The 72,089-nt window shown below is 38.1% G+C and overlaps 3 protein-coding genes and 1 non-coding gene across 6 annotated transcripts; 1 reads left to right on the top strand and 3 right to left on the bottom strand.

Moving 5' to 3' along the window:
* Window positions 1-10,647: 10,647 nt before the first annotated feature.
* TRNAE-UUC lies at window positions 10,648-10,720 on the bottom strand. The gene has a single exon. It is a non-coding gene; the product is annotated as a tRNA-Glu (tRNA).
* A 10,727-nt stretch (window positions 10,721-21,447) lies between these two features.
* Window positions 21,448-22,495, bottom strand: LOC122445143 (biliverdin reductase A). Its single transcript, XM_043474113.1, has one exon. It carries the CDS (start codon window positions 22,438-22,440, stop codon window positions 21,550-21,552), a length of 891 nt encoding a protein of 296 aa, XP_043330048.1. The 5' UTR covers window positions 22,441-22,495; the 3' UTR covers window positions 21,448-21,549.
* Window positions 22,496-45,650: 23,155 nt separating this feature from the next.
* Window positions 45,651-46,132, top strand: LOC122444832 (40S ribosomal protein S24-like). Its single transcript, XM_043473492.1, has one exon. It carries the CDS (start codon window positions 45,652-45,654, stop codon window positions 46,045-46,047), a length of 396 nt encoding a protein of 131 aa, XP_043329427.1. The 5' UTR covers window position 45,651; the 3' UTR covers window positions 46,048-46,132.
* A 4,134-nt stretch (window positions 46,133-50,266) lies between these two features.
* Window positions 50,267-70,220, bottom strand: TRA2B (transformer 2 beta homolog). 3 transcript variants are annotated; one of them, XM_043473488.1, is made up of 9 exons: window positions 69,926-70,220; window positions 58,701-58,834; window positions 57,483-57,645; window positions 56,274-56,462; window positions 54,109-54,224; window positions 53,723-53,806; window positions 52,476-52,535; window positions 51,702-51,775; window positions 50,267-51,269 (listed from the first exon to the last, which is right to left on the bottom strand). In XM_043473488.1, exons 1-9 carry the CDS (start codon window positions 69,959-69,961, stop codon window positions 51,259-51,261), a joined length of 867 nt encoding a protein of 288 aa, XP_043329423.1. In that variant the 5' UTR covers window positions 69,962-70,220; the 3' UTR covers window positions 50,267-51,258. The 3 variants fall into 3 exon arrangements, with proteins under 3 accessions (XP_043329423.1, XP_043329424.1, XP_043329426.1); XM_043473489.1 differs by lacking the exon at window positions 69,926-70,220 and adding an exon at window positions 63,646-63,822; XM_043473491.1 differs by lacking the exon at window positions 58,701-58,834 and having other exon boundaries at window positions 69,926-70,128.
* Between the last annotated feature and the right edge of the window lie 1,869 nt (window positions 70,221-72,089).

Raw genomic sequence — 72,089 nt, 5'->3', positions numbered from 1 at the left:
TTTTTTTCTCCTTCCCCTGTAAGTTAGTAATTGGATGTAGAGCCCTGATCACGTTCAAGTTAAATTTTTTCGACACGACAACTTCATGGGTGGTATTGTGATCTTCCGTGAGGAAGCATAAAATGTCTGGGTGCCTCCATTGTTGATGCTAGCAGCATGTGGGATTTTAGTTCCCCAGACATGGATTGAACTGGTGTCCCCTGCATTGGAAGGCAGATTCTTAACCGCTGCACCACCAGGCAAGTCCTCCATTAATTCATTAGGACTTCCAATTGGTGATATTCAAACTCTAGCATGCCTTTTTCATTCATTAGCTGGACATTTTCTGTATTATTTGGCTACCCAATGGTTATAGTTCATAAAGAAAAAACAATGAAAATAAGAAGTGTTTCACTTTATTTAGCAGTTCTCAAAATAATAAAGTGTGCACTTAAATCTTCCCATGATGACTAATTAATTTTTAGTATTATCCTGAACTGGGGTTGACAAACATGCTGATGGGATGTCCAAATTACCACATCTTTGGTCAGTGGGAGGCCCCTTAAGTTGATTTCTAAGCCCTTTTGACAAGACCTTAGCTGTTTTTGATAACTATTATTTTCTATTTGGAAATAATTTTTTAAAATCACAATTTGGGTATCAGCTTGCTCATTTTCACTTCTTGGTCATTGTTTTTAGGCCTTTGAAATAGAAATAACTAGAAAATGCTCTTTTTTTTTTTTTTTGGCCACTCCCTGCAACTTGTGGGATCCTAGTTCCCCTATAGGGATTAAACCGGCATCCTCGGCAGTAAAAGTATGAAATCCCAACTATTTGACTGCTCCAGAACTCCCCAGAACATATTTTTTTTTCCTAAAATAAATTCATTGTGAGTGTTTAGTGATATTTCCAATTCAAATTCAGGATTTATACTTAACTTTGATCTTAATCTGTATTTTCTTTTTCCCATGCTAAAAATCCCAGTTCTCAGCAACACTGGGAATGATACTAGAATATCACTTAATTACTCATTTTCTTCACCCCACAATTGACATCCAAGAGTCTCAGAACGACAGTACCAACACTACTACCAGCAATATGATTGCCATAAACACTTTAAATCTCTTTAAGCAGTTCTTTTTACCCTAAGGGTATATCTCACTGGTATAAGCAATCAACTCACTGTGTTTTAAACTCAGTAGAAATAGGTCCCCTCTGTGTGTCTTCCCCACTACCTGATTTACAGTTAGGTTCATTTGTTTTGCTTTTCTTTCAATTTTTAAGAGATCGTTTTTAAATCTTAATTCTGTTTTATAATTATGTAAAATATTTACATAGTTGCTAAATCAAATCTACAAACACTACCTTCTATTCCCCTCCTCTCCACTCTATTCCTCTCTCCTTCTACAGATAACCTTTCAAAACATGTTATGGCTTATCCTTCCATATGTTAAAAACTATAAACAGTTCTTTTTCATAAGTAGTTTTCACTGTGAGATCCATTTTATTTGCTCTCTCCCTTTCTTTCTTCTTTTTTTTTTTTTTTTTGTATTCAGGAAAACCACATCCACAATCCACCATAGATTCCCTTACAAAGAATGAGGACCTAATTGGGAGAAGAATCTGGCGAAATGCTTGGGACCAGTCAGGACTTCCTGTCAGCAAGGATAGGTAGGGAGTCAGCTGTCAGCCCCTTGTGTATGGCTGGTGGCAATGGAAGTGTAGCTAGAGATATTCTTTTTGCAAATGGTCCATCTACTCCTGCCAGACAACTAACTGGAGGTTCTTCTAGATGGCTGGGTTTTGTGTTTTTTTTCCTCTGAGGATTTGGCTGTTTGTAGAAATATAAGAAGATTTCTGGAGAAATGTCAGAAATTACGTTTTTGGTTTCTTGGTGAATGGTGAGGGGGATAAGGGACACTGGGTGTAGGAACTACTTTGGTTCCTGCCTGTTTAGTGGTTCCACCTGCCACGTGGCAGTCTTGGGTGACCCCTGCAGCCTGTGTGTGTGGGTGAGGTGGGGAATGGGGTCAGCAACAGCCCACTGCCCACTGTATTTTTGCTTCTTGCTGGGAGTCGGAATGGAAAGAAACCTAACCATGTGGTCTCAATTCCTGGAGGACCTTAAGGACTGCACTATAAATAAGTCAGAAATCCTAGATTGCCTACAGGATTACTTCCTGGATTCCAGCCCTTCACCCCATGATACAAAATCACATAAACTTTCAGATGCCTACTGCTCCTCTGGGCATGTCTGCTCCTAACTGGTTCCAGTTCCTTCTCTGCCTAGCCCTTGAAGATACCACCTCCTCTCCACACTCAGAAACCAACTCCACTGACCCTAAATGGTGGCTCAAAGTATTACATGAGTTAGATCCTACATTCCTTGTGATGCAAATTCTAACACCTGGTTCCTTGTGGGGGACACAGGCTGGCAGACAGCCATGGGACCTGGTCTAATGCCTCAAGCCCTTTCTTATCACAGGAACCTGACTAGCCCTGGAAAGAGCAGTCTCACCAGAGTCAACAAGACCCTAGATGTCAAAGAGCCAGAAATACAAGAAAGAAAAAGGCATGATCAATACACCCTACAGGCCAAGTTTCAGAACTCTACCTAAGCATGCATTTGTTTACTGACATTTCATTTTCCTCTGCTGGTCTGCAGGGGAAAAACATTTTAATGATAATTAGTTTGTCTTACTATCTTCAACACTTAGCACAGTCATTCTAGTTCATTATAAACAGCCAGAACCAGGTAGCTGGGATGGACATTAACAGACAGTGACAAGAGGGAGCAATGGGGGATGCTCCATCAGGATTCTGCTTCTGTTCACTCATATGTTCGAGGCCCCTTGGGGTTCTATCTGGGGCCATCTTCCCTTCTCACTGTACACTCTTTCCTGACACAAGCATGTGTGTGACCAGAGCTCCCATTGTCATAATAAGCAGATAAATCCCTTCTCTGTATCCCCTATTCCAGGTCCATGTGATCACAGGACATATACTCCTGGATGTCTCCCTGGCATCTAAAACTCAACGTGCCCAAACTGAAATACTAATTTCTTCCCCAAACTGGCTTTTCCTCCCACATTCTATTTCAGTTTGTGTCACCATCATCCTCCCTCATGTTTTACTCAGAAACCTGGAGGACATCCTTGATTCATCTTCTCCCTCACCCGCCTTGTCCCATCAATCATTTAGCTCTATGACTTCATCTTCTAAATATCCACTGAATGGGTCTGTTTTATCAGTTCCACTGCCAATCCCCTGTGCAAACCATTATCCCCTCTTACCTGGGTTAGTTCAGTTTCAGTCGCTCAGTCATGTCCGACTCTTTGTGACCCCATGGACTATAGCACGCCAGGCTTCCCTGTCCTTCACCATCTTCCGGAGCTTGCTCAAACTCGTGTCCATTGAGTCGGTGATGTCATCCAACCGTCTCCTCCTCTGTCGTCCCCTTATCCTCCTGCTTTCAATCTTTCCCAGCATCAGGGTCTTTTTAAATGAGTCAGCTCTTCGCATCAGATAGCCAAAGTATTGGAGCTTCAGCTTCAGCATTAGTCCTTCCAATGAATATCCAGGGTTGATTTCCTTTAGGATTGACTGGTTGAATCTCCTTGCAGTCCAAGGGACTCTCAACACCACACTCTGAAGACCAGAGTCTTCTCCAACACCACAGTTCAAAAGCATCAATTCTTCGGCGCTCAGCTTTCTTTGTGGTCCAACTCTCACATCCATACATGACTACTGGAAAAACCATACCTTTGACTAGACGGACCTTTGTTGCCAAAGTAATGTCTCTGCTTTTTAATATGCTGTCTAGGTTGATCATAGCTTTTCTTCCAAGGAGCAAGTGTCTTTTAATTTCATGGCTGCAGTCACCATCTGCAGTGATTTTGGAGCCCAAGAAAATAAAGTCTGTCACTATTTCCATTGTTTCCCCATCAATTTGCCATGAAGTGGTGAGACCAGATGTCATGATGTTAGTTCTTTGAATGTTGAGTTTTAAGCCAGCTTTTTCACTCTCCTCTTTCAATTTCATCAAGAGGCTCTTTAGTTCCTCCTTACTTTCTGCCACAAGGGTGGTGTCAGCGGCATATCTGAGGTTATTGCTATTTCTCCCTACAAAAACTTGATTCCAGTTTGTGCTTCATCCAGCCTGGCATTTCACATGATGTACTCTGCATTTAAGTTAAATAAGCAAGGTGACATTACACAGCCTTGACATACTCCTTCCCCGATTTGGAACCAGTTCACTGTTCCATGTTTGGTTGTAACTTGTTTCTTGACCTGCATACAGATTTCTCAGGAGGCAGGTCAGGTGGTCTGGTATTCCCATCCCTTTCAGAATTTTCCACGGTTTGTTGTGATCCACACAGTCAAAGGCTTTAGTGTAGTCAATGAAGCAGAAGTAGATGTTTTTCTAGAATTCTCTTGCTTTTTCTATGATCCAGTGGATGTTGGCAATTTGATCTCTGGCTCCTCTGCCTTTTCTAAATCCAGCTTGAACATCTGGAAGTTCTCGATTCATTTACTGTTGAAGCCTGGCTTGGAGTATTTTGAGCATTACTTTGCTAGCATGTGAGATGAGTGTAACTGTACAGTAGTTTGAACATTTTTTGGCACTGCCTTTCTTTGGGATTGGAATGAAAACTGACCTTTTCCAGTCCTGTGGCCACTGCTGAGTTTTCCAAATTTGCTGGCATATTGAGTGCAGTGCTTTCACAGCATCATCTTTCAGGATTTGAAATAGCTCAACTGGAATTCCATCACCTCCACTAGCTTTGTTCATAGTGATGCTTCCTAAGGCCCACTTGACTTCACACACCAGGATATCTGGCTCTAGGTGAGTGATCACACCATTGTGTTTATCTGGGTCATGAAGATCTTTTTTTGTATAGTTCTTCTGTGTATTCCTGGCACCTCTTCTTAATATCTTCTGCTTCTGTTAGGTCCATACCATTTCTGTCCTTTATTGTGCCCTATTATTTGCATGAAATGTTCCCTTGATATTTCTAATTTTCTTGAAGAGATCTCTAGTCTTTCCCATTTTATTGTTTTCCTTCGTTTCTTTGCATTGAACACTGAGGAAGTCTTTCTTCTCTGTTCTTGCTATTCTTTGGAACTCTGCATTCTTTCCTTTTCTCTTTGCCTTTTGCTTCTCTTCTTTTGTCAACTATTTGTAAGACCTCCTCAACCATTTTGCCTTTTTGCAGTTCTTCTTGGGAATGGTTTCAATTACCACCTCCTGTACAATGTTATGAACCTCCCTCTGCAATTCTTCAGGCACTCACTCTATCAGATCTAATCCCTTGAATCTATTTGTCATTTCTATTGTATAATCGCAAGGGATTTAATTTAGGTCATACATGAATGGTCTAGTGGTTTTCTCTACTTTCTTCAATTTAAGTCTGAATTTTGCAATAAGGAGTTCATGATCTGAGCCACGGTCAGCTCCTTGTGCTGTTTTTGCTGACTGTATAGAGCTTCTCCATCTTTGGCTGCAAAGAATATAATCAGTTTGATTTCAATATTGACCATCTGGTGATATCCATGTTTAGAGTTGTGTTGTTGGAAGAGGGTGTTTGCTATGACCAGTGCATTCTCTTGGCAAAACTCTGGTAGACTTTGCCCTGCTTCATTTTGTACTCCAAGGCCAAACTTGCCTGTTACTCCAGGTATCTCTTGACTTCGTACTTTTGCATTTCAGTCCCCTATGATGAAAAGGACATCTTTTTTGGTGTTATTCTAGAAGGTCTTGTAAGTCTTCATAGCACCATTCAACTTCAGTTTCTTCAGCCTTACTGGTTGGGGCATAGTCTTGGATTACTGTGATATTGAATGGTTTGCCTTGGAAATGAACAGAGATCATTCTGTCGTTTTTGAGACTGCACCCAAGTACTGCATTTCAGACTCTTGTTGATTATGAGGGCTACTCCATTTCTTCTAAGGGATTGTTGTCCACAGTAGTAGATATAATGGTCATCTGAATTAAATTCGCCCATTCCAGTCCATTTTAGTTTACTGACTCCTAAATTGTCAATGTTCTCTCTTGCCATCTCCTGTTTAACCACTTTCAATTTACCTTGATTCATGGACCTAACATTCCAGGTTCCTATGCAATAATTGTTCTTTACAGCATCAGACATTTTTGATCATGGTTGAAGCAAATTGTAAATTATCCACATACACACGACATAACATTTGAGATGACTGCAAACTGAACACTGATTGGATATTTGACAGAATTAAGGAATTATTGTTTATATTCCTAGCCATTTTGCTTTTTACTTTAAAAAAACATAATATTGTTCGTAGCCTGAATGGGAGCGGGGTTTGAGGGAGAATGGATACATGTATATGTATAGCTGAGTCCCTTTCCTATTCACCTGAAACTGTCACAATATTATTAATCAACTATGTTGTTGCTGTTGCTTAGTAACTTAATTGTGTCCAACTCTTTTGTGACCTCATGGATTATAGCCCTCTAGGTTCCTTCGTATCTGGAATTTTCCGGGCTAAGATACTGGAGTAGATTACCATTTCCTTCTCCAGGGGATCTTCATCACCCAGGGATTGAACCTGTGCCTCCTGCATTGTAGGTGGATTCTTTACCACTGAGCCATGAGGGAAGCCCTAATTGACTATCAGTTCAGTTCAGTTCAGTCACTCAGTCATGTCCGACTCTTTGTGACACCAGGGACTGCAGTACGCCAGGCTTCCCTGTCCATCACCAACTCCTGGAGCTTGCTCTAACTCATGTCCATCGAGTCAGTGATGCCATCCAACCATGCCCAATACAAAATAAAAAGTTAGAAAAAAAACATAGTATAGTTTTAAAATATTTTAAAACAAATCCTCAAAGTTTAGTAATGTATACTAAATCGTTACAAATGCTTTGGATTTTCTTTAAAATAATATGTGAAAAGAGCAAGTACCTGAAAGAACAGATGATATAAGCATGGCTGTGCCTGCATGCTGCCGCTTCAGTCACGTCTGACTGTTTGTGACCCTATGGACCCTAGCCTACCAGACTCCTTTGTCCATGGGATTCTCCAGGCAAGAATACTGGAGTGGATTACATGTCCTCCTCCAGGGAATCAAACCTGCATCTCTTGCAAAAATTATTTCACTTGCACATAATCCAGGGTTCATTTTGTACTTGATAAGGACCTTTTTCTAATTAACATAAAACCATTAGCATACCTAACAAAATTAAAAATAATTCAAGGAATCAAGATATAAAAAGTACAAATCACAAAGAGTTTTTTTTATTTTCTCAACATTTAAGATTTTAAAAATTCTGCTTAACAACGATCATCACAAAAAAGGGAAAAAATAGACTGAAAAAAAGATAAACACATAATAGACAAAGATTAAAGAACCACAACAAATCAATAAGAAAAAGGGAAACAATCCAATAGGAAAATGGTCAAGGAATAACAGATAACTTACAGAGGAGGAAATTTAACGTACCATCAGACATACGAAAAAAATGTTCACCTCCCTGCTAATCAGGAACAAGCAAATTAAAACTAAATGAGATACCATTTTATATCTTTTATATAGACAAAATTCAATGTGATAAAACCATATGTTGAGAAAGATATAGACAAATAAGAATTCTCAAATACTGCTAGTGGGAGTGTAAATCAGTTGTTAAAGAGAAATTTGGATATATCTACCAAAGCTGACCAACCTCAGATATGCAGATGATACTACTTTAATGGCAGAAAGCAAAGAGAAACTAAAGAGCCTCTTGATGAAGATGAAAGAGGGGAGTGAAAAAGCTGGCTTAAAACTCAACATTCAGAAAACTAAGATCATGGCATCTGGTCCCATCAATGCATGGCAAATAGTTTGGGAAAAAGTTGAAACTTCATTTTCTTGGGCTCCAAAATCGCTGCAGGTGGTGACTGCAGCCACGAAATTAAAAGACTCTTGCTCCTTGGAAGAGAAGCTATGACAAACCTAGACAGAGTCCAGGAGTTGGTGGTGGGCAAGGAAGACTGGCATGCTGCAGTCCACGAGGTTGCAAAGAGTTGGACACAACTGAGTGACTGAACTCAACTGAACAGAGATAGCATATTAAAAAGCAGAGACATCACTGTGCCGACAAAAGTCCTTTTAGTCAAAGCTATGGTTTTTCCAGTAGTTACGTGTGGACTTGAGAGTTGGACCATAAAGAAGGCTGAGTGCTGAAGAATTGATGCTTTTTTGAACTGTGGTGCTGGAAAAGACTCTTAAAGAGTCCCTTGAACAGCAAGGGGGTCAAACCAGTCAATCCTAAAGGAAATCAAGGCTGAATATTCATTGGAAGGACTGATGCTGAAGCTGCAGCTCCAATACTTTGGCCACTTTATGCGAAGAACTGACTCACTGGAAAAGACCCTGGTGCTGGGAAAGATTGAGGGCAGAAAGAGAAGTGGGCGACAGAGGATGAGATGGTTGGGTGGCATCACCAACTCAATGGACATGAGTTTGAGCAAGCTCCAGGAGATGGTGAAGGACAGGGAGGTTTGGTGTGCTGCAGACTATAGATAGACTGCAAAGAGCCAGACATGACTTAGTGACTGAACAACAACAACCAAAGCTGAAAATTAGTACATATCCCATGGCCTAGTAATTCCCCCTCTAAGTGTATGTGTGTTTGTCTCTCAGTCATGTCCAGCTCTTTGTGACCCCCTGGACTGTAACCCGGGAGCCTCCTCTGTCCATGGGATTTGCCAGGCAAGAATACTGGAGTGGGTTGCTATTTCCTTCTCCAGGGGATTTTCCCAACCCATGGATCAAACCCTGGTCTCCCACATTGCAGGCAGATTCTTTACCATCTGAGCCACCAGGAAAATTCATAAAAACCTTGTATATTTGCATAAAGAAAGATGTATAAGAGTGGTTTTCAACACTATTTACAATAGAAAAAAAATAGGAACAACCTCAAAGTCCAAAATAGGAGGATAGATAAATAAATTGTTCTTTCTTTATATAATGACTTCCCTGGTGGCTCAGATGGTAAAGAATCCTCCAGCAATGCAGGAAACCTGGGTTCGATTCCTGGATTGGAAAGATCCTCTGGCAAAGGATTTGGCAACCGACTCCAGTATTCTTGCCTGGAGGATCCCCATGGACAGAGGAGCCTGGCAGGCTACAGTCCATGGGGTCGCAAAGAGTTGGACATGACTGAGCGACTAAACACAGCACATATAATGAAACACAAAATTGAAGTTACAATATGAATCAATTCAGAAAATATGTTGCATTAAAACACAAAATACAAGAGAAAATGTAAAGTATCATTTATATAAAGTTTGTGAAATGTATGCATTGTTTGTGAATACATATACATGTAAAATAATAGTATATAGATATGCATGGAAATGGTGAATGCCAGCTTCAGGATACCAGTTACCTCTGTAAGAAAAGAAGTGAACAAAAGGGGCTTCAAATGCATATGTCATATTTTATTTTGTTTAAAAAACTAAGATTAAAACCTAAAAATCTAAAAGATTAAGAGGTAACCAGGCACACAAATGTTTATTATAGTTTTCTGTATACTTTCTCCCTGCTTGAAATTTTGCTAAAAAGAAAAAATAATAAATTTGGGAGATGGGAAAGTGGACACAGTAAGGATCTTGGCTCTGAAGTCAAAGAGGCTAGTAGCTAGAAAAGGAAGAAGGGCCAAACTCCTAATGGAGCCACAAGTTTTGAAATGCTGGCAGGTTAAAGGCCAAGCCATGCCTTTTCATTTTTTATTATCCCCCTCCAGCTTGACAAATAATACTTGGCAAATAAGTAAGCATTCTATGACTTTTGCTGAATGGATGAATGGAGTTGACAGCCAGAACTGCTTCCAAAGTAACAGTTGGCATCAATAAGATATATAGTTGAACATTCCTTTTTAACAAGGTGGCTCAGAATTTCCTGAATAGATTACTCTGGGGACAATTGCTTCCCTCTCTAAAAAGCCATATCCTCTGACTAAATGGGGATTTCTGCCATGGTAGCTAGCACTGATTACAATTCAGCATCCTTTCTTGATTAAAACCCTAACTTAATTAGATATCTAGGTGTGGTTTTTTTTAAAAATAGTTTTATTGAAGTTTAATTTATAGCCTTAGAATTCAACTATTATAAAGGTATAATTCAATGATTTTTAATAAATTGAGTTGTACAACTATCATCATACTCCAGTTTTAGAATATTTCTATTACACCAAAAAATATCCTCATGCTAATCTACAGTTAATCTCTCCTCCCACCCCTAGCCTCAGGCTACCACTGATTTTCCATCTGTTTCTATAAATTTGCCACTTCTGTACATTTCATTTAAATGGAATCATATCATACATAGTGTTTGTATCTAGCTTAGCATACTGTTTTTGAGGTTCATCTATGTTGAAGCATGTTTTAGAATTACGTTTCTTTTTTGCCAAATATTATTTGATTGTATGGATATGTTATTTTGCTTATCTATTTATCATGTGATGAACATTTAGGTGGTTACCAGCTTTTGGCTAGTATGAAAAATGCTGCTGTGACAGTTTGCATACGTAGTTTTTTTTCTGTGAGTGTAAGTTTTCATTTCTTTTTTTTTCAAACACTGACTCTGTTTTATTTTCTTTGTTTCTTTTTTTTTTTTGGCCATGCCATGCAGCTTGTGAGATCTTAGTTCCCCAACTAGGGTTTGAACCTAGGTCAATGGCAGTGAAAGTGCCAAGTCCTAACCACTGGACCACCAGAAAGTTCCCTGTTTTCATTTCTTTTGGGTAGATTCTTAGGAGTGTAATGCCTGAATTGTACGGCAAATTTATCTTTTTAAGAAACTGTTCAACTGTTTTCCAAAGTGGCTGTTACCATTTTACATTCCTTACAGCAATGTACAAAGGTTCTAGTTTTTCCACTTCCTTACTAGCATTTGATATTCTCTGTCCTCATAATTATAACCATTCTAGTGGGTGTGAAGTAGTATCTCATTGTGGTTTTAATTTGCATTTCCCTGATGACTCATGGTGTTGAATGTATTTTCATGTGCCTATTAGCATTTTACATGCCTTTTTTTGAGATTTTTATTCAAGTCTTTTGCTCATTTTTCAAATTGAGTGTATTTTTATATTGAGATGTAAGAACTCTTTATATATTCTAGGTACAAATCATTTATCAAGTATGTGATTTGCAGATATTTTCTCCCATTCCATAGCTTGTTTTTCATTTTCTTAGTGATATTTTCAACCATCAACATAGTACGTTTTCTATTTATTTAGGTTTTCTTTTTTATTAACATTTTGTAATAATTGTTATTAATTTTTATTTTATCTCATTGTATTCAGAAAGGGCTTTCCTGGTGGCTCAGCTGGTAAAGAATCAGCCTGTAATGCAGGAGACGTGGGTTCAATCCCTGGGTTGGGAAGATCCCCTGGCAAAGGATTTGGCAACCGACTCCAGTATTCTGGCCTGGAGAATTCCATGGACTATATAGTTCAGTTCAGTTCAGTCGCTCAGTCGTGTCTGACTCTTTGTGACCCCATGGACTGCAGCACGCCAGGCCTCCCTGTCCATCACCAACTCCCAGGGTTTACTCAAACTCATGTCCATTGACTCGGTGATGCCATCCAACCACCTCATCCTCTGTCGTCCCCTTTTCTTCCCACCTTCAATCTTTCCCAGCATCAGGGTCTTTTCAAATGAGTCAGTTCTGCACATCAGGTGGCCAAAGTATTGGTGCTTCAGCTTTGGCATCAGTCCTTCCAATGAATATTCAGGGTTGATTTCCTTTAGGATTGACTGGTTGGATCTCCTTGCAGTCCAAGGGACTCTCAAGAGTCTTCTCAAACACCACAGTTCAAAAGCATCAGTTCTTCAGTGCTCAGCTTTCTTTATAGTCTAACTCTCACATCCACACATGACTACTGGAAAAACCATAGCCTTGACTAGACGGACCTTTGTTGGCAAAGTAATGTCTCTGCTTTTTAACATGCTGTCTAGGTTGATCATAGCTTTTCTTCCAAGGACCAAGCATCTTTTAATTTCATGGCTACAGTCACCATCTGCAGTGATTTTGGAGCCCCAAAAAATAAAGTCTGCTACTGTTACCACTGTTTCCCCATCAATTTGCCACGAAGTGATGAGACTGGATGCCATGATCTTAGTTCTTTGAATGTTGAGCTTTAAGCCAGCTTTTTCACTCTCCTCTTTCACTTTCATCAAGAGGCTCTTTAGCTCTTCACTTTCTGCCGTAAGGGTGGTGTCATCTGTTTATCTGAGGTTATTGACATTTCTCCTGGCAATCTTTGATTCTAGCTTGTCTTTCATCCAGCCCAGCATTTCTTATGATGTACTCTGCATTTACGTTAAATAAGCAGGGTGACAATATACAGTCTTGACATACTCCTTTTCCTATTTGGAACAGTCTCTTGGTCCATGTCCAGTTCTAACTGTTACTTCCTGACCTCCATATAGATTTCTCAAGAGGCAGGTCAGGTGGTCCGTATTCCCATCTCTTTCAGAATTTTCCACAGTTTGTTGTCCATACAGTCAAAGGCTTTGGCATAGTCAATAAAGTAGAAATAGATGTTTTTCTGGAACTTTCTTGCTTTTTTGATTATCCAACAGATGTTGGCAATTTGATCTCTGGTTCTTCTGCCTTTTCTAAAACCAGCTTGAACACCTGGAAATTCATGGTTCACGTATTGTTGAAGCCTAACTTAAGAAGATAATTTTGAGCATTACTTTACTAGCGTGTGAGTTAAGTGAAATTGTGGGTAGTTTGAGCATTCTTTGGCATTGCCTTTCTTTGGGATTGGAATGAAAACTGACCTTTTCCAGTCCTGTGGCCACTGCTGAGTTTTCCAAATTTGTTGGTATATTGACAGCATCATCTTTTAGGATTTGAAATAGCTCAACTGGAATTCCATCACCTCCACTAGCTTTGCTCATAGTGATGCTTCCTAAGGCCCACGTGACTTCACATTCAAGTATGTCTGGCTCTAGGTGAGTGATCACACCATGGTGATTATCTGGGTCATGAAGATCTTTTTTGTATAGTTCTGTGTATTCCTGGCACCTCTTCTTAATATCTTCTGCTTCTGTTAGGTCCATACTATTTCTGTCCTTTATTGAGCCCATCTTTGCATGAAATGTTCCCTTGGTATCTCTAATTTTCTTGAAGAGATCTCTAGTCTTTCCCATTGTATTGTTTTCCTCTGTTTCTTTGCACTGATCACTGAGGAAGGCTTTCTTATCTCTCCTTGCTATTCTTTGTAACTCTGCATTCAAATGGGTATAACTCTCCTTTTCTCCTTTGCTCTCTATAGTCCATGGACTATATAGTCTCCTTTGGACTCCTTTGGACTGCAGTCTCCTTTAGACTGTATAGTCCATGGGGTTGCAAAGAGTCAGACACAACTGAGTGACTGTCACTCATGCACTCACTCATAGTCGGAAAACATCTTCTGTATGATTTCAGTTCTTTGGAAATCATGGTACTTGATGGTCTTTGTTAAGTTATGTATTCTTGCCGATTTTCTATTTGTTCTGCTGGTTACTGAGAGAAGAATGCTGAAGGCTTCAACTCTAGCTGTGGATCTGCCCAAATCTTCTTTCAATTCCATCAATTATAGCTTGTTTTATTTTGAAACTCTATTGTTAAGTACCTACCACCTTTAGGATTGCTTTGTCTTCTTAGTGTATTGACTGTTTTATTATTATATAAAGTGAAAGTGAAGTCACTAAGTTGTGTCTGACTCTTTGTGACCCTGTGGACTGTAGCCCACCAGGCTCCTCTGTCCATGGGATTCTCCAGGCAAGAATACTGGAGTGGATTGCCATTTCCTTCTCCAGGGGATCTTCCCGACCCAGGGATCGAACCCAGGTCTCCCACATTGCAGGCAGACGCTTTAACCTCTGAGCCACCAGGGAAGTTTTATTTTTATATTAAAAACCCCCTTATTCCTAGTTAAGTTTCCTTGCTTTGAAATCTGTTTTGTTGGCTTCTCCAGCTTTCTTTTGACTATGTTGGCATCATAAACCTTTTTTCCATCTTTTGCTTTTTATCTACCCATATCATTTTACTTAAAATAAGTTTCTTACAGACAGTATATAGTTAAATTTTGTTATTTTATTCAATCTGACAATTCTGTCTTTTAATGACTGTGCTTAGACTATTTACATATAGTATAATTATTGATATATTCGATTTTAGTTCTACAGTTTTACTACTAATTTTCTTTTTGTGCCCACTTTTGTTCTGTTTTATCTCTCCTACCTTTTCTTTTTGGATTTTTTTTTAGGATTCCACTTTAGTTAAATTCATTGGATGTTTGGTTACATTTCTTTGTAGTCTTTTTAGTAGTTATTCTAGGGATTAACATAACATATACCTAATTTTTCACAATATTCTTAGAATTAATATTTACTACTTCAAGTAGAATGGAGAAAATTTACCATCATATAAATCTCTCCCCTCCCCACTTTATGATGTAGTTGTATATAATGCATTTACATGCACTGAAAACCCCACTCAACAATACTGTAATTTTTGCTTCCAACTATCATGTGTACTTTAACAAAGTTAAGGGGAGAAGACAGTCTACCAAGTTTATCTAGATTTACCATGTCTATCATTCTTTCTCCATCCCTGAAATTTCAAATTTTCATCTAGTATCATCTTTCTTACACCTAAAGAATGCCCTTTAGCATTTCTTTTCTTTCTTTTTAGTTCTACCTGTTTATTGCTACCGATCCATCTCCCTCCACTCCCACTTATGCTTGTATGCTCCGTTGTGTAACCCCCATGGACTGCATCCCACCAGGCTCTTCTGTCCATGGACTTTTCCAGGCAAGAATCCTGGAGCGGGTTGCCATTTTCTCCTCCTCCTTTAGCATTTCTTTTCAAGAAAGTCTGATGGCAGCAAATTTTAATTTTCTTTCACTAGTGAATTTCACCTTTATTCCTAAAGAGAATTTCTACTGGATATAGAATTTTAGGTTGATAGTTCTTTCATTTCAGCACAGTAAAAGCTTTGTTTCAGCAACTTCTGGCCTCCATAGCTTTTGATAAGAAATCTGAAGTTATTCAAATCATTATTTTCCTATATGTAATTCATTGTGGTTTTTTTTTAAGAATTATTTATTATTTTTTGACTGCACTGGGTCTTTGTTGCTGTGTGTGGGATTTCTCTTTCAGGAGGGAGGGCCAGTATGTCCATGGCCGATTCTTGTTGATTTATGGCACAGGCCATCAAAAAAAATCTGTTTTAGTAAAAGTCATTTAATTGTAAAATTTCCTCCTAATCACTGCTTTAGCTGAATACTACAAATTTTACATGATGTATCATCATTATCAAGTTTGAAGTTTTCTAATTTTCACTATAATTTTTATTTTGATCCATGTTAATTAAACATGTTGTTTAATTTCCAAATACTTGGAGATCTTCCAGATACCTTTTGTTTGATTCTATTTTAGTTAAATTATAGTCAAGGAACATAGTCTACATCATTACTACTTTTTATTTATTTGTACCTTTCTTTACTTATTGTGCCTTATTCTATGGTTCATTTGTGATGAATGGTCCATGTGCACATGGAAAGAATGTATTCTGCACTTGTTCAATGCGGTGTTCTATAAATGTGAAAAGACTGAGTTGGTTGACAGTATTGTTCAAATATCTTATTTTTGCTGATTTTCTCTATGTTTTGTTCATTCTTGAGAGAAGAATGTTAATCTCCAAATATAATTAAGAATCATAATTTTTTCTGTTGATTCTACTGGTGTTTTTGTATGTGTATGTTGAAGCTGTTATTAATTGCACACACATTATGATTATATGTCTTCTTGATGAAGTGATCTTTTTTTTTAATTAATTTATTTTTGGTTGCACTGGGTCTTCACTGCTGTGCGCTAGCTTTCTTTAGTTGTGGTGAGCAGGGGCTGCTCTTCTCTGTGGTGTGCAGGCTTCTCATTGCAGTGTACAGGCTTCTCCTCATGGTGGCTTCTCTTGTTGTGGAGCACAGTCTCTCGGTGCATGGGTTTCAGCTGTTGCAGCATGCGGGCTCAGTAGTTGTAACTCACAGGCTCCAGAGTGTGGGCTCAGGAGATATGGCATGTGGGCTTAGTTGCTCTGTGGCAAGTGGAATCTTCCTGGACCAGGGGTTGAACCTGTGTCCCCTGTATTGGCAGGCGGATTCTTATCAACTGTGCCACCAGGGAAGTCTATTGATCCTATTATCGTTATAAAATATAACTTTTATCTCTGGTACTCTCCCCCTGAAGTCTATTGTTTGAAATTAACATAGATATTTCAGTTTTCATAAGAATAAAGAATCCACCTGCCAATTCAGGAGATGCAAGAGACACAGGTTCAATCCCTAGGTTGGGAAGGTCCCCTGGAGTAGGACGTGGCAACTGGTTCCAGTATTCTTGCCTGGAAAAATTCACAAAAGGGGGAGCTTGGAGGGCTACAGCCCATGGGGTCACAAAGAGTCAGACATGACTGAGCTGCTAGCTCTAGATAACTACATAACTATATTTTCATATGATTAGTGTTTGCATGGTATATATTTTTCTGTCATACTTTTAATCTCTCTGGGTCATTTATTTAATGGGAATCTCTTAGTTGACATAAGTTCGTTCTTGCTTTTTAAACTCTAGTTTGACAACCTCTGTTATTTAATTAGAATATTTTATCATTTACATTTAATGTAAGTTTAGCTATGGCTTGTTTTAAACCCACCATCTTGCTATGTTTTTCTATTTCTTTTTTATGTTCTTTGTTTTTGTCCTCCTCCATCCTTGCCTTCTTTGGATTATTATTTATTAGTGTTTTCAAGTATTCAACCTAGTCTCTATTATTTGATTATTAGCTATATATATTCTTTATCTTCTATTGTTAGTGGTTCCTCTAGAATTTACAGTATTCATCTTTGACTCATCATACTCTACCTTAAAATAATACAAATTCACATATAATTTAAGAAATTATAATAGTTTATTTTCACTCCCTTCTATCCTTTCTGCTGCTGTTTACATCCATGTTACATCTACATGCATCATAAACCCTTCAGTACATTGTTATTTTGTTTCTTCAAACAACTATTTTTTTAATTAAAAAATAAGGAAAACAGTCTTTTACATTTACTTCCATATTTACCATTTCTAGTACTCTTCACTTTTTAGTCCTTCATTTATACTACCACCTGACATCATTTCTTTCAGCCTAGACTCTAAAATTTCTTAAAAAGCTTGTCTACTGGCAATGAATTTTCTGAACTTTGCCTTTATTTTTTAAGGATATTTTTGCTTTATATAGATTCTGTTTGACAAAGTATATTTTCCTTATGGTAGTTTAAATGATTGTTACATTTTATTCTGGCTTACATTATTTCTGATGAGAAGCCAGAAGTTGTACTTATCATGATTCCCTGTGTAACACATATGTTTTCCCTCTGGCTACTTTTAAGATTTTTTTTCATTGGTTTTCAGAAATTTAACTCTATGTTCTTTGATGCGTTTTCCTTTTTTATCCTTCTTGTACTTCTTTGAACTTCTCAGGTCTGTGAGTTTATATTTCAGAAAATTTGAAAAATTTTTAATTATTATTCAAGTGCCATATTGCAACCATCATTCAAATAATTTTCTGCCTCAGTCTCCTCTGTCTCCTCTAGTGCTTGAATTTCACATGTAGTAGATTGCCTGATATTCTCCAGTAGATCAGTAAGATTTGTTAACAATTGTTCTAGGCTTGTTTCGTCTGTGTGCTCCAGCTTAGACACTTTCTATTGCCAAGTCTTCAGGTTCACTGCTCTTTCTTCTCTGTATCCCTGTCTGCTGTTAAACCCGTGCTAAGTGCTAGGTTGCTTTGGTCGTGTCCAGCTCTTCGCGACCTTATGGACTGTAGCCCACCAGGCTCCTCTGTCCATGGAATTCTCCAGGCAAGAATACTGGAGTGGATTGCCATGCCCTCCTCCAGGGGATCTTCCCCACCCAGGGATGGAACCTGCATCTTTTAGGTCTTCTGCATTGGCAGGTGGGTTCTTCACCACTAGTGCTACCTGGGGAAGCCCACTGTTAAACCTACCCAGTGAAATTTTTAATTCATAAAATTTGTTTTTGGATCCCAGGATTTTTATTTGGTCCTGTTTTGCAGTTTCCATTTTTTAAATTGAGATTTCCTAATTTCGCTTTGTTGTATTGATCTGTTTCTTAATCTAGTTGACATGTTATAATAGTTGAATAAATATAATACAACAGTTCATAATACTGTTTTAAATTCCTTGTTGATGATAACATTGTTTCCATCATTTGGGGGTGTATTTCTATTGGCTAATTTTTCTTTGGGTTATAGATCATACTTTCCTCCTTCTTTCACATATCTAGCAACTTTTTATTATATGATATGGACATTATGGTGCATTTTTGGGCACCTAGATTTTTTTTTAACTTCTATGAAAGAGTTTCAGATTTTTCTCCATTCTGTCATGGAGTTAATTTGATTGGGAATTAGCTTATTGCTTTGAGACTTTTAAACTTTGTTAGCTTGAGTCTAGAGAAACCTTTACTCTAGGGCTAGATTACTCCTTCTCCGAAGATGAAATCTTTCTGAAACCTCTATTGAGGCATCATTTTTTGTAAAGTGTTTTAACTGATCTTGCCTGGTGGCTCAGATGGTAAATAATCTGCCTGCAATGCAGGAGTCCCAAATTCTATCCCTGAGTCAGGAAGATACCCTAGAGAAGGGAATGGCTTATTCTTGCCTGGAGAGTTCAATATTAGTTTGCACTTGGACTTCTCCCATGGCTCAGATGGTAAAGAATCTGCCTGTAATACTGGAGACCCAGGTTCAATCCCTGGGTTGAGAAGATCCTCTCGAGAAGGGCATGGTAACCCGCTCCAGTATTGCTGCCTGGAGAATCCCATGGACAGAGGAGTCTGTCACAAAGAATCAGACATGACTGAGCGACTGACATTTCACTTCAAACTTGAATATCTCCTAGTCCTGGATGAGTTCAGTAATTACTTAGCTTACAGTTAACTGATATCTGTTCATTCCCTGATGACTGTTCTCTGCCTGGCCTCTTGAAGTCTTGTCCTGTGCATGCATAGTTTAGTATTGGACCAAAGACTCAAGAGAATCCTGTGCAGATTTCTAGAGAAGCCTTTGGCTTTACTCCTTTATTTTTGGTACTTTCCCCCATACATTCCAGATACCTAAGTATTCCTGAGCTCTGATTTCTGTCTTGTTAAGTCAGGGAGACCGCTGTGCTCTTTTTAGACTACCCTTCTTTACACCGCAGTCCAGAAATTAACTCCAGATAGAAAGAAAGACCATATGGGGCTCACCTTAATATTTTTCCTTCTCTCTAGCAATATCACAGTCTTATATTGCCTGTTATGCAATATCTGAAAACAGTTATTTCATGTATTTTTTCAGTTTTTTAGTTGTTTACAGCAGGGGACTGGTTGAATATCAGTTCCTATCATAAATCCTTGAAATATAATAAACATAATATGTAGAAATTCATCTTTGACTCTCAGTTGATTTTATATTTTAATTTTGAGAGGTAATAGAAATGTTTTGCAATGATTTGTATAGCAAAAAATGGTAAATTTTATTGTGTGTAAATTATACCTCAATAAAATTCATAAAAAAGACAAAACAGAAAAAACAGTCTCTGTTTTTTTTTAAACAGAGACTTTTGAGTTAAAGTTATATTAGTAAATATTTCAGGCACACAAAAATAAATAGAGAATTATATAGGAAATGCCCCTATGGCTATCATTCTGATTATAAAATAAGACAATACAAATACCAGAAATTCCTTCTGTATCCTTTTCTCCCCTGCAAGGTTAATCACTATCTTGAACATTGTGTTTATTATCCTAATGCTTGTTTTTATCATTTTGCTTCATATCAGTTCAGTTCAGTCACTCAGTCATGTCCGACTCTTTGCGACCCCATGAATCGCAGCACGCCAGGCCTCCCTGTCCATCACCAACTCCCGGAGTTTACTCAAGCTCATGTCCATTGAGTCGGTGATGCCATCCAGCCATCTCACCCTCTGTCATCCCCTTCTCCTCCTGTCCCCAATCCCTCCCAGCATCAGGGTCTTTTCCAATGAATCAACTCTTCGCATCAGGTGGCCAAAGTATTGGAGTTTCAGCTTCAACATCAGTCCTTCCAATAAGCACCCAAGACTGATCTCCTTTAGGATGGACTGGTTGGATCTCCTTGCAGTCCAAGGGACTTTCAAGAGTCTTCTCTAACACCACAGTTCAAAAGCATCAATTTTTCAGCGCTCAGCTTTCTTCACAGTCCAACTCTCACATCCATACATGACCACTGGAAAAACCATAGCCTTGACTAGACAGACTTTTGTTGGCAAAGTAATGTTTCTGCTTTTTAATATGCTATCTAGGTTGGTCATAACTTTCCTTCCAAGGAGTAAGCATCTTTTAATTTCATGGCTACAGTCACCATCTGCAGTGATTTCGGAGCCCAAGGAAATAAAGTCTGTCACTGTTTCCACTGTTTCCCCATCTATTTGCCATGAAGTAATGGGACTGGATGCCATGATCTTAGTTTTCTAAATGTTGAGTTTTAAGCCAACTTTTTCGCCCTCCTCTTTCACTTTCATCAAGAGGCTTTTTAGTTCCTCTTCACTTTCTGCCATAAGGGTGGTGTCATCTGCATATCTGAGGTTATTGATATTTCTCCCTGCAATCTTGATTCCAGCTTGTGCTTCTTCCAGCCCAGCATTTCTCATGATGTACTCTGCATATAAGTTAAATAAGCAGGGTGACAATATACAGCCTTGACGTACTCCTTTTCCTGTTTGGAACCAATCTGTTGTTCCATGTCCAGTTGCTTCCTGATCTGCATATAGGTTTCTCAAGAGGCAGGTCAGGTGGTCTGGTATTCCAATCTCTTTCAGAATTTTCCAGTTTATTGTGATCCACACAGTCAAAGGCTTTGGTGTAGTCAATAAAGCAGAAATAGACGTTTTTCTGGAACTCTTTTGCTTTTTCGATGATCCATTGGATGTTGGCAATTTGATCTCTGGTTCCTCTGCCTTTTCTGTTTAAACAAAACAAACAAACAAAAAAAAACAGGCAAATTTGCTTCATATGTGGGTTTCCCTGCTGGCTCAGTGGTAAAGAATCTGCCTGCTAATACAGGAGATGTGAGTTTGATCCCTGGGTTGGGAAGATCCCCTGGAGAAGGAAATGACTACCCACTCCAGTGTTCTTGCCTGGGAAATCCCATGGACAGAGGAGGTTGGCGGACTACAGTCCATGGGGTCGCATAAGTGTCAGACATGACTTAGTGACCAAACAATATATATATAATGATATATATATATATATATCATTTTACTTTGTATCTTAACAAATATGTTATTGTTTGCCCTACTTTTAAACTTGACTAAGTTTCATCCATCTAGCTGTTTTTATTTATTTATTTATTTATTTTTCCTGTTTACCCAAGACACATTTAATGGTAAGAATAGAGATAAAGGTCAGCTCTCGATAAAGATCAGGCTCCGGCTTTGCTGAGCAGGGCAGCACTGCGCCTTCGCCTCACTGCTTCGAGCAACAGTGTTTCTGGATCTCTCCTGCAAGCCACAGGCAGTGCAGGATGTGTTTCTTCTCGGCAGCCAGCTCCTCTTCCGAGAACTGGCCCAGGAGTTTCTGGACAAATATATTCTGATCTTTCAGGAAAATATTCTTATTGATGCCTACGTTGGGCATATTCTCCAGGGACCCAGACCTGAAATGGAAGCTTAAACGTCTGTTTCGCTTTAGGCCGGGTGCTTTCTCTTCAATCCAGGTCAGCGGGCTTTTGTTCTCTGTCTCCAAGCACACGGTCATCTTCATATATTGGTCTTCCTCTCGCTCTTCCAAAGTGGCAGACAGGAGAGAAAGCTCCCCGAAGAGGGAGACCAGCCAGGTCAGGCGAGAGATGCCGCTGAATGCAGGGAAGCCAAACCGCTCTTCTTCCAATGGGGCAGCTGTGAAGAGGAGAGACCCTTTCAGCAGGTCCTTCCCCACCACTTCTTTCTTCAAGAATGCAAACTCCTCCATCAAGAGTTCAACATGCTCCTCATGCAAGACTTTCCCTTTCTGCTCGGCCAACTCCCATAGGTCCTTAGCTGCCACCCAAGACAGTGTCATGGGGTATTCCACAAGGACATGCTTTCCAGCATTCAGGAATTGCCTGATGTAGTCCTCGTGGCTGGAGCTCTCACTGCAGATAAAAGCAACCTCGACCTCTTGACTGGAAAGAGCATCTTCCAGAGAAATTTGCGGCACCTCATCAATGCTCCCCAGCTCTCGTCTGGACACGAAGCCAATCAGGTTTAGGAACGCCGAGGAAGCATGTGGATTCCGAAGGTCCCGGATCCGAACGGAGCCAGCTCTGCCGACGCCGACCACCACCACCCCAAACTTCCTCTCGGGCTCTGTGTTCATCTTGGTCTCTTTCTGTAGAAGCTGCCGCTGGGCACAAAGCTGAAGCTCTCCCCATCTAGCTGTTTTTAAATGATGTGATACTATATAGGCAAACTCACAGACATAATTATATTTATATAACATCTAGCCTTGGGCCTGTACAGAAATGCACAAAGTTTACCAGACTCTACATTTGAACTATCTACCCTTCTCTCAGGAAAGAAAGCCAAGAAAATCACTGTCATTTATTCCTCTGTCTAGGGGGGAGAAATTAGTGAACACTCGCTCTTGGCAAGTAGCATGAAAGGCAATTTGCAAGGTTGGCCTTTTTCCAACAGCTGTAGTAAAGACTCATGTGTCGAGGGGTGACGAGAGTTTGGCCGCTCCCATTGCCCTGAGTCAGCAGGCCTACTGGTGCCTGGTGTCAGCATTTTCTGGTTAGAGAGTGGCTGCTGGACACCCTCCTGCTTTCTGCTGGATGGAAGTGAGTGTCTCAAGAAAACTGATTCTAGTGCTCAAATCCAGGCTGGACCATTACCTCTGTGAATATTATTAATTCATTAATGATGGTCAGAAATACCTGTGATTCCTTCCCATATGACTCCTTTTTATGAGGTTCAGCCCACATCCTACCTATCCTTTGAGGCACAGGCACAAATGGCATCTCTTTCCTTATACCAGACCCCATTCCCCAATTCAAAATGATGGCTGCTGCTTTTGGCATTTATCTGTGCCTCTTTTATTAGTTTCTACATGTGCTATATTTATTTCAGTATCGGTTTTGTTTCCTCTATGAAAGTCACCAACCTGCGTATGCCAGTTTCTGTTTATGTCCATCCATTTGCCTCTGACTTACTCTCACTCTTGGTGCTGAATGAAAATTTTAACACAACTGTTTATTGAATGAATGACTTCAACAGATACTAATTTTTTTGTTTCATTTTCACACCTTTAAAACTACAGAAATACACAGAAGCACTCTGTATACAACCACACATTTGTATTCTCTAGTTTAATCTATCATTCCACACTTTTGGCTCAAGTAACTCCCCCCAAAATAAGTCAATTCCTGCAATCACTAGCAAGACCACAGCTCATAAACACAGCCAGATTTTCCAGAATGAGTTTTATGTTCACATAACCTTTGCTTATTCTAAGTAGAGTTTCAGTTTCTTTCACATTATTCTTTTGAGCTATACCAACTCCCTCCTCTGTCCATTTCTTGATTTCCTAACAGGTCAGTTTTGGTCACTAGTGAAAGAAAGTGAAGTTGCTCAGTTGTGTCCGACTCTTTGCGACCCCATGGACTATAGCCTACCAGACTCCTCCGTCCATGGGATTTTCCAGGCAAGAGTACTGGAGTGGGCTGCCATTGCCTTCTCCAGTCACTAGTAGAGTGGTTAAATTTCCTGAAATGCCACACAGCTGAGCCAGAAGTTCTAAACAGAAACAAGAGGGACATCAAACAGAAGAGCCTGTTTTCAAAGTTCCCAGACCACATGAAATTCAGAAGCACTAACTTCTTTGAAGGTTAAGGAAAAATTCAATCAGAAAAAGTGATGAAAAGCATGTCCGCATTAGCACACAACCATACACACACACACTCACACTTTTTTACACATTTATTTTTCTTTTTACTTGAAGCCAAGGATAATACATTTCTGAATCATTCATGAAATCATTTCCTTAAGCTGGAATGTGTGGAATTCCCATTAATAAGTAAATAAGGAAGTAACATAATTAATTTATATATAATTTTTACTTTATAAAATATATCTTGTCAAAATTATTTTAAAATCACATAAAACTAAAATACTTATAAATAAAAACTCAGGAGTGTCTCCCTCTCTTCCTCTCTCAGTTCTTTTCCTCAGAGACAACCACCAACACCCCTTCTAATTTTTATTCAAATATTTCTTCTAGTTGCTACCTGTATTCAAAATATTAAACTTATATTTTTATTTTCTACTTTCTCAGTTTCAGACATTATCCTGTTTTTTTTTGTATGGAAGTTGAAAACAGCACGTTTACTTATGCACATGCCCCTTTTCTTCCTCCATATCCTCTCCGTATAGGTATATCACAGATTTCAGTGTATTAATTTGCAGTGTTTGTCTTACCATGATTATGTCAGTATTGTTCACTTCTGAGTCAAGTAGTGTATTATGAATGAGTTTATTTACTGTCCTAACTTTTTCCAGCTTATCTGATGTAAAATTGACAAATAAGTGTTATATATACTTAAGATGTACAACAAGATACTTTGATATATGTATTCATTTTGAAATGATTACCACAATCAAGCTAGTTAACATACCAATCATTTCATATAGTTACCTTTATTTATTTATTTTTGGTGAGAACACCTGAGAACTATTTGTTGCTGTTCAGTCGCTAAGTTGTGTCTGACTCTTTGCAACCCCATGGACTGTAGCACGCCAGGCTTCCTAGTCCTTCACCATCTCCCAGAGTTTGCTCAAACTCTTGTCCACTGAGTCAGTGATGCCTTCCAACCATCTCATCCTCTGTCGCCCCTTTTTCTTTCTGCCCTTAATCTTTCCCAGCATCAGGGTCTTTTCAAATGAGTCGAACCTTCACATCAGGTGGCCACAGTATTGGAGCTTCAGCATCAGTCCTTCCAATGAATATCCAGGACTGATTTCCTTTATGATTGACTAGTTTGATCTCCTTGCAATCCAAGGGACTCCCAAGCGTCTTCTCCAGCACCACAATTTGAAAACATCAGTTCTTTGATGCTCAACCTTCTTTATGGTTCAACTCTCACATCTGTACATGACTACTGGAAAAACCATAGCTTTGACTATATGAACGTTTGTTGGCAAAGTGATGTTTCTGCTTTTTAATATGCTTTCTAGCTTTGTCATAGCTTTTCTTCCAAGGAACAAGCATCTTTTAATTAGATTGGTGCAAAAGTAATTGTGGTTTTGGACCCTAAATTTTAAATCCTTATGACTAGGCTCAAACACATCTTTATTAAGCAAAATAGGAACCATTACAATCAACAGATTTTTGCCAATGAGAAATGTTTATTTATTCCTATAGCATAAAAATCCTTGCTTTGGGATTCAATATACTCTTAGAAAGTATTTTCTGCATCCTGCTGGTCGTGAAAGCATTTTCCCTGCAAAAAGTTGTTGAGATGCTTAAAGAAGTGGTAGTCAGTTAGTGAGAGGTTGGATGAGTAGGCCAGATAAGGCAAAACTTCATACCCCAATTCCTTCAACTTTTGAAGCATTGGTTGTGCAAGGTGTGAGAAGAATTGAGTCCTTTCTATTGACCAGCACCAGCTGTAGGTGTTGCAGTTTTCAGTGCATCTCATTGACTTGCTGGGCATACTTCTCAGATGAAATAGTTTTGCCAGGATTCAGAAAGCTGTAGTGGATCAGACGGGTAGCAGACCACCAAATAGTGACCATGATCTTTTTCTGGTGCAAGTTGGGCTTTGGGAAGTGCTTTGGAGCTTCTTCTTGGTCCAACCACTGTGCTGGTCATTGCTGGTTGTTGTGTAAAATCCACTTTTCACCTCATATCACAATCCAATCAAGAAATGATTTGTTATTGTTGCACAGAATAAGATGAGGCTTCAAAACGATTTTTTTGATGTGTGGTCAGCTCGTGAGGCACCCACTTATCAAGCTTTTTCACCTTTCCAATTTTCCTCCAATGCTGAATGACTATAGAATGGTCAGTGCTGAATTCTTTGGCAATTTCTCGTGTAGTTGTCAGAGGATCAGCTTCGATGATTGTTCTCCACTGGTCATTTGTCAACTTCTGATGGCCAGCCACTATGTTCCTCATATACAAGGCTCTCATCTGCTTTGCAAAACTTCTTGAAGCACCACTGCATGTACGTGTTTATCAGCAGTTCCTGGGCCTAATGTGTTGTTGATGTTGCAAGTTGTCCCTGCTGCTTTATGATCCATTTTAAACTTGATACAAAAATCACTCCAACTTACTTTTTGGCTAACATCATTTCCCTAGTCTAAAATAAATTTAAAATAAACAGCAAAAAACATAAAGTGAGAAATGGGAATTAAAATGATATATAACGTAACCACATTTATTTAAGAATGTATTCCAGTATCAAATGGCAAATTTCAACAATGCAAAAACTGCTATTACGTTTGCACCAAACTCATACTCTCTTAGAAAATTTCAAGTATTTAGTACATTTTTAGCAATAGTTACCATGCTGTACATTAGGTCTCCAGAACTTGTTCATCTAATGTTTGAAAGTTAATACCCTTTGAGCAGCATCACCCCTTTCTCCCCATCCCTCACCCACTTATAATCACCATTTTATTCTGTTACCATGTTATTGTAAGTTGAGCATTTTAAGATTTCAGGTATAAGTGATGCCATACAGTGTTTATCTTCCTGTGTCTAGTTTATTTCACTTATCACAGTGTGCCCTGGGCTTATCCACATTGCTACAAATGGCAGGATTTCTTTTTTATGGGTGGATGATATTCCATTATACACACACACACATACATGCATATTACATTATACTTATTCATTCATTTATTAATGGACACTTGGATTGTTTCCAATCTTGGCTACTATGAATAATGCTTCAGTGAACATGGGTGTGAAGATATCTCTTTTAGATGGTGATTTTATGTCCTTTGAATAAATATCCAGGAGTAGAATTGCTGGATCACGATTTTTTTGAGGAACCTCTACACTGTTTTCCATAGTGACTGCACCAATTTGCATTCTCATCAATGGTGGATAGGGTTCCCTGTTCTCCACATCCTCACTGATACATGTTACTTCTTGACTTTTTGATAATAGCCATCTTAACAGATATGATATCTCATTATGATTTTGATTTTGATTTCCTGATGTTTAGAGATGTTGAACACCTTTTCATGAACATTTTTGCTATTTGTATTCTTCTTTGGAGAAATGTGTGTTCAAGTCCTTTGCCCATTTTTAAATCAGGTTGTTTTTCTATTAATTTGTATGTATTCCTTATATGTTTTGGACATTAATACCTTATGGCATATATGACTTGCAAATATTCTCCCCTATTCTGTCATCTGCCCTTTCGCTTTTTGATTGTTATCTTTTGCTGTGCACCAACTTTTTGCTTAGATATAGTCCTGCTTGTTGCTTTTGTTTTTGTTACCCAAGCGTTTTTTGTCAAATCCAAAAAGATCACTGCCAAGACCAATATTAAGGAGCTTCTTCCCTATGTTTTCTTCTAGGAGTTTTATAATATCAGGTATTATGTTTATGTCTTTACTACATTTTGAGTTAATTTTTGTGAGTAGTGTAAGACTGGGGTCCAAATTTTCTGCATGTGGTCATTCAACTTACCTAGCACCATTAGTTGAAGAGGCTATTCTTTCCCCATTGAGTGTTCTTGGCTCCCTTGTCAAATATTAATTGTTCACATATGCAGGGACTTATTTCTGTCTATTCTGTCATTGGTCTATGTTTTTATATTTATGCTAGTATCATATTGTTTTAATTACTTCAGCTTTGTACTATGCAGGGGCTTCCCTGGTGGCTCAGTGGTAAAGAATCTGCCTGTAGTGCAGGTGATACGGGTTCGATCCCTGGGTCAGGAAGAATCCCTGAAGAATGAAATGGCAACTCACTCCAGTATTCTTGCCTGGAGACTCCCATGGACAGAGGAGCCTGGTGGACTGCCATCTACAGGGTCTCACAGTCAGACACGACTGAGGCAGCTGAGCACACAGAGGGTCTCTGACTTATAATTTTTCAAGTTTATAACAGTGCAAAAGCAATACTCATTCAGTAAAAACCACACTTCACATTTTGAATTTTTATATTTTCCAAGGCTAGCAATACGCAGTTCAATACTTTCTCCTGGTGCCCGGTATCAGCAAGCCACAGCTCCTATTCAGTCATACAATCTTGAGAGTAAACAAATGATACATTTGCAACCATTTTATATTCATACAACCATTTTGTTTTTCACTTTCAGTATAGTATATACTAAATTACGTGAGATGTTCAATACTTTATTATAAAATAGACTTTGTGTTTGATGATTTTGCCCAACTATAGGCTAATGTGGGCTTCGCTGGTTACTCAGACAGTAAAGAATCTGCCCTAAATGAGGGAGACCTGGGTTCAATCCCTGGGTTGGGAAGATCCCCTGGAAAAGAGAATGGCTACGCACTCCAGTATTCTGGCCTGGAGAATCCCATGGACAGAGGAGCCTGGCGGGCTTCACTCTATAGGGTTTCAAAGAGTTGGGCACAACTGAGTGACTAACACACACACAGGCTAGTTAAGTGTTCTGAGCATGTTTAAAGTAGGCTAGGCAAAACTCTGATGTTTCGTAAGTTAGAGGTATTAAATGCATTTTTGACTTATGATATTTTCTACTTACAGTGGGTTTATTGGAATGTGACCCATCATAAGTTGAGGAAGATCTGTAGTTTAAAACCAGAAACTGATGCATCTGGTTTCATTCTTCTTCTTCATGATTGCTTTGACTATATTCAGGGTCTTTTATGATCCCATAAAAATCTTAGGATAATTTTCTTCTATTTCTGTTAAAGATGCCATTGGAATTTTCATAAAGATTGTGTTGAATCTGCAGTCCACTTTGGGGAGTTTTTTTACAATATTACATTTTTGTAATGTAAAATATTACATTTTTACAATATTCTTCTCATCCATGGACATGATATCTTGCCATTTGTTTGTGTCTTCTTCAATTTTTTTTAATGAAAGTCTTGTAGTTTTCATTGTACAGATCTTTCACTTCCTTGGTTAAATTTATACCTAAGTATATTATTATTCTTTGTGAAGCTATTGTTAATGAGATTTCTTTATTTCTTTTTCAGATAGTTTGTTTTTAGTGTATAGAAACACAAGAGATTTTTGTATGTTGATTTTACACCTTCAAGTCTATTGCATTTGTTGATTGGTTCCAATAGGTTTTTGGTTGAGTCTTTAGGATTTTTTTTTTTTTTTAGGATTTTTTTAACATAAAGTTACGTCACTGCAAATAATGGCAATTTTACTTTATTGTCTCCAATTTGTATGCTGTTTATTTCCTCTTAGTGCCTGTTTACTTTGGCTGTGGCTTTCAGTATAGTGTTGAATAAGAGTGCTGAGGATGAGGGATCTTAGAGCAGAAGCTTTCAATTTTTCACCATTAAGTGTAATGTTAGCTGTGGATTTGTCATATATGGCCTTTATCATGTTGAGATATATTCCTTTCAAACCCAGTTTGTTGGGACTTTTTATTATGAAAGGCTTTTTCTGTATCTGTTGAGATGATACTGTGATTTTTATCTTTCATTCTATTTAATATGATGAATCACATTTATTGACTTGAGTATGTTGTACCATACTTGTTGTTGTGTTGAGTCTCAGTCCACGTCTGACTCTTTGTAGCCCCATGGATGGTAGCCCGCCAGGCACCTCTGTCCATGGAATTTTTCAAGAGAGAATACTGATGTGGGTTGCCATTTCCCTCTCCACAGGATCTTCCCGGCACAGGGATCGAACCTGTGTTTCTTATATCTCCTGCACTGGCAGGCAGATTGTTTACCACTTGTGCCATCTGGTATCAAGATAAATCCCATTGGTCATGGTGTGTAATCCTTTAAATGTAATATTGAATTTGATTTGCTAATATTTTGTTGAGAATTTTTTTTTGCAGTTTTTTAAAAAATTTATTTAACCGGAGGCTAATTACTTTACAGTATTGTGGGTTTTTACCATACACTGACATGAATTTTTGAATCTGTGATCATCAGGCAGAGTGGCCTATAGTTTTCTTTTTATCTAATGTCCTTTTCTGGCTTTGGTGTTAGGATGATGCTTATCTCAAACTGACTTTGGGAATGTTCCCTCCTCTTCAGCTTTTTCGAAAAGTTTCAGAAGGATTGTCATTAATTCTTCTTTAAATATTTGGTAGAATTCAACAGTGAAGCCATCGATCTTGGACTTTTCTTTAATTACTGATTCAGTCTCCTTATCCTTTCTACTTACGGTTTGTTCAGGTTTTCTTTCTTCATGATTCAGTCTTGGTAGATTGAATGTTTCTAGAAATTTATGGATTTCTTATAGGTTATCTAGAAATTTATCCATTTCTTCCAGGCTATTATGAGCAATTATATGCTCATGATATTTTATGAAATTATGCTCATAAAATTTTATGATTATTTGTATTTCCATGGTATGAGTTCTTAATATCTCCTCTTTCATTTTTTATATTATTTGGGTCTTCTCTCTTTTTTCCTTAGGTAGTCTAGCTAAAGACCTGCAAATTTTGTTTATCTTTTCAAAGTGCCATTCTCTCTTAGTTTGTTGATCTTTTCTATTGTTTTTGTAGTCCATATTTATTTTTGCTCTGATCATTCTTTCTGTTCACTTTGAGTTTTGTTCTTTTCTAGTTCCATGAGATGTAAAATTGCTTCTTTAATTTGAGATCTCTCTTTTTTTAAAAAAAAAATATAGGAATTAATTACTGTAAAGTTTCCTTTTAGAACTACTTATGCTGCATTCCATCGGAGAAGGCAATGGCAACCCACTCCAGTGTTCTTGCCTGGAGAATCCCAGGGACGGGGAAGCCTGGTGGGCTGCCGTCTATGGGGTCGCACAGAGTCGGACATGACTGAAGCAACTTCGCAGCAGCAGCAGCAGCAGCATGTTACATTCCATAAGTTTTGGTATATTGTTTCCCTTTTCATTTGTTTCAATATTTTTAAAGATCCCGTTTTGATTTCCTATGGAATCCATTGATTGTTCAGGAGTGTATTAATTTTTACATATTTTCAAAATTTTGTTTTGTTCCTGTTATTGATTTCTAGTTTCACATATAATATTGCACATTGTGGTTGGAAAAAATACTTGATATAATTTCCAGTCTTCTTAAATTTGTTCAGATTTGTATGTGTCTTAATATACTATATACATATATGTATGTATGTGTATATATGATATACTGGAGAATGTTCTGTGTGCAATTTAGAATATGTATTCCAGTGATGTTGCATGTATGTCTATTATGTTCATTTGGTCTAAAGAATAGTTCAAGTCCAATTTTTCCATATTGATTTTCTGTCTGGATAATATATCTATTGTTCAAAGTGGGTTATTGACCTCCCTTTTATTGTGTTGCTATTTCTTCCTTCAGATCTGTTAATACTTGCTTTGTATATTTAGATGCATTAATGTTGTTGTTCACTCACTCAGTCATGTCTGACTCTTTGTGACCCCATGGACTGTAGCCCACTGAGTTTCCCTGTCCTTCACTATCTCCTGGAGTTTGTTCAAACTCATATCCATTGAGTTGATGATGCCATCCAAACATCTCATCCTCTGTCATCTCCTTCTCCTCCTGCCCTCAATCTTTCCCAGCATCAGGGTCTTTCCAAATGAGTCAGCTCTCTGAATCAGGTGGCCAAAGTATTGGAGTTTCATCAGTCCTTCCAATGAATATCCAGGACTGATTTTCTTTAGGATTGACAGGTTTGATCTCCTAGCAGTCCAAGGGACTCTCACGAGTCTTCTCCAGCACTGCAGTTCAAAAGCATCAATTCTTCAGTGCTCAGCTTTCTTTATGGTCCAACTCTCACATCCATACATGACTACTGGAAAAACCACAGCATTGACTACATGGACCCTTGTCGGCAAAGTGATGTCTCTTCTTTTAAATATACTGTCTTGTTTTGTGATAGCTTTTCTTCCAAGGAGCAAATGTCTTTTAATTTCATGGCTGCAGTCATCATCCACAGTGATTTTGGAGCCCAAGAAAATAAAGTCTATCACTGTTTCCATTTTTTCCCCACCTATTTGCTATGAGGTGGCTCAGATGGTAAAGAATCCACCTGCAATGTGGGAGAACTGGGTTTGATCCCTGGGTTGGGATGATCCCCTGGAGGAGAGCATGGCAACCCACTCTGATATTCTTGACTGGAATCCCCGTGAACAGAGGAGCCTGGTGGGCTACAGTCCATGGGGTCACAGAGAGTAGGACACTACTGAGCGACTAAACACAACGCAGCACAGCAATGGGACTAGAGCCATGATGTTAGTTTTTTGAATGTTGAGTTTTAAGCCAGCTTTTTCCACTTTCCTCCTTCACCTTAATCAAGAGGCTCTTTTGTTCCTCTTCACTTTCTGCCATTAGAATGGTGTCATCTGCATATCTGAGGTTATTGATATTTCTCCTAGCAATCTTGATTCCAGTTTGTGATTCATCCAGCCTGGTATTTCATATGATGTACTTTGCATACAAGTTAAATAAGCAGGGTAACAATATACAGCCTTGATGTACTCCTTTCCCAATTTTAAGCCAGTTCATTGTTCCATCTCTGGTTTTAACTGTTGCTTCTTTATTGCCTACAGGTTTCTCAGGAGGCAGGACAAGTGGTCTGGTATTCCCATCTCCAAGAATTTTCCACAGTTTGTTGTGTATTGTTGTGTGCACTTATTTACATTGTTATACCCACTTGATGAATTCAATGAATGGCTTTTTTCAGTCAGTTCAGTTCAGTTCAGTTGCTCAGTTGTGTCTGACTCTTTGCAACCCCACGGACTATAGTATGCCAGGCTTCCCTGTCCATCACCAACTCCCAGAGTTTACTCAAGCTCATGTCCATTGACTCAGTGATGCCATCCGACCATCTCATCCTCTGTCATCCCCTTTTCCTCCCGTCTTCAATCATTCCCAGCATCAGGGTCTTTTCAAATGAGTCAGTTCTTCACTGGTGGCCAAAGTATTGGAGTTTCAGCTTCAACATCAGTCCTTCCAATGAATATTCAGAACTGATTTCCTTTAGGAAGGACTGGTTTGATCTCCTTGCAGTCCAAGGAACTCTCAAGAGTCTTCTTCAACACCACAGTTCAATAGCATCAATTCTTCAAGGTTCAGCTTTCTTTATAGCCCAACTCTCACATCCATACATGACTACTGGAAAAACCATACCACTGACTAGATGGACCTTTGTTGGGAAAGTAATGTCTCTGCCTTTTAATATGCTGTCTAGGTTGGTGATAGCTTTTCTTCCAAGGAGCAAGAGTGTTTTAATTTCATGGCTGCAGTCACCATCTGCAGTGATTTTGGAGCCCAAGGAAATAAAGTCTGTCACTGTTTCCATTGTTTCCCCATCTGTTTGCCATGAAGTAATGGGACTGGATGCCATGATCTTAGTTTTCTAAATGTTGAGTTTTAAGCTGGCTTTTTCGCTCTCCTCTTTCAGTTTCATCAAGAGGCCCTTTTGTTCCTCTTCACTTTCTGCCATTAGGATGGTGTCATCTGCGTATCTGAGGTCATTGATATTTCTCCTGGCAATCTTAATTCCAGCTTGTGCTTCTTCCAGCCCAGCATTTCTCATGATGTACTCTGCATATAGGGTAAATAAGCAGGGTGACAATATACAGCCTTGACATACTCCTTTCCTGATTTGGAACCAGTCTGTTGTTCCATGTCCAGTTCTAACTGTTGTTTCCTGACCTGCATACAGATTTCTCAGGAGGCAGGTCAGGTGGTCTGGTATTCCCATCTCTTTCAGAATTTTCCAGTTTGTTGTGATCCACACAATCACACTTTGGCATAGTCAATATAGCACTCATTGAAAAAGCAAGAGAGTTCCAGAAAAACATCTACATCTGCTTTATGGCTTTCTTATCTACCACAAATTTTGCGTTTATCCTGGACTTGAAAATCTTTTCATTTTTTTAAGTTTTTCATATGCACATACCTAACTTCCCCCAATAACTTTGAAAAGTAACAAATTATCTCTCAGTTATTTTTCTGAATGCAAGAACTGCAATTCTGTTTCTTTTTTAGAAACCTCCCTCCAAAGTGGACATGGCATCTCTAGCCTGGAGACACGGCTGTCATCTTTGGGCTTCCCTTTGCTGTTTTTCTGGTTGGAATCCTCAGCCCCTTAGATCCCATTCCTATCTCTTTATTGGGTTATGCCCTAATTTTTCCAAAGCCCATCTTCTAGGAGACTCCTTAGAAGTCATGTAAGGCCAGGACATGGAAGCAACCTAGATGCCCATCAGCAGATGAATGGATAAGGAAGCTGTGGTACATATACACCATGAAATATTACTCAGCTGTTAAAAAGAATTCATTTGAATCAGTTCTAATGAGATGGATGAAACTGGAGCCCATTATACAGAGTGAAGTAAGCCAGAAAGGTAAAGATCATTACAGCATACTAAGACATATATATGTAATTTAGAAAGATGGTAATGATAACCCTATATGCAAAACAGAAAAAGAGACACAGATGTACAGAACAGACTTTTGGACTCTGTGGGAGAAGGCGAGGGTGGGATGTTTCGAGAGAACAGCATGTATATTATCTATGGTGAAACAGATCACCAGCCCAGGTGGCATGCATGAGACAGGTGCTCGGGCCAGGTGCACTGGGAAGACCCAGGGGAATCAGGTGGGGGGGAGGTGGGGGGGATCGGGATGGGGAATACATGTAAATCCATGGCTGATTCATGTCAATGTATGACAAAACCCACTGCAATGTTGCGAAGTAATTAGCCTCCAACTAATAAAAATAATTGAAAAAAAAATTTTTAAAAAAGAAGTCATGTAAGGAAAATTTTCTTTAAAGAGAGTCTTTGTATGACTGAAAATTCCTTTATTCAATCCTCATACTTAAATTTGAATGTGTAAGATTTTATGTTGAACATAATTTTCCTCAGAATTTAAAAGTATTTATCCACTGTTTTCTAGCATCCAGTGTTGTGTTGAAAGGTTCCATGTTGTTCTGATTCTGTTATCTATTTCTTTGAATGATACGTGTGTTCTCTCTCTCATCTCCTCCTTGGTTTTTCTCTTTCCCTCTTCCTCTGCTCCACTCCATCCTTTTAGGATATATATAAGTATTTTTAAGTTTCCTGATGAGATGTTTCTGCGCTTGGGTACTGAGTAGACTTTTTCAATATGGAGACCTTACCTTTAACTCTGGGAAATTTCTTTGTATTTTAGATAATTTTCTTCCCTCTATATTCTCTGATCTTGCCTTCTGAAACTTCTGTTATTCCCAATCTCCTAGAACACTCTTCTAATTTTTCTCTTATCATCAATAATTTCTCCCTCTTTGGTTTTTATATTGTTATACTTTCTAGAGGTTTCCTTAACATTACCCTTGAACCTTCTATTCCACCCATCATGTTTTTAATGTTGAAGAGCTCTATCTTGTCTGATTGTTCATGGTTTTAGATGTAATATCCTTAGTTCATAGATGCAATAATTATATTATTACTCTGATGCTGTTAGTGATCATCTTAAAATATTTTTCTTCTGTTCCCTGTATGATCTCTTTTATACAAATCCCCCCACTTTAGCTTTTTTCCCCCAGACATTCCTAATGGCAGATGAAAACCAGGTAAATTTTTTTTGGTCACAATTGTGTCTTAATTAAAGACAAATCATTATATAACAATCTATAATCATAGAATGGAAACTGTAGGGAACACATTTTGACACGACAGAAGAACTTTTGTTTTACAAGGATCCACCAAGGGTCCCTCAAACAGGCTGCTTCATTTCCCATATTCCCCATCATGATTTTAACCTTTATTTATTAAAATTTTTAAAAATTTTTACATGAATTTTGAAAGTTATTTTCCATTTATAGTTACTATTTCCCTACATATGCAGTGTAATATTGAGCCTATATCATGTCTAATAGATTGTACTGCCCACTGTCTTAACCCTTCATGCCCCAACCCCACCCGAGTTTAGCTTTATAATTGAGGTTTAACTCACTTACTGAAATGTATATAAGATTCAGTTTACAGATGACAAATTTTACATATCATTAGCTTCATGTAACCACACCCAGATCAAGATACAGACTATTCCAATAACAAAAAGCTTACTCACTTCCCTTCCCAGACAATACAACCCCTAAGAAATAATCACTCTAAATGATTTCTATCAACAACAGTTTGTTTTACTTGTTCACAAACTTTCTATCACTGGATTCATATGTCTCTTCCATGTCTGACTTATTCCATTCAATAATACAATGTGTGTGAAATTCATTCATTAAACCAAATATAGCAGTTGTGAATTATTTTTATGGCTATATAGTACCATATTATATACATATATCATGACTTATTTATTCCTTATTGACCTTTTGAATTGTTTCCAGTTTATATCTATTATGAATAAAGCTATTATAAAAATTATAATAGATGTAAGCACTCAGTTCTGTGGAGTGCATATTTAGGAGTAAAATGCAGATTATAGAGTTTATGAAGGTTTAGCTTTAAAATATATTTTCAAATCATTTTTTCAAAGTGGCTATATCAGTTTATACTCCTGCCAGCAATGTATGAAAGTTTCAGTTGATCTGCAGCCTCAACAACACTTGTTATTATCAATTTAAAATTTTTAGTCATTCTTGTGTGTATGTAGCAATATTTCATTGCAGTTTTTTTAAATTAATTTATTTTTTATTGAAGGATAATTACTTTACAGAATTTTGCTGTTTTCTGTCAAACCTCAACATGAATCAGCCACAGGTATACATACTCATTGCAGTTTTAATTTGAATTCCCCTGCTAAGCTTATTGTGCATGCTCATTTGCTTCAGCTGTATCCAACTCTTTGCAACCCCATGGACTAGAAGCCCTCCAGGCTGCTCTGTTCATGGGATCCTCCAGGCAAGAATACTGGAGTGGGTTACCATTTCCTTCTGCAGGGGATCTTCCTGACCCAGTGATTGAACCCACGTCTCTTTTTTTTTTTGAACCCACGTCTCTTATGTCTCCTGCATTGGCAGACAAGTTCTTACCACTAGTGCTATCTGGAAGCTAAGCTTATTAGCTATTTGCATATCCTTTTTGTGCATGAAACCCTGTTTAAGACTTTGCTCACTTTTAGAAAATTTGGTTATGTATTTTTTTCTCTATTTTCTCTATTTTGAGTAACAAATTACCTCAAGACATACTGGTTGAAAACACCAATAAACATTTATCTCAGGTTCTATGAGTCAGAAATTCTGCTTACACTGGTGGTTCTGGCTTGGAATTTTTCATGAAGAGGTTTCATCAAGAGGTTAACTGAGGCTGTAATCATCTTCAGGCTTGAGTGTAGTTGGAGGATCCATTTCCAAGATGGTGTACAAGGCTGACAAGTTAGTAGCAGCTGTTGGCAGGAAGCTGTAGTTCCATGCCACATGGATCCTTCATGGGATGTTTTGACTTTCTTCACAGCCATTTGCTGGCCTTGCCCAAAGCAAGTAACTCAAGAGAGAGCAAGGCAGAAGTTTCTATGTCTTTTTGATCCAGCTTTTGAAGTAACAGTTTGTCTTTCCATAATGCTGTTCATTGCATAAATCAGTCTAGTTCAATATGGGAGGACACTAATTAATTGAGGGTGTAAATACCAGGAAGCAGTGGCCACTGGGGCCATTTGGGGGATCTGGCTTCTACAGGTGTCTATCCTTTTATACATATTCTGACCAGAAATCCTGTGAGATATGAAAACTCTGTCAGAGTGACTTGAATTTTCACTCTCTTAATACTGCTTTTTGATGACTAGAAGTCCTTAACAGCTTTATTAAAATTAATCCATCTAAAGTGTACAATTCAATACCTTTAGCACATTCACAAAGTTATGCAATCATCACCACAGTGTTAGAATATTTTCGTCACCCTTAAAAGAAATCCCACACCTATCACTAGTCACTACTCATTCCTTCTGCAAACTCCCAGCCCTAGAAAGCCATGAATCTACCTTCTCTGGATATAAAATTTCCTGTTCTACAAATTTCATATCAATTAAATCCTATTCTTTTTTTTGGATTCACTTCTCTCATTTAGCAAAATGTACTGAAGGATTATCAATGTTATAGCATGTGATAGTACTAGATTCCTTTTACTCCATTATAAGGATATATCATATTTTATTTATTCATTCAACAGTTGGAGGGTCAATTTCAGATGCTTCTACTATTTGGATATTATAAATAATGCTACTATGAATATCCATATATAAATTTTTGTATGAACATGTTTTCAGTTATCTTGGGTAAATACCTAGGAGTGGAATTGCTGGGATGTGTAACTCTATGTTTAACTTTAAAAAGTCTGTATTCTTTCAGAGCAGTTTTATGTTCACAGTAAAATTGAGACAAACGTACATAGATTTCGCATGTACCTCCTGTCCCCACACAGGCATAGGCTCTCCCATTGTTCACATCCCCCAACAAAGTGATGCATTTGTTACAATTAATAAATTTACATTGCCATATAATATCACTCAAGGTCCATAGTTTATATTACAGTTTACTCTTGGTACTGTATTGATACTTTCTAAGGATTTTGAAAAATGTATAATGATGTGCATTTATTTATTGTAGTATCATATAGAGTACTTTCATTGTCCTAAAACTCCTCTGTGCTTAGCCTATGTATCCCTGTCCTTTGCCCACAACCCCTGGGAACTACTATATTTTTACTGTCTTCATAGTTTTGCCTTTTCCAAAGTATCATATAGTAAGAATCATACAGTATATAGCCTTTTCAAATTGGCTTCTTTCACTTAGTAATATGCATTTAAGCTTCCTCCATGCCTTTTCATGACTTGGTAACTCTTTAGTGGTAAACACTATTGGGCTTCCTCAGTGGCTCAGCAATGCAAGAGATGCGGGTTCGATCATGGGTTGGGAAGATCTCCTAGCAACCCACTCCCGTATTCTTGCCTGTAAAATCCCATGGACAGAGGGGCCTGGAGGGCTATGGTGGGGTCGCAAAAGAGTTGGGCGTGACTTAGCAATTAAACAATATTACATTGTGTGGATGGACCACAGTTTGTTTATCTATTCATCCACTGAAGGATATCTTGGTTGCTTCCCAGAGTGGGAAATCATGAACAAAACTGCCATAAACAAGGATTTGTGTGGACCTAACTTTTCAGCTTCATTGGATAAATATCAAGGAGTGTGATTGCTGGATTATATAAGAGTATGTTTAGTTTAGTATGAGGCCTGGTGTGCTATAGTCCATGGGGTTGCAAAGAGTTGGACACGACTGAGCAACTGAACTGACTGAACTGATGTTTAGTTTTCTAAGAAGCTGCCAAACGGTCTTCCAAAGAGGCTGTACATTTTGCATTCCTACCAGCAGTTCCTGTTGTTTTACATTCTCACCAGCATCTGATGTTATTGGTGTTCTGGATTTTAGTCATTCTAACAGATGTGTAGTGGCATCTTGTTTTAATTTGCATTCCCTGGTGACATATGATATGAGCATCTTTTCATTTGTTTATTTACCTTGTGTCTATTTTCCTTTTGGCAAAGCTGTCAAAGTCTTTGGCCCATTTTATCATTGAGTTGTTCATTTTCTTATTGCTGAGTTTTAAGAGTTCTTTGTATGTTTTAGATAAGTCTTTTATGCCTTTTGGAAATATTTTCTCTCAAGGTGTGGCTTGTCTTCTCATTCTCTTGACATTATCTTTCACAAAGTAATTTTAAATTTTAAATGAGTCCAGATTATTGAAATCTTTCATGGAATTATTTATATATCTAAAGAGTGACTGCCATATCCAAGGTCATCTAAATTTTCCACTATGCTACCTTCTAGAAGTTTTATAACTTTGTATTTTACATTTAGATGCATGATCCATTAATTTTTGTTAAAGGTGTAACATCCATGTCTACTTTTTTTTTTTTGCATGTGAATGTCCAGTTGTTTCAGCACTATTTGTTGAAAAGACTGTCTTTTCTCCACTGTATCACCTTTGCTCCTTTGCTGAAAATCAGTTGGCTATATTTATATTGGTCTGTTTTCTGGATTCTCTATTCTCTCTATTCTATTCTCTATTCTATTTTATTGATCTCTGTCTATTCTTTCTCTAACAGCAGTGTCTTTATTACTATAGCTTTTAGTAAGTCTTGAAGCCACTAGGTATCAGTCGCATGGTATCAGTCCCTCAAATTTATTTTTTTCTTTTTGTGTTGTGTTGATCATTCTGGGTCTTTTGCCTCTCCTTATAAAGTTTAGAATCACTCTGTCAATGTCCACAAGATAGCTTACTGGGATTTTGATTGGAATTGCATTGAATCTATAGATCAGTTTGGAAAGAAATGACATCTTGACAATATTGAATCTCCCTTTCCATGACCATGGAACACCTCTTCACTTATTTTTTCTTGGGTTTGGTTCATCAGAGTTTTGTAGTTTTCCCCATATAGTTCTTACACATATTTTTTTAAGATTTTACTTAATTATTTCAATTTTTGGGGTGGTATGTAAATAGCATTGTTTTTTAATTTAAAATTCCACTTGTTAATTGCTGGTATACAGGAAAGTGTTGGCCTTTGTATCCTGCAACCTTGCTATAATTGCTTATTAGATCCAGGAGATTTTTTTTTTGGTCAATTCTTTCAGATTTTCTACATAGAAAATCATACCATCTGTGAATAAAAAGTTTGATTCCATCCTTCTCAATCTGTATACTTTTAATTTCCTTTTCTTCTGTGATTGCCCTAGCTAGGACTCTGAGTTTTATATTGAAAAGGAGTGGTGGTAGGAGACATCCTTGTCTTAAGCTTGGTGGGGAAGTTTCTAGTTTCTCTAGTAAAATATTAGCTAGAACTTATTTTATAGATTTTTTTTTAAAATCAAGCTGAGGAAGTTCCCTTCTATTTTTAGTTGGGAGTTTATCATGGATAAATGTTTGATTTTATCAAATGCCTTTTCTGAATGTATTGATATGATCACGTGATTTTTTTCCTCCTTTACCCTGTGAATGTAATGGGTTATATTAATTGATTTTTGAATTCTGAACCATTGTTGCATAACTGGGATAAATCTCACATTGTCATGGTGTATAGTCCTTTTTTACATTGTTGAATTTGATTTACTAATATTTTGTTGAAGAGTTTTGCATGTGTGTTCATGAGAGATATTGGTCTGTAGTTTTCTTGTATTTGTCTGGTTTAGAACTGGATATGGAACAATAGACTGGTTCCAAATTGGGAAAGGAGTACCTCCAGGCTGTATATTGTCACCCTGCTTATTTTACTTATATGCAGAGTACATCTTGCAACATGCCGGGCAGGATGAAGCACAAGCTGGAATCAAGATTGCTGGGAAAAATATCAGCCTCAGATATGAAGATGATACCACCCTAATGTCAGAAAGTGAAGAGGAACTAAAGAGTCTCTTGATAAAGGTGAAAGAGGAGAGTGGAAAAGCTGGCTTAAAACTCAACATTCAAAGAACTAAGATCAAGGCATCCACACGCATCACTTCATGGTAAATAGATGGGGGGAAAAATGGAAACTGTGGCAGACTCTTTTTCCTTGGGCTTCAAAATCACTGCGGACGGTGATTGCAGGCACAAAATTAAAAGATGCCTACTCCTTGGAAGAAAAGCTATGACCAACCTAGACAGTATATTAAAAAGCAGAGACATCACTTTGCCGACAAAGGTCCATCTAGTCAAAGCTATGGTTTGTCCAGTAGTCGTGTAAGGATATGAGAGTTGGACCATAAAGAAGATTGAGTACAGGAGAACTGATGCTTTTGAACTGTGCTGTTGGAGAAGACTCTTGAGAGTCCCTTGGATAGCAAGATTAAACCAGTCAATCCTAAAGGAAATCAACTCTGAATATTCATTGGAAGGACTGACGCTGAAGCTGAAGCTCCAATACTTTGGCCATCTGATGTGAAGAGCCAACTCATTGGAAAAGACTCTGATGTTTGGAAATATTGAAAGCAGGAGGAGAAGGGGATGACAGAGGATGAGATGGTTGAATAACATCGCCGACTCAATGGACATGAGTTCTAGCAAACTCCTGGAGATAGTGAAGGATAGGAAAGCCTGGCATGCTGCAGTCCATGGGGGCTCAAAGAATCAGAAATGACTTAGGGAATGAACAACAACATTAGGGTAGTGCTGTTGTAGGATAAGTTAGGCAGTATTGCTTTTGCTTCTGTCTTCTGAAAAAGACTAAAGATAATTGACATAATCTCTTCCTTCAACGTTTGGTAGAATTCACCAGTGAATTCATCTGAGTCTGGTGCTGTTTTGGAAGGTTATTCATTAGCAATTCAAATTCTTTAGTAAGTATGAAAGTGAAAGTGAAATCGCTCAGTCGTGTCCAACTCTTTGGGACCCCGTGGGCTGTAGCCTACCAGACTCCTCCGTCCATGGGATTCTCCAGGCAAGAGTACTGGAGTGGGTTGCCATTTCCTTCTCCAGGGAATCTTCCCAACCCAGGGATCGAACCGAGGTCTCCCGCCTTGCAGGCAAACGCTTTATCCTCTGAGCCACCAGGGAAGCCCTTTAAATAAGTATCAGTTCAGTTCAGTTCAGTTGCTCAGTCGTGTCAGCTCTTTGCGATCCCATGAATTGCAGCATGCCATAGGCCTATTCAAATTGTCTATTTTTTCTTCTGTGGGTTTTGGCAGATAGTGTCTTTTAGAAATTGGTCTATTGCATCTAGGTTATCAAATGTGTGGGGATAGAATTGTTCATGCTGCTGCTGCTACTAAGTCGCTTCAGTTGTGTCCGACTCTGTGCGACCCCATAGACGGCAGCCCACCAGGCTCCCCCATCCCTGGGATTCTCTAAGCAAGACACTGGAGTGGGTTGCCATTTCATAGTATTCCTTAATTATCCTTTTTAATGCCCATGGGTCGAGATGATGTTCCTTTTTTTCATTTATGGTATTAGTGATTTGTGTCCCCTCTTTTTTAGTTTGCCTTGCTAGAGGTTTATCAATTTTACTGAACTTTTCAAAGAATGAGATTTTTGTTCTTTATTGATTTCCTGTTTTCAATCGGTTTCTTCTTTAATTTTTATTTCTTTTTTCCTGCTTACTTTGGATTTAATTTGCTCTCCTTTTTCTAATTTCCTAAGGTGGAAGCTTAATGGATTGATTTTAGACCTTTCTTCTTTTCAAAAAATTTTGGCTGCAACATACAGCACATGGAATCTTAATTCTCTGACCAGGGATTGAACCTGTGCCCCCTGCACTTGAAGTGCAGAGTCCTAACCACTGGACCACTAGGGAAGTCCTGTGACCTTTCTTCTTTTCCAATATTTGCACTCTATGCTATATATTTGCCTCTAAGCACTGTTTCCACGGCATCTCACAATTTTTGATTGAAAATATTTTAGAAACTCATCATAGAGAATCTTTTAGAATCATTTAGAATCTCATCATAGAGGTTTTCTCAATGACCCGTGTGTTATTAAGACATGTACTGTTTAATCTTCAATTATTTGGGGATATTCAATATTGACTTCTAGTTTAATTCTATTTTGACCTGACAGGAGGCATTGAACAGTTTCTATTTTTATTTTTTAAAAATTATTTATTTTTAATTGGAGGATAATTCAGTTCAGTTCAGTCGCTCAGTCATGTCTGACTCTTTGCAGCCCCATGGACTGCAGTGTGCCAAGCTTTCCTGTCCATTACCAACTCCCGGAGCTTGCTCAAACTCATGTCCATCAAGTTGGTGATGCCATGCAACCATCTCATCCTCTGTCATCCCCTTCTCCTCCTGCCTTCAATCTTTCCCAGCATCAGGGTCTTTTCCAATGAGTCAGTTCTTCAAGTCAGGTTGCCAAAGTATTGGAGCTTCAGCATCAGTCCTTCCAATGAATATTCATTCATAGAGGATAATTGCTTTACAATATTGTGTTGGTCCCTGCTATGTATCAACATGAATCAGCCAAAGGTATACATATGTCCCCTCCCTCTTGAACTTTTCCACCTCCCACTGCTCTAGGTTTTCACAGAGCACCTGATTTGAGCTCCATGCATCACAGAGCAAATTTCTGCAGGCTGTTATTTATATCTAGTTTAATTCCATTTTGGTCTGAGAGCAGGCCTTGGATGGTTTCTGTTTTTTAAAAATTTAGTTTTTTAAAAATTTGCTTCCCTGGTGGCTCAGAAGGTAAAGAATCTGCCTATAGTGCAGGAGACTTGGGTTTGATCCCTGGGTTGGGAATATCCCCTGGAGAAGGTCATGGCAACCCACTCCAGTATTCTTGCCTGGAGAACCCCCATGGATGGAGGAGTCTGGTTGACTACAGTCCATGGGGTAGCAAAGAATCAGACTCTTTAAAATTAGTTTTAATTTATGGCCCAGAATGTATCTTTCTAGGTGAACTTGAGAAAAATGTATATTCTGATGTTGGTATGAATCAATCTATAGATGTCCATTATATCCAGTTGATTGTTGGTGCTGTTGAGTTCAATTGTCCTTTTCTGCCTGCTGGATTTTGTTCATTTCTGAAAGGGGAGTTGAAGTCTCTATCCAAACTAGTGGATTTATCTGTTTCTTCTGGCTACACATATTTCAGTGCTCTGTTGTTAGGTGCAAATTCTTGTCTTCTTGAAGAACTGACCCCTTTATCATTATGCATTGCCTCTTTTTAAGCCTGGTAATTTTCCTTGCTCTGAAGTCTGCTCTGTCTGAAATTAATAGAGTACTCCTGCTTTCTTTCCATTAGTATTAGCACGTATATCTTTGTTACTTTTTGTATTTGATTGTGCTGGATCTTAGATGTGGCACATGGGATCATGGAATGTTAGATCTTCATTGTGGTATGTGAACTCTTTTTAGTTGCAGCTTGTGGGATCCAATTCCCTCACCAGGGACTGAACCTGGGCCTACCACATTGGGAGCTCAGAGGCCTAGCCACTAAACCACCAGGGAAGACCCCATCCATTTAATCTATATATGGGTTTAAGGCAGACAATACTTCGGTTGTTTTGTGATCCACTTCTAACATTTTTTGTCTTTTAATGTGTGTATTCGTACCACTGGGCTTCCCTGGTGGCTCAGCAGTTAAGAATCCACCTCCAGTGCAGAAGTCACGGAAGATACGGCATGTGGGATCATAGCTTGATCCCTGGGTGGGGAAGATCCCCTGGAGGAGAGCACAGTAACCCACTCCAGTATTCTTGCCTGGAAAATCTCAAGGACAGAGGATCCTGGTGGGTCAGTCCATGGGGTCGCAAAGAGATATAACTGATATAGTTCGATTAATATCTTCCATATTTGTTACTATTTTTTGTTCTTTGTTCTTATTTTTGTTCTGCTTTTTGTGGCTTTGATATTTTTTACGTATGTATTTTCTTTCCTTTTTTTTTTTTTCTTTCCTTTCTTAGCATATCAGTTATACTTCATTTTTTAAAAAAAGTTATCCTTGTTTGCAATATACAACAAATCTAAGTCCACTTGAAAGTAACACTACTGGCCATCATGAACGACACAGTAATTATCCGGACTAGGAAGTTCATGACCAACCGACTGCTTCAGCGGAAACAAATGGTCATTGATGTTCTTCACCCTGGAAAGGCAACAGTACCTAAAACAGAAATTCGGGAAAAACTGGCCAAAATGTACAAGACCACACCAGATGTCATCTTTGTATTTGAATTCAGAACCCATTTTGGTGGTGGCAAGACAACTGGCTTCGGCATGATTTACGACTCCTTGGGTTACGCGAAGAAGAATGAGCCCAAACACAGGCTTGCAAGACATGGCCTGTATGAGAAGAAAAAGACCTCAAGAAAACAGCGAAAAGAACGCAAGACCAGAATGAACAAAGTCAGGGGGACTGCAAAGGCCAATGTTGGTGCTGGCAAAAAGGAGTAAAGATTCTGCAGTGACTGTATCTGTGGTGCTTGTGCAGATTTTTCATGAAAGAATAAACTAAGACCTTTTCCATGAAAAAAAAAAAGTAACACTATTGCTTCACCAGTACTGTGAGCACTTTTTAATAAAGTGATTCTAATTCCTCTCTAGAACTGCTTGTTCATTCCTGTCATTCCATTTTTATAAGCATATGTAAATACATATGACACATATAAGCATAGTCACATATTGTTAATCAAATAGTACTGTTGCTATTATTTTCAACAAAATTCAGTTCAAAGAAAAAAAATTTACCTTTCCTTAATCCTTTGATGCTTTTCCTTTATGTAATGAGTTTCTATCTAGGTTATTTTCCTTTTCTCTCTGGAGCTTATCTTGCTAGGCAGGTGTACTAGCAACAAATTCACTCTATTTTGATAGTCTAGTCTTCAGTGTTCCCTTTTGCAAGATAATTTCATGAGGCAGAGAATTCTAACTTTGCGGGGGGGGGGGGTTCTCTGAACATCTTAAATGTTACACCACTCTCTTCTTGCTTTCATGGTTTGTGAGACATCAGATTAATTCTTACCTGTGCTCCTTTATAAGTAAGATGTATTTTTCCTCTGGCTTCTTCCTGGATTTTTAATCTTCAGTTATCTGTGCTTTGAAAATGACATGCCTTGGTGTGGTTGGGGCATTTACCATTTGTTGTTGAGTTTCTTGGATCTGTGGTCTGGCATTCAGCCTGTTCTAACCAGAGTATCATAAACTGGCTGGCTTATAAACAACAGAAATTTATTTCTCACAATTCTGGAGGTTGGGAAATTCAAGATGGAGACACTGGCAGACTCAGTGTCTGATGAGGATCTACTTCCTGATTCAGTCATCTTTTTACTGTGTGCTCACATGGTGCAGAGCAAGGGAGCTCTCTGGTGTCTATTTTATAGGACTCTAATCCCATTTATGAAGGCCCCATTATGATGACCTAATTACCTGCCAAAGGCCTAACACTCCAAGTGACATGACATCAGGGATTAAGCTTCAATTTACTGAAGGCACACATTCAGTCACAGCAGTTAACAGTCAGACATTAACATGGGGGAAATTCTCCATCATTACTGTTTCAAATATTTCTTCTCTTCTCCATTTAGCACTGCCATGACATATGAGCCATACCTTTCGCAATTATCACATAGTTTTTTTTTTTTTTTAGGTTGGCAGTTTCTATGAATTCCTTAAGCTCAGCTATGTCCTGTTAATGACTGGTAGGGGCATTCTTTTTCTGTTGTTTTTTATCTCTAGCATTTTTTTGATTTCTTAGAATTTCCACGTCTCTGCTTGCATTGACCATCTGTTCCTGCATGCTGTTTACTTTATCCATCCCAGTTCTTTGCATGCTAATCAGAGTTAAATTCCCAGTCTAATTCCAGCATCCCTGTCTGGTTCTAATGCTTACTCTCTCCAAACCGTCAATTTTGCTTTTAATATGCCTTCTAAATTTTTTTTTTTTTTTTGGTGTTAGCTGGACATATTACACTCAGAAAATGTGTGCGTAACGTATGGGCAGTCTGTACCCTTATGATTGGTATCTTTTTGTGCTTGTGCCTCTGCCTGTAAACGTTTTAAGTGCTTCTGGACATCCTCCTCCCCCAACTCCTTCCCCTTAGGTGGGACAGGATGGCTAGTGAGCTAGAGTTGAGTATTTCCCTGTTCCAGGTCAGTGAGGCTCTGATAAAATCCCAGCATGTTGGGCTCTGGTTAGTTTCTCTTGGGAGAGAGATCTTAAGAGGTACAGAAGCTCTGGTGGAATCTCATGGTGGTTCCTTTTCTTCCCCCTCTGACAGCACAAGGGGACTTCTGAACATTCACTGAAAAATTAGTTGAGCTGGCAAAGCTCACAGAACTGAGAATTCCCTTATGGCCGCCATAGTATTTTTCATCCCCCCCCCCCCCCTCAAGATTTCTACTTGTGGGTTTCTGCTCTATGTTGAGATTTTACTTGCCTGTCTCCAGTTTGGGAGGCAGCAGTTTGCCCCATGACCTTACCTCTCTTATGAATCTAAAAACAGCTGTTGACTTTTTGTTTAGCCTTTTGTTGTTAGAATGGAAAGGTGACTTCCAAGCTCTTATGTGCTTAACTAAAAACCAGAAATCATTTGATAACCTTTAAATTCAAATAGCACATTTAGACTAAAGCAGAGTTTTTTTTTTTTTTTTACGATTATCAGATAATTCTTATATTACCTAATGGGACAGTCCTCTGCAGGGAGAGAATCTTATGAACTTGGTGACTTCTAGTTTTAATAAAGTATATATCCATTGTATTGAAAAAGTAAATCAACCTGAACATGAGTGGCTTTACTTTAGGAAATTTAGTTTTAAATGTCTTTTAATAATTTTAAGCTGCTGACATTTTAAAGCAAGCTTTAAATTGTATCGTGATTGCAAAAGTCAAGCAGGCAATAAGCCAAATAAAAATTAGGAAAAGAAAAAGTGGGAGATGTGGTTGGAGAGATGCAGTGAGTTGTGTGGTTACATAGTGAAAGTCTTTTGAGGGTCACTAAAAAGTTTGGATTTATATCTAAATGCACGAATCAATGAAGGATTTTAAAGCAAAGGGATGATGTGATCTTATTTACCTCTTAGACATTCACTTTCACTGCGTAAGTGAAGAATGTATTAGGAATATGAATTGAGACTACAGAGATGGCTACCAATTAGGCATCACGAATGACAAGGAGTATTTGTCAAGACTTTTGACTGTAAACAAAAAATGCCAGATGACAAGCAGACACTTTTGGAGGGTTTTTAAGAACATCTGAAGTTTGTAGACTGCAGGAGGAAAAGAACCGGGCTACAAAGGAAGTTTAACAGCCAAAGCCACACCAGGAAGTCAGTTCAGTGAGGTGATGATCACCACTGCCAAACCCTGGACACCACAGCCTATCCCACTGCTGTCAACACTAGACAAGGAATCTCAGCTAGAGACAGAACCTCTCCACTCCTCAGGTCCACCCCTGCACCCATTTCACATATTGCTGACATCTTTAAGGCACTCTTTATCACCTACCCACTCTAATTAAATTTGCTACTGCCCCTGCTTCTTGGGGTTAAGGGTTACTGATTAGTGTTGTGCAAGCACTTTTTGCTGAAATACTCTCAATGCAAAGGGTGGCTAAAGAATTTGGGATTTAGGGTGTCTTATGTATCACGTAGTCGCTAAATCGTGTCCAACTCTTTTGCAACCCCATGGACTGGGGCCTGCTAGGCTCCTCTAACCACAGGATTTCCCAGGCAATAATACTGGAGTGGATTGCCACTTCCTTCTCCAGGGGATCTTCCCAACCCAGGGATTGAAACTGCATTGGAAGATTCTTTACCACTGAGCCACCAGGGAAGCCTCAATATTCACTGGAAGGACTGATGCTGATCCCAGTACTTGGACCACCTGATGCTAAGAACCAGCTCAATGGAAAAGACCTTGTTGATGGTAAAGACTGAAGACAAAAGGACAGGGGGGCTCAAGGGACATGCACCTGAGCAAACTCCAGAGACAGTCGAGGACAGAGAAGTCTGGATTGCTGCAGTCCATCAGGTCTAGGTCTCAGTTGGATACCCAGATTAAATGACATCGTGATTAACAGCAGACTATAGATTGAGACTGGTTAAATTCAGATCCTAACATTGGTATTTTAATTGCTGTTTGACCTAAGGTAAATTATTACATCATTATGATTGATGCAGCTAAGCGTTATTGTGCTCAGTCACTTCAGTTGTGTCTCTTTGCTACCCCATGGACTGTAGTCATCCAAGCCCCTCTATACATGGCATTCTCCAGGCAAGAATACTGCAGTGGGTTGCCATGCCCTTCAAGTACACGGGACATAGTATTTGTATGTAAGTAATAATACAAGGGTCAGCAGGCTAACACACTTATTTACCTGCCTAGAATTGACCATGAAAATATCCTAGAAAAATGTTCATTTCAGGCACCTTCAGGGCAAGTGTGGAGAATATTTTAATACAATACCATCCCCAAGTGGAGATGTTCATTCCAATACCTGGTTACTTACTTTAAATGTATTTTCCAGGAGTACAAAATTTACCTATTTAAAACAATTTTAACAACAGAAAGAATACATCCTAGTCCAAGGAATACTGTATAAGGGACTACAAACTATAAAAGAACTCTATGTAGCAAGGTTAAAACAAAATCTCTATAAACTGAGTTTTACCAGCCTTTTTACTCTTTTCATTTGCATTTATTTAAACACAGTTCTCAAAACATTTGAGTGAAATTGGGCCTCCTTTGGTAAGCAAAGGACCTGAAAGTAATATTTAAAAAATGAACAGGCAAAGTCTTCAGATCATCCACAACACAGGTGTAGTGTTCCCTTCTTTTTTCTCAAAAACTCTGAAGCACCCAGTTTTTCCATATAGTCTTAAAAGCTAGAAGAACAAGAGTACATTTGTGGTGGAATGTATTGTCACTGCTGATAACTAACTGAAATACCATTATCCCCTTGTAACAGCTTTAAGAAATAGCCTTTTTAAGGCATACATTGTGTAACTCATCTTATTCCCTGCTATATATAATACAGATTACATAAAGGCTGACAAATTCACATTATATAAGCAGTAAGCATTTGCTGTATTGAAAGATCTTTAGTTTTTAACACTAGCAGTATAGAGTTACAGAGCATAATTTTTATTACTTAATTGCAGGTATATTAAGTATGGTATGTTTCATGGACTGGAGGAAAACGGGCATTTTTGTCTTTAATTTACTACTGACAATCTAATCTGAACAGTTCTGCTAAGCATTGATATGTTAGAAAGAAAAGTAAAAACCAAACTTTATTGTTGCTTTTTGCCATTTGGTAGCATTTTACACACAGGCTTCGATCTTCAGAATACCCTGGATTCAGTAGAAAAACCATTTAAATGAAGTTCTGTACAATAGAAACTTCTCAGCAGTCAAAATTTTAGACTGTAAAAAAATACATGCAAAACATACTTTTCTGAAAACACTTAACTTTGAACAAAGCACCGAACTACACAAATGCAGAATGAAAACAGCATTTCAACTCCACCAAAAGTAGTCATCATAAAAGGTGTAAAAGTCACCTAACTTCACTAGGCACTGTTCACTTTTTAAACAGGAGACAATAAAAAATATTGTCCACAAACAATATCCCAACTGTAGGGCAGGTTTCAGAAAGTCTTCATGCTTTAATAGCGACCTAGAAAAAAAAACAAATATACTTCAATACTCAAGTGCATACATTTAATGTTGAGAATTTTAAACTTTTCTGTCATCAGGAAATTCCTATGTACCAGATTCTGTTGTGAAAACCTTCACCTAGTGCAGAACCAATGTTAGATAAAACTCATAGCTGGGAGTTTTACCTAACTCAGTCTGAAAGCTAAGGTTTTAAATCACTCAAAAATGTTTCTAAGCTTTTAAAAAATTTTAATTCCTAAAAAGAAAAGCTACAAATGGTGAGAGAATACACATGCACTATTTTAATTAGCAACAAGAGTAAGATCCAAGGGTTGTTTTCATCTATTTTCTTGTTAAAAACTAACTGAATCAACCCATTATCTGCTGTGGTTTCCAAAAGTCATAGCAAGCCACACTATTGTATCAAAATTATATCAAAATAAAAACTTACGAGGTGAGTATGATCGAGATCTGGAACGTGATCTGTATCCTCCACGACTATAGTAGGGAGAAGGTGACCGTCTTCTGTAAACAAGTATCAAGACCATGTAAGACTCCATAGATCACATATTAAAGTGACTGGTTCCTTTATCAGTTTCCAAAACTAAAAGACCCTCGGCTGACCTTCACTGAAGTAGTGAGGTCTGTTTTAGTCCTGAGAATGAAGCACATTATCAGTACCAAAAAACTCCTCTATCAAAGAGGTTGAATATTCCTTGCTCTATCTGACCCACTGATCATCTGCTAGTTAACATTACACCTAACAAATTTAAACTGGGTTAGAGAAGAAAAAAATCATTACCACTAATTTAACCACACCCTATGAATGAATACCCAAAATTTCATTCATAGTGCTTCAGTGATTTAGTTTTATGTTAAGATAAACTTGAATAATTATTTGCTTATTCTGAAGTGTTTATAAAAAGCTAATGAAACCATTAGGGATAAATAAGATTAAAATACTATGGATTCTTAGTTTATGCCATCATCTCTCAAGTTAAGGTATAAAATGGTACCACTGAGTGATAACAAGTACAAGCCCAATTTCTATAAACACAAATTAAGCCATGTACATTGTCATTTGACTTCAGTTACAGTATTTTTATAAACTTGTTATAAAATTTTGTGAATGCCATTTATAATTTATCAAAATATGAATAACAAATGTCTTTTTATGTGAGCCATTCTACTATTGTACAGATTTAAAATCTTTTCCTGGCCATACCTGTATATCTGATCCCTGTCTTGAGCAGCTCTCCAACCTCCTCCTCCTCCACCTCCACCTCTGTGAAGGCAGAAAATAAACATTTTAAGTTTTCAAAATGCACAATTCATACATTAAAATTAAAACAGAAGTGAAAGCTAGTTTCCTTTAAGCAATGAAGAGTTGCTTTTGCCACCCCTTTACAAACTGACAGAGCTCTCCCTGGTGGTTAAAATGAGTATCATAGTAAGTACTCTTAAGACTAATCTTTGCAGCCTCCACAAGTCAATCAATCCCTTACATGTCAGTACAAAAATGCCACTGAAGAAAGTCTGTCAGTGCTAAAGGTCAGGACTGTCAACTTTCTAAAAATTACAGAATAGTGTGCAAAAAAAAGACAGCTCACCACCACACCAAAATAGGGTATCATGGATTAACTGTTATGGTCAATATTTACTACACAGTTTGCATTTTGACAAACGACGCAAGATCTAAATTACCTGCTGTTGCTTAAATAGAGAACTTTACTTCATTTTTACTTTCCAAAGTATTCCTAGTATCATCAGCATTTCCCTATCAACCCCTGAAAAATGTATCAATATTGTTAGTATTAATAAATATCTTACCATTGTGATAGCAAACTTAAATAGTTACTTCTTTAGATTTTTCCAAGAATCAATTTGCCTCGTCCTTCAACACAATTCCTCAGCTACCAAAAAATTGCTTTATAAAGCAATGGTATTTAAAATCAGTTCATGGGGGAACTGAAGTATGGTCTATAATTTTATTGTCCCATTGGTTTACAACTTGGTGCTTATAAAAAATAAACATACCAAGAAAAAAAGAAGTAAAACCATAAAATCCAGAGACTTCCCTGGTGGTCTAGTGGTTTAATACTCCATTGTAGGGGGCACAGGTTTGGTCCCTAATTGGGGAATTTAAGATCCACATGCTCTGAGTTGCCCCCCAGAGGAAGGCATGGCAACCTATTTCAGTATTCTTGCCTGGAGAATCTCAAGAACAGAGGAGCCTGGCAGGCTACAGTCCATAGGGTTGCACAGAGTTGGAAACAACTGAAGCATCTTAGCATGCATGCCTTGAGCTGCGGCCAAAAAAGAGAGTCCAGTTTAAACTCTGGATCTCCAATTTAATAGTAAAGGTAAATACCTTTATCAAAGGCTAAAACCGTGCTGCTTTATGTTGCAACTGAACCAGAAGAGCTGATTTGTCTTTCAACAACTTAAAACTTTGTATTTTGGTTAACATACCTGTACGATCTGCTGTAATAGTCCCGATCATCATAGCCTCGATCATATCCTCTGTCATAGTAATCTCGACGGCGTGAGCTGCCACTGTGAATAAGATTTATACAAACTTGGTTTTACCTACATTAATACTTAATAGTTCCCAGTGTGGGAAAACTGGTCTGGTGAGAATCATTTAATTACCCAGCAATGTCAAATATATGGCATTTCTTTACGATACAAGTAGGATGTGCTCTATTACATGACATCAGAATTTATGGTACCAACTGAATGTTTCTACTGAATATATTTATACTGAATTTAAGTTTTAGTCAGTTGGAAATGCCAAAAGCCTCCCGGTGCCCTAAAGTGAACTGTCAATATTTTAACAACCTTGAAAACAAACTTACTAGGTAGGTCTCCCCATGTAAATTCCTGGTGTTGGAGTATGTGGTCTTTTCGTTATGGAGAAGTCAACTCTGATCCTACGTCCATCAAGCTCCATTCCATTGGCACGCTCTTTTGCCTTCAAAAGATATGTGAGTTGTTATATACATCATGAACAAAGCCCCAAATTAACTATTATCTATAAATAAAACCCAACTAGATGTTTCAGTTGGCCAGGGCATTATATCTGACAGTTTACTAATAGGTTTTTCTGCCTATCAAATCTTTACTTACAAAAGCTAACCTAGAAAAGTTCATTAAAAAAAAAAAAAAAAAAAAAGCCACCCAATGAGCGCCAACTTAAGCCATGAAATATTTGGAATTACTGTATCGACTATAGATTTGACAGTACCTGTAGATCTATAAAATAGTACACAGTTGGCAAACTATGACCCATGAGCTAAGAATTTAAACAGGTGTTGGGGGTCAAAGTAGTATTTCATCAGAAATGAAATTCAAAATTAAGTGACCATGTTTTACTGAAACAAAACCCCACTAATTTGCATTTTATACAGCTTTTACATTACAATGGCAGGGTTGAAAAGCTGTCATTGAGTTCTTATGGCTCCCAAAGCCCAAAATATTTTGTCTAATCCTTTATACAAATTTGAGGACCCCTGTTATGGAAGCAAAGAACTGGGATGAAAGCTTGAATCACGCATAGTTCCTTAACATTAAAATGAAAATACTGTACTTTAAGAAAAAAATACCCCACCCCAAAGACATACCAGTTTATTCACAATTTAAAGAAACACCTCTCCCTAAATAGAATTTAGATTTCTAATTCCAATTATGCTATTTTCTAGTTTGACTGTTTTAAGCCTCAAGGCAGTTTCTGGCATTACTGATTTAGATACAAAATATACTATCTTTCAAAAAGGGAAATGTGGTTCTGTAGCGCGCACACACACACACAAACTAGAGATACCAAAAAGCCGATCCCATAAGTAAGCTTGGACAAATATTATTTACATTTTTCACATCAATTATTACCAAAATGAAGTTGAATGACATCTTAAAGCATTCCTTAAATCTCTTAAATTATAACCACTAGCATTCAGCTTTTAATTCTTCCTTTAGTAGATGGGCCTACTCTATTCATTTAATTTTATTTAGAGCTCAAAATTATTAACCTCCATATTAACCTCAGATGACTTGCCATTGGTTTCTCAAGATTCTCCCCTCCTTATACTGTCCTTGGAGATGACTTTAGCTATCATCCCCATGTATCTTAAGTTCAAAGTTCTTCAATGGGCCAGGAGTCACATATCGAATTTTTACTTTAGTCTCTGTAAAAAAAAAATTTGAGGTCCCTGGTGGTCCAATGTTTAGGACTTAGTGCTTTCACCGCCGTGGCCCAGGTTCAATCCCTGGTTGGGAAACTAAGATCCCATAAGCCTCAAGGCCAAAAAAAGTTACTTCCTATGTTTTACCTCAACATCCAAAACATAAAATCACTTGCCAGTATACATTCAAAACCAGTTACTTTCTCCTGAGTCATAGCTTTATCACTTTTTCATGTTTTCTTTCATTTTAAAGCAATCTGATGTAAACTCTCATTAAATATCCCAAACTGGAGTATTAATATTCTTCTAGGCACACATCTGGAAACAGCTGACTGTGTTTGAATTTACTTCAAATAAATTGGTGGAAGAGACTGAGTTGGAATTTAGACCCAAACTGTCACTTTTCTGTTACGCTACAAATCTTTGAAATTTCCACATTAGAAGTTTTGCTTTTTTTTTTTTTAAAAGTTCCAATTATGGACTTTAGTTATATATTCCCAGAAGGCATTTCCTTTAGATCAAGCTATACAGATACTAAAAGGGTTTCCCTGGTAGCTCCCCAGCTGGTCAAGAATCCATCTGCAATGCAGGAGACCCCAGTTCGATTCCTGGGTCCCCTGGAGAAGGGCAGCTACTCACTTCAATATTCTGGCCTGGAAAATTCCATGGACTGCATAGTCCATGGGGTTGCAAAGAGTCTGACACGACTGATCAACTTACAAAAGCAAAAGTCATCCAAGGAAGAATAGTTAAAAATAAGACTGTGTGTGTGTGTAAAAATGAAAGCGTGTGTATATACAGTTTTTTTTTTTTTTTTACAAAGGTATAAGACTTTTACTTACTTCCTTGGCATCATCTACATTTTCAAAGTATACAAAGGCAAATCCTCTTGAACGTCTAGATTGCTGGTCATATACAATAGATACATCAGCAATTGGGCCATATTTAGAGAACACTTCTCTTAGATCTCTTTCTGTAGTGTACAAGCTCAATCCAAATACTCCAAGACAACAGTTGGGATCAGGATTTGCCTAGAAATAGAAAAATGGATTAAAAAAAAAACTTTTAAAAAGCATCACATAAAAAATAAAAATTTTTAAAAAAGGCATCACACATCAATCCCCCCAAAACTGTCACTAATATGAAAAGATAACAATGAAATAAAAAGTAATGTTACGCCAGCACAAGCATGTATGCACAGAGAACTGTGTCTAAACTTCAAAATGGTGAATTAACTAACATATACCACTCACACAATAGAAGGCTCTAACCTGCCAAAGAGATACAGAAGGTATGTTCAGCTTGATTTCTACAGAAAAATTGTTAAGTGTTCAAATATACATACAAGTGAAACCACAGATGTGTACCAAACTTTTAAAAATCAGATATTAAGCAGCTTCAATTATTATAATGAAGATAAATAGTGAACTCAATGTTGCTGACATCCCAGTTGCCATGAGTTTGCATAAAGGTTTCACTATTTCGCACATACATTTACTACAGTCAAATTCCACCCCACCTTCAAAAACATACACTCCCTATAGACCTACTTGTATATTATTCAATAAAAACCACAACAGGAACACACTAAATGCCATCTCATTCGTAACTTCTCATGGAAGACAAACAAAGCTTTAAAACTGGAAAGAAACTTACTTAAAACTAAATGGGAAAATTAGAGCATATTTTAAAGCATATTAAACCCAGAAAACTCTAACAATAGTATGGAACATAGATACATGATCTAACTTTATTAACTGTAATGCAGAGAATTTTTATTTGATGTGCTGTTAATGTAACAGTATCTTAAATATGATCAACAGCTCAAATGTAGACCATATGTGGGAGCTATCTTTTAAAATAAAAAAAAAAAAAGTCTCCAAACACGGAAAAGGCTCTGGAGAGAAATCATGCTACAGCTCCACCATCAGAAGTATCAGTTTAAAATCACAAAAGAAAACACTAAAAACAGAGGGGAATATACTATACATTAATTATAAAGTGGTTTCCTACAGTGTTCACTGCTTCAGAAACGATTGTTTTCATCTTACCCGATTCCCAACATGACGCCGGCGAGTAGACATGGGAGAATGACTGTGGCTATGCCGTCTTCGATAATCTCTGCTGTAAGATCTGCTACGAGATCGTCTATGGGACCGGGACCGAGATCGTGACCTTGTATAATGCCTCCGAGAACTTCTTCTGGATCTAGACCTGAAAGACAAAGGCTTCAAGGTTATGACTAAATAGCTGACAGTAGGATATGGCTTTGAATTCTTTCAACACTTTATTCTAAAGTTAAGCTTCAAAAGGTAAAACACACAATCCAGGTATATAGTGGGATCAATACTTTTCTTTTGTATATTGTCATTTCTGTGCTAGGAAGAGTTCCAAAACCATCACTAGCTAAAGCTCCCTTCCATCATCTCTTAAATAATTAAGAGATTAAACAACACAGTATCTATTAAAAATCATAAAACATGCAACATTTCATACTAGCCTGATTTGTGCCCACCTTTACCCTTCACAATACCATCCTTTATTTTTAAGCTTCTTGCATTATGCCCATTATTCACTCATGATAACATCACCATTACAAGCAGTATTCTCCAGCAGTGTTTTAAAATCAACCAGTTGCTCTTAACTACAGTGATCATATGAACTGTCATTTAAACCAGGAAGAATACAGTGTAAGAGAGAAAAGGGGCACTGTTAATTATGCCTGACAATAGGCATTAAGCTGGGGCTGACCTGGGCAAACCAGGATATATAGCCTACCCTTGAACATTAAAAAAAAAAAAAAAAAGTGCTGTGTTAATAAGGTTTTTTGTTTTATAGTACATCTGTCATATTAGACTACACCTATTTATCAAGAATTGCAGTTACTAAAAGCCAATGCTCTGCACTCTTTTTTTTGCCATACTAATAAGCAGTTCACGTAAACTCAGTGAATCCTCACAACAATTCTGAAGAACTGGTACTATCGATAATTCATCTTTTATAGATAAGGAAGTTAAGATTGAAAAGGTTAAGTAATCTGCCCAAGCCAGAAAAAAACAGAGGTAAGATATGAACCCTAACACCAAAAGCCCAGGCTCTTAGCCACTTAGTCTTCTATCTCCCAGAACTTAACAATTAAGTTCATTTCTAATACCAATATTAAATAAGCCAACAAATGATCTAACCCTCTCTATCTTCCTAGTTTACAAAAGCACACACCAGTTTGAAAGCTAAGAGTAACAAGAAAATCCCAAGACAGTCTTTCTTACCTAGATTCAGATCTGGACCTGGACTTTGATCTGGAACGCCTGGAATCTTCCTTGGAGCGAGACCTTGCAGGGGTATGCCTTGCAGATTTCCCAGATCCATGAGCACTTCCACTTCTGGAAGCAGAACGGGATTCCTACACGTAGATGTCAAAAGTTTAATTTGTATACTTTCTGGGCAACTTTAAAAACAAATAAGCTGTGGTGAGATAAATGGTGAGGGAAAGCAATCCCCTTCCAAGATAAGAAAACATAGGTAAGGGCAGGAACTGAATATACCTGGTATAATAGTTACGTTGCTCCAATTGACATAAGCCAATTAACTTGAACTTCCACCTTTCTTGGGGAGCAGGGTTAAGAGTTAACTGACCCCACTCTCTTCGGAAATGGGTGCCAAAGCCAAGCAGTTAAGGGAACTGCCCAAGGATTGTTTTGGGAATGTTACTCCGTAAAGACTAGGGTGAGAAAGAACCTTATTAACTATGACACCTATACCTCATACCTATTATTTCAGTCAAACTGCCATCAATTAAAAAAAAAACCCTGTGAGATTTGTAAAATTTACTTTATTTTCAACTTTTATTTATTGCTGAGTGGAGAAAAAAGACAAGGACAGTACTGTTTCAAGTCACAGAGGAAGACAGAAACCTAGAGAGCAAGGACCAGCTTGAAGGAGACTAGATCTGTAGACCCTGTCCATCCAACTTTGTAGGAAGCCCTTAAGGATCTCAAAGCAACCAGATGAAGCTACAGCAGAAAGGCAGTGAATGAACTGCAGAGATAAGAATTAAGAGGGTACCAGAGATTTTCCTTAGCTAAGTGTAGATGAGCCAGGGCCAATAGATGGGAAACTGGGAATAAGCAGTTAGAAAAGTTACATACAAAAAGGACATATTAAAACGGAAACAGTTTAGATCACAGGCTCCTAATCTAGGTTCAGGAAAAGAAGTTCAGAACTGTACGTAAAAAACAACATCTAGATACATACTTTGTACCTAAGCTTTCCCCTATCATAACTGTGACTAGCTGGTAGGTAGGTTGTACAAAAACAAAATCTCTAAAAGGAACTAGCAAAGAAATGGGTAAACAGGATAACTAGTTTGGTGAACCAAAGACATATAATTAGAGAAAAAAGCTAAAGGAATGTTCCGCCAAGACACCAAAATAGAAATAGTGGAAAAGACAACAATTAACTCAGTCTGACAGCTAACCAAGGTATCATCAAACAAGACAACATTTCAGGTTATCCACCTTCATCAAATTTAAAGGCATTAATCTCATGAATCTTCCTGCCAAACACAGAATAAAAATGGCTAAGTTGCTGTAGGGGTAACAATCAGTGTTGAAGTGGCACAAAATTTTTATCAAGAGACCTCCCTGTGTGGCAGACCTTCAGAATAAAACACTCCAGCCATTCTTAAAAGGATAAAGGTAGGAAATTCATCTAAATCACAGTCCAGAAAATTTGGAAGATCTTTCCTATGATGCTTAAGGACAAAAGTTACATGCAACACAGAAGAAACAAGGCTTAAAGTTTAGAACAAGATAAGAGTAACTCAGTGGGCAAAATGAATTCCGGTATCTATACCCAAGATGACTCTAAATACCAAAGTCACATGAAACATGGTGTGAAGTGGCATGAAACATGGCTACTCTCCTTCCTGCCATGAGTTAAAGAGAGTCAAAGTAAAAGATGACACCCCTAAGTATTGGTGAAAATAGTTACTTTTATCATCAAGAGGCACTACGGCTTTGAGGACCCCAACTAACAATCCCTTGACTTTCTCTGGCAAATATTCTGGACATTTAGAAGTACAATTCTCCTCTCCTTGGATAAAGAGGTTCTCAAATTGGGGATACAGTTTCTGCAATACATCAACAGGCAAAAGCTAATGTGGAAGGTAAAAAGAGGGTCTCTTAACACCTTTGTTTATTCCGATGCTAGAAAGATGACTTCATGGAAAGATTATGACCTTTAGTGGAAACAAAACAATCTGCTCTAGCAGGGAGAGAATATGGGTGCCTCACAATAAGAGTTAAAAGATTACCAATAAAATAACTATAGTTAACAGAAACCAGTCTGTCTAGGGAATCTTAAAAAAAGAGTAGAAAGTCAAGATCCTCTTTTAAGCCTCTTGCTTCAGTAAAACAGAAAAGCCTTACTCTAAGCTGAGGTGCATTACCAATCTGTTCACCAAGAAGGAAAAGAAAGTCCTTATAGCCTCAGAATAAATTTTAATGAGGTTTCTGGCAGACCAAGGGTCACAAATAACAGTATTTGTGAAATTATAAGACTTTTCACTCAACCTCTAAAACTAATTGGCTGTATGCAGACGTATTTTATGAACAATCATTTCTCAGACCAGGAACAGGAGAAACCACTAGAACACTAAGTCTTCTTCTGTACTGACACTTGTTAGGCTAACACAGAAACAGTCTCTACCTCCTACCTTTCATATCAGAGATAGTCTTCAAGTTAAATAAACCCTTTTGCAATTATGTTGGCTATTAGCTGGTTTGGAAATACATGCAAGGATATTTAGACTGTCTAGAAGGCCAAATCTAAAAGCATAAAGTTAACTTTAAACCTTGGTCCATGTTTAAATCTGTAAAACCAACTGGAAAAGCCCCTAAACACAAAGAAAATTCAAAGACCACTTTCAGGGCTCACAAAACTCTTCAATGCTAACACAATTAAAACCCTACCAAAAGAAGCACTACTCTCAACACCAATACCTCAAGAAAAAGGATCATAAATGTAAAGTTAGTATGAACGACACAACCAAAAATTCCCTGAAAACCACACAGGGAATCAAGTTCTTACAAACTGAATCTTAGTCGTGTACTAATATACAATCATTAGGGAACACATCGGGGAAAAACAAACTCAGCCTTCCAACAAAATACCAGCATCTCCCTATTCCGAGAATGACAGAATCTTAATAAAATTTTTTGAAAGAGATGAAAGAAGTAGGAATAACCATCCAATTGCTAGGTTTCTCACATATTTTAAAAACTAGATGCAATAAAGTAGATTTTCAACAAAGGCTCTTACAGATATGTAGTAAACCTACAAAACATTTAATAATAGATCCCCAACTAGAGCTTATTTTAGCAGGTCTGGAGTTGGGCATCTGCATTTCTTAAAAACACCGTACATATTTGTGATGCTTATTTAAGTCTCACTGACTTAATTTCAAGTTTTATGCTTCTTATCTGGTTTTTTCAACAGTCATTTTCCTGAAACCTTGTTTTCTGTCACCTTCTCTGACCCCACCTCCCCACCCTGTCATTTATCAGCCATCCTGAGGGCATGTACCTTACATTTGCCCCAGGACAAGAAGTCTGTTTCCCCCTACTACCCAGGCAGGAGGTGGAGAGAGGCACTCTCAGACTCAAAAATGCTTTTGGCCAAAGAGGGGTAAAAACCTGAATGGATAAGATGGTCCACTAGCATCAATGTTTACTTTTGCTTCACATCTTTCCAGCTTTTGCCATATAATCAAACTCCAAACTGCTGCTTCTCCTTACATGACTAACAGACCCTTTCTCTTTCAGACCCCAAGGACTTTTCAGGTCTCCTGATAAAAGAATCAATGAGCTTGAATAAAAATACAACATCCATTCACATCACTTGCCTCAGCCTAATCTGTAAGTAACTCAGAATGCAAAACGAACACTAACAATTTAATGTTATTAGTTTATATATGGCAAGTTCTACAAAGTAATTATCAGGGCAAATGATAGAAGATGGGTGTAATCTTCTGCTTGCAAGATACAGAATTGAAAAAGCACAAATTTGACACAAATCGGCCCTGAAGTATCAGAAAATGAATCTGTCTAAAGTCATTTAAGACACTGCACCAAGAGTTGTAAGGTTCAAAAACTCTCCAAGTTTAGGCTATCTTAATTTCAGGGAGAAGTGATAGCCTTGGTTTTCCCGATAGGGGAGAAGCTATCTCTTGGTTGCCTACTACTGGGTATTACTTTTGACACATGAACTTTCCCCATCCAACTGAAAGTAACAATACTGCACCAATCATTTGACTCTTCTATTCCGTTAAAACAAGCATACAGAAAGGGAAATAACAGAACTTTTGGATCTATTTTTACAGTAAGTGGTAAGAGTAGAGAACCAGAAACAAAGTTACTTTATGATCTGTTATCTCTCACACCATTTTAACAGTTAAGTTGTTAATAGCAGAAAATGAGAAAAGGGAATAAGACACTTACTGTTACTGCCACTGTTGAGTTAGGTATCCTGTTCACTTATGCGACCTATCTCATTCTAAGGGAAGCCCCTACAACTTTTTAGCAGTAACCCCAGTCATTCAGCTGGAATAAGCATTAAACGAAAAGAATTAAGACTCATCTTGTGAGTTTAGCACACATACATCTTAAAAGTTAGGGCCTAAGTGGTCATAGTTTTCCACTATTGCCATCTAAAAAGAAATTAATTTTTCCATAAATGCCAAAAGGAACTATCCTGTCCAATGGATTTTGGGGGTTTGGTTCTATAACCATCCTGGCAACATTCTTTAGGAAAACTGACAGACTTACAACATTCTACTTATACTGATCTGTACTGAAGGATAGGGGGTCAGTACATTGAGTCCAGAGAGGGTGGCACAGACCACCTACTTCAATTCTGGAAGTACTCACGCCCCAGGACCAGCAATGTCAGAGACGAAAAATCCAGGAGACAACATGAAGCCGGCTGTTACCCAAATTGGAGAGCTCATTCCTGCCTCCTATTTGACTACAAAGGGTTATTTTTTTTAAAGTTGCATTTCAGTCAGTTGACTAAGAAGTTAAAATTAGAATTACCTAATTTAAACGTTTCCCCTGGAAGGCACTTCTTTACCCTGTATATATTTCTTCTATTAAACAAATAATGCATGCATGTTTAGCAAAATATACAGGGACACATAAACAGACTAGTAATTACTTAGCGTAGTGCTTTCTGATTCCAGATTACTTCTTATCTTAACTTCATTTTTATTTCTTTTCTTCATTCTTCCGTTTCAAATTCTGACTTCTTTCATCTTCCCCACTTCACACAAATTGCTCAATATTCTACAAGTGGGACTTCTGGTCTGATAATTAGCATGCATTCTTTCTTTTATTTTTTCAAATTTCAGCTTCACTTATTCCTGAGCTTCAAATACTCATTTATAAAACTTGTCAAATGACGACTTCCGCATTTTCCTTCTTCAACATTAACCTTAATAGAAAAAGAACAGGATGAAGAATATTTTAAAACTCCAGGATAAAAGCCAGTGCCAAAACTGAAACTAGAAAAAAAAAAAAAAATCCCTCTTGCTTTGGATTTTTTAGAAAAACTAAAATACGCAGCTCAAAAATCTGAAACTAGTTTCCTGCTGGTTCTAAAATATAGTTAATCTCATTTGTCTACTCCATGTAGATTTATCATGCTTAAGCTGAAATGTGAAGTGCGCAACTGAACATTTACTGTTCATCTAACATTAAGAACTATAATTACATTTCACACTTCTTATTGTATTCATCAATAGAAAGTATTTTAAGTGTCAAAAGCACATCTCTAGTCAAAAAATGACACATTAATACAAAAGTGCAAGAAAGGAAAAGCACGGACAATTCATTTGCACAATGATGACAAGGCTCAGGGTTGAAGAGGTCTACAAATTGTGACTAAGGTCAAAATATGTATTTAATGTCACACTTTTTAACTGAAAAAGTAGCCTGTAGAAAAACAATGTCAGGGAATTTGAAAATTTGGACTAATGTTTAACCCACCCCTAGAAAGTTGTCCTAGTGAGATTTTATAATATGAATGGCCCAACTTGTTAACTTAAAACTAAAGCATAAAAAGACCAAATCAAGTCAACCAACTATTGTATGCAAGGAGCTGTGAAGGAAGCAGAGCAAACTCAATTCAACTGCAGTGTTTTCAAAGAATTTTTGGTAAATCCAGCCCCCCAATGATTATTAAAATCGTCTGCAGTCCAAAGAAGCAACCCTACTTTAAAAGGTGGCAATGTTGTGGATAAAACCGCAGCTCACCTCCTGAAATTATTAAAAAGACTCAATATCACTTATATTTCACTTAAAAGATCAGTAAGTTGAAGTGTCTATTGAACATCCTAAACAAAATATTGCTCTCCTAAAACATTGTTTTCTTGTACTTCACACTTTATGATCCTTCACTGTCAATTTCCTCTCCTAGTTTTTTCCTGAAAATAAAACTTTCCTTAGGAGAAGGAAAAAAAAAGAAGTCCTTTATACCTATCTGATCACAAAGACAACCATGCATGGCTATGAAGGAAGTGTTATGTCGTCTTTTCTAAGAGGATAAGCATAACCTTCAGTCTAGTTTTTCAAAGTCAATTATTGCTTATCTAATCCAGGAAAAAAAATTTTTTTAAACTTTTTACTTAAGGGAATCACAGTAATTGTTTTCTCTTAATATCCATCACTAAAATGTAATGGGAAATGTTTACTGGCAGCACACAATTGTAATCGTGGAATCAGAATGCCCAAGCAGGTTTCCTTTAAGGCCTCCTAAACTTTAAATATATATACAGGGCTTAGGTTCAGAAAATGCTGAATAGAGGCCAAAGCTCTAGATATGACAATTATTCAATATGAATGCCTTCCTGCTGTTATCTCACTACCCACTTCCCAATTTTCTTTATATTTGAAGAACAAAATAAGCTGGTATATAATGTAAGTATTAGATTTCTTCAAACTCAGCTAAGTTGAGGTGGCCACTTAATAAAACCAGGAGACTAACTATTGGGCTAATGTTAAACACATATTAAGAAGTCCTACTTAGAAACAAGCAGAAATTTGTCTCACCACCAACACAATTTTTGTTAAAATCACTCTAGCGGTTATAACTGGAATTTACACAACATTAATTAAGTACAAACTCATTAGGTTGACTAGGTAGTACTTTAAAAATTGGGACTGGCAAAGGAAAACTCATTGATTCTGCTATAAAGATCAATGCTCATATCAACATTAAGGACTTTTCTGCAGCTAAACTCTCCAGAAGTTTGGATAGAAAAATCCTCAAAGATTGAGAATATGTTCTGAAAAAACTATCATGACAAACTTAAATCAGCTCTAACCCCATGTTTAAAAGATCCCTTGCAAAAACAGTAGACTCTGAATTTATTACTACTTTTAAGTCTATTAACTAAACACAAAAATGACTGCAAAGAGTCTTCATCCATGCTGTCATATACAGCAATCGTATTGATAAAAATCAGAATATAACTTCCAAAACCCAATTCAAAGCAAAGACTTTTGAGAATTTGAAAACTAATTTTCTGTAATGAAGAATTCCTCCCCCACTTAAAGACTAAATGACAATACCTAATTCTGTTCTGTGTGACCCAAACCCCTCAAAAAAGCAAAACACTTAAATTTCCCCAACTTCAACCACCACCTCATCACTGTATTTTATGAGGAAATAAAGCAATTATGTGTTAAAAAAAAAAAACCAACATAAATATAACACACATGCTAAGGCTCAAAAGATATACACAGCTGTAGCCCTGTCCTCTTGGGTGAAATGTAAAAAAACTATGATATTAATATTATCATTTAGGTTTGGGATTTTATTGGAGATAAAGAATGGAAAAGGCTGTACAAAGCAAATTCCATTTAACATTATCTCTCATCATTTGAGTTCCTGTTCAATCTCGACAAAACCAGTACTTACCTTGCAACCACTTGTATTTTCAGTTTGAAAGTGCCACCTTCTAATTCCGGACCATATCCACAATATCAAATCATTCTTAATTAAAACCACCAAAAATATTCTTCAACTTGGTTTCAAGAGACTTGTTGCCTTACCAGACTCAAACTGAAACAAAACTATCTCCTCCCACCCAACATGAATCCTCTATTTAAGGAACTTGGTGCAATGGCTACAACCCTTTGGGAAGAAAAAGACTGAGATGTTTCAGTTTTGAAAAGTACTAAAAATTCAAAGAGACAACCCAAGATTAAGCAGAAGAGGAGAAACTGCAGAGTATGAAAGGGAGTTTGATGGAATGGTACACAGATGCTATTCATCTCTACAAAGAAGACTAAAGGTAATATACCTACATTGTAAACCCATTACTTTCGTAAAACTAAGCAATACTCTACCAGAGTATGTATGTATCATAATCTTGACAGCAAGACAAATTAAAAAGACTTGGTCCATACAATACTGCTTCCTTAATTAATTTCTGGTTTCTCTAGGTCAAGACCCAATTGTAGAATAAAAAGAAGTTACAGTTACGAGGGTAGAGCATCAAACCAGTGCGAAGGCCAAACTTCACCACACCCTAAACTGTGAACACAATTAGGCCATAGGATTTATCACCTCCCTCCCCATTACCATACAGCCCTACACTTGGCTACAGGACCCTATCATGTTATTCTCCCAAATCTTGACATAACAGATCTAGGACCACCTTTTTCCAAAGGTGCTTGCCAACTTCTCTGCAAAAAAACATGAGAAATTTTGGGGGATTACTGGAAAAAACTTGAATTCGAACAAGTAATATCTTACTTTAACTTGGGTTTGGCCAGATCAGGGAAGTCAGCTCTAACCAGAAACATTTAAATTTAAATCTACTAACCGAGACATGAAAAATCCCGATACCGATAAAAGATACAGTCTGCAGTAACCGAAGGTGTTCAACAAACACAAAAATTCAGGAATGCACCCTAGCCGCACATTTAAAATAAGGGAACACAAGAGCCACAAATCAATATTCACCCAGTAAGTAAACAGGTTATAAACAACCAAACTGAAGGTGATTTATTGCTCTCCCTTCCTCTACTCCGGTCTGGTTAGGACTAAAAGGAGGAAAAAAAAACCTTTTTAAGTGACGGCAGGGCCACGAGGTGGTGGTGGTGATGAGTGACCTCAGCTGGTAAGATTTTATTACATTATCACTGGCTGATTAGATTAGGTGTTAGTGATTTACACTAATAATTTGTAATGTCTGAAAACTTAGGTGTTATGTGAGTCGCTAAATCGTGTCCGACTCTCTGCAACCCCATGAACTGTAGCCTGCCAGACTCCTCTGTCCATGGTGGGTTGCCAGTCCCTTCTTTAGGGGATCTTTCCAACCCAGGGATCGAACCGGGTCTCCCGCATGGCAGAAAGCTTAGAGTGGAATGAAAGTAATCTTTCAGGCTCTTGATAAGCTATTCATAGCAGCCAAGTTCAAGACCATTACTCTGAAACGCAACAGTTTTCCCGCTGTTTTCAGGCACTTCCAAAAAGGAAGTTTTTAGCCAATCAGACCTGACTGGTCTACCTAATGCTTTTGTGGCATTGTATTTAAACTATTTCATTGAGCTTTATGGTTTTGCCAAGCATTCTTTGGGAGTCCCAAAGTGTTTTTTAAGTCTAGTCTAACCACTTCAGAATCCAATAAACCAACTGGAAAGCAATCTACAGACAAAACAAAGGCCAAAGAAATTAATGTGGAAGTACTCCACATCGTCGAAGTTCAGAGGTCTGTTTCAAGCCAAGACGCTTAAGAACATCATTTGTAACATGTACCTTTATTATTTTCTCTTCTTCCGTAAGTTTGTTGAATAACCCTAGGTAACAAGATTGTGAGGTAACTAGGATGTATATTCTACTAACAGAAAAAAAAAAAACCAATTCAAACGCTTTATTAGTGGGACGATAATGTCTCTTGAGCTGTCTCAAACCAGGACTCAATCTCTGCAATTGTTTCCTCTCTCACGAACTTCCAAACGTAACTTAACTCAGGTTTATTTAACTGAGAGGTCCTCCACTGAAACCAGCCATTTTTTATTCTCAAAACGATGCAAAACGGACCCAATAGTTGTTTTAATAGCTTAAGACTGAAATTATCACTTGCCTTCCAGTCCAAACACCGACACCTAGTTTCCAGTTTTCAACTGGCGGAAACGATAACCCACAGTTTTAACAACTTGTGAGCTAGATCCACGCTTTCTCACCAAAGAGCTTAAAACGATAATCACACACACACTGCTGACTGGAAATTAACCGTCTTTAGGATAAAAAAGCCAACATTCACCTGGATAGGTAAAGGCGAGGACTGATTGGTTCAAACCAAATTAACCAGATTTGGCCGCAAAGTTACACAATAAACTTAAGATTTCAACAGCTAACATTTTTCCTTTCAAAAAACGCCCTAATGAAATCACCTAGAATTTGTTTCGTAAGTTTGCGAAAATATTCGATAGATTTACGGTGATCAAAAGATCAAGACTGACATTTCTGCGGCTTAGTACTCACGGACCCGCAACCAAGCTTTATATTATGCTTTATTCTAGGCCTGGGAACATTATTTCTACAGTTTGTCCAGTCCTCACCAAACTCCACATTTTGGGGTGGAAACGTTAAAAAATGCACAAACACAATTCGTGGTTCACAAAATAGGTATGGCTCAAAACAAAGGAAACAACGGCGCCAAAAATTGTTGCCCGCCAATTTCTCCTTCACCATCCCGTGGAAAAAAGATCTACTCGATCGGCAAGAAAACCTCAGCGACCTCGTGGTCTACTTGGTTACCGATAACTATTTGCGGTTTAAGAGCGATTTTGGCATCCAAGAAAATCACGCCATTTAGGCCGAACACAAAGCTCGCGCGCAATCCCCTCTAACGGGCCCAGAACTTAAGTCTACGTCAGACTAGTTTGCCATCTCTCAAGAAGCCAAGAACACCTTAGATTCCCATCTTTTCGGGGTCCAAAATATGATCCTGTCTTAACCTAAATGCTGGGCAAAAACCCTGAAGAACACTGTTCTTTGCATCCCACGTTCCCCGACCGCGGCCTGGAAATTGTTGCGCGGCGCCTCCGCCATTTTGTGCCTCTGGCAGTGCGCCCAGCCCGCCAGCCCAAGATGGCTGCGGCGAGGCTTCGCAGGAGAGCAACGGCGAAACGAGATACCGCTCCCCTCCCCCACCACCGAGGGGACGCAGCGGCCATTTTTAACCTTTCCCTCCCGATAACGGAAAAAACCGCCGTTTCGAGTACCGGGCAACCTAAATCCGCCTGCGGCCTCCTTCACGGATAAGGACAATGTTACCAGGGTTTCTTAACCTGACTCGCACCCCTCCCGGTCTCAGACTTCGGAACCAAAATCGCCCCAGTCTCCCGGCCCGAGGCCGATGGGCCTGGAAAGAGATGCAAGAAGCTGGGACCACACAGCCGCCCCCTGCACCACCGATACCTACCCGCTCGCCGTAGTTCTGCTCGCCGCTGTCGCTCATGACTTCCACTGCTGTCACCGCTCGATGTGCTTCAATCGAAGCTGCCAACCTCTCGCGCCTTCAGTGTAGAGGCTCCGCCGCAGCCTCGCACTACACACCGGTTCCCGATCCGCTGAGAGCCGAAACGCTCCGCGCCGCCTCCGCTTGGGCTCTAAGTCTCCCGGACGTGACGCGGCGCTCTTTAACCCGGCCCCACCCCCTCCCAGAGGGCGCGCTTTCTTGGCTCCGCCCCTCGACGTTAGGCCTTCGCTTTCCAGCTGTGGCGCGTCCCGAGCCGGATGTGACGTAAGCCCCACCCCTCGCGCCGCGCTAACCCCATCTCCGAGTCTCTTTGAGGCGGGAAAGTGAGCGCGGTGGGTAGCTTCTGTGGTGGTCGCTGCGGGGGTTAGTGATGTCACCCTCCACACCTGACTGCCTTCTCTAATTTTCCAGGGAAACCGTCGTGGAAGGTGGGGGATGGAGAGAGGAGATACCCACCTTTTTCTCCCATCCTTCTTGCTTCCGCTTTATTCATTTTTTGTGTCTTTATTTGGTTGCAGAGGGCAGATACTCGTATACAGGGTTCCGTGCATTACTTAGGTTTTTTGTAGCTTCAGTTGTGGATCATTCCTACCTGAAATCCATTCATGTGAGCCTCTGTCAAGTACCAAATCACGTTACCACATCCTGATGCACTGAAATCAAGCACGATCCCTAACCCGAGGAAGTTAGTGGTCTATTAAGGGAGAATTGTTAGACATACATTTGCAAACTGATTTGGTTAAACGTACAACTGTAGTGGTGTCTCGGAGTAAACATTAATTATGCCATCACCCAACAGCATGATAAAGAGCTCAGATTTGGAAGTTCAGACATCTCTCTGTGCCTGCTGTTTCCCTTAAGAAAAAAAAAATGTGTGTGTGTGTGTGTGTGTGTGTGTGTGTGTGTGTACCCGGCTGGTGAGGTACTCTGATACCTATAAAGGGCCATTTGATTTTTTAAAACAGTTTTCTTGAGATTTAATTCACATACCATGCAATACTCTTATTTAAAATGTACAATTCAAGTCGTTTTTATATTTACAGAGTTGTGCAACCATCACAGTTTTAGAACCAGTTCATCACTCCCCAAAAAGAAACCTGTCATTAATAGTCACGTTTCATCTTCTCTCCAGCTTCCCCCCACCAATTCTCCTAGTTTTAAGGAATCGAAAATCTACTTTATCTATAGTTTTTCATATTCTGAATATTTCCTATAAATGGAATCACATATGTAATATGGAGTCTTTTGTGACTGGCTTCTTTAACAAAGTTTTCAAGGTTCATCCATGCTGTAGCATGCATCAGTTATTTCATTCCTTTTTATTGCTGAATAATATTCCATTGTATAAATGTATCAGATTTAATTATCCATTCATCAGTTGGTAGACTTTTGGGTGATTTTCACCTTTTATCTATTATGAATAACGCTAATATGAACATTCTGATACAAGTTTTTGTATGAACATGTTTTCAATTCTTTGGGGAATATACCTAGTAATGTAATTGCTGGGTCATGAAGGTAATGCTGTTTAACTTTTTAAGGAACTGCCATTTAATTACAGATACCCTAGTGGATGTGAAGTGGTATGCTATTGTGGTTTTGATTTGCCTATCCCTAAGAATAACGTTGAGTATCTTTTCATGTGTTTCTTGGCCATTTGTAGATCTTTGGGAAAATGTCTGTTCAGATAATTTGCCCACTATTACTTTTTCTTATTGAGTTGTAAGAATTGGCAATTTGATTCTTGCTTGATTTAAAATAGTCATCTGGAACAGCATCAGTACTTAAGGTACCTGAGATCCAGAGATTTGGTGATGACTCAAGGTAACAATTGTCCTCTCTTTTTACATGCTCTTCAGAGTCAACTTCATTGCTTTCATAGCTTAAGTCAGGGACCTATATGATTATGGCTTCCAAATCTATATTTACTTCAACACCCACCCTCCTTCAGTTCCATGTTTAAATTCTAGGTGCTTACTGGAATATTTACCTGGATATTTCAGAGATTTATAAAAATTAGCATAAGCATTTTAATAATATGCCCTAGAAACATCTCTGCTAAAACTTTCTTCTCTCTTTCCCTCATTTAATTAGTTAACGCTTCTCA

The sequence above is a fragment of the Cervus canadensis genome, chromosome 7, assembly GCF_019320065.1.
Source record: "Cervus canadensis isolate Bull #8, Minnesota chromosome 7, ASM1932006v1, whole genome shotgun sequence".
NCBI lineage: Eukaryota > Metazoa > Chordata > Mammalia > Artiodactyla > Cervidae > Cervus > Cervus canadensis.
Note: the sequence above shows the minus strand (reverse complement) of the source record. Positions and strands in the feature narration are given on the sequence as shown.

What these genes read in the sequence shown, in the direction of transcription:
- TRA2B (XM_043473488.1), bottom strand. Translation starts at nt 69,961, where the DNA reads ATGAGCGACAGCGGCGAGCAGAACTACGGCGAGCGG. An exon ending in GGCGTCATGTTGGGAATCGG is followed by an intron (nt 56,463 to 57,482) that starts GTAAGATGAAAA and finishes TTCTATTTCTAG; the next exon opens with GCAAATCCTGATCCCAACTG. An exon ending in TACATGGGGAGACCTACCTA is followed by an intron (nt 53,807 to 54,108) that starts GTAAGTTTGTTT and finishes TCTTATTCACAG; the next exon opens with TGGCAGCTCACGCCGTCGAG.
- LOC122445143 (XM_043474113.1), bottom strand. Translation starts at nt 22,440, where the DNA reads ATGAACACAGAGCCCGAGAGGAAGTTTGGGGTGGTGGTGGTCGGCGTC.
- LOC122444832 (XM_043473492.1), top strand. Translation starts at nt 45,652, where the DNA reads ATGAACGACACAGTAATTATCCGGACTAGGAAGTTCATGACCAACCGA.